This window comes from Parasteatoda tepidariorum, chromosome 7 (assembly GCF_043381705.1).
Source record: "Parasteatoda tepidariorum isolate YZ-2023 chromosome 7, CAS_Ptep_4.0, whole genome shotgun sequence".
Taxonomy (NCBI): domain Eukaryota; kingdom Metazoa; phylum Arthropoda; class Arachnida; order Araneae; family Theridiidae; genus Parasteatoda; species Parasteatoda tepidariorum.
The window spans coordinates 65,025,553-65,077,857 of NC_092210.1; the positions used below are offsets into that span (position 1 = coordinate 65,025,553).

At 27.3% G+C, this 52,305-nt stretch overlaps 2 protein-coding genes across 2 annotated transcripts in view; one reads left to right on the plus strand and one right to left on the minus strand.

Moving 5' to 3' along the window:
* LOC107455096 (zinc finger protein 474) overlaps positions 1-19,369 on the plus strand; it is a 28,438-nt gene extending 9,069 nt beyond the window's left edge. Inside the window, exons 4-7 of the mRNA XM_016072538.3 lie at positions 1,438-1,853; positions 14,677-14,875; positions 17,632-17,776; positions 19,167-19,369. Of these exons, the coding sequence (XP_015928024.1) occupies positions 1,438-1,853; positions 14,677-14,875; positions 17,632-17,776; positions 19,167-19,188 (782 nt within the window). The 3' untranslated portion in view covers positions 19,189-19,369. The remainder of the gene's footprint in view (positions 1-1,437; positions 1,854-14,676; positions 14,876-17,631; positions 17,777-19,166) is intronic.
* A 9,575-nt stretch (positions 19,370-28,944) lies between these two features.
* LOC107455100 (tetratricopeptide repeat protein 39B) lies at positions 28,945-51,675 on the minus strand. The gene is made up of 18 exons (XM_016072542.3): positions 51,519-51,675; positions 49,703-49,734; positions 49,022-49,126; positions 47,862-47,937; positions 47,634-47,754; positions 46,574-46,706; positions 46,083-46,182; positions 45,277-45,342; positions 45,010-45,121; positions 44,259-44,326; positions 43,576-43,635; positions 41,677-41,768; positions 41,426-41,587; positions 40,326-40,443; positions 38,978-39,089; positions 36,173-36,290; positions 33,537-33,653; positions 28,945-31,003 (listed from the first exon to the last, which is right to left on the minus strand). Exons 1-18 carry the CDS (start codon positions 51,543-51,545, stop codon positions 30,745-30,747), a joined length of 1,878 nt encoding a protein of 625 aa, XP_015928028.1. The 5' UTR covers positions 51,546-51,675; the 3' UTR covers positions 28,945-30,744.
* Positions 51,676-52,305: the final 630 nt, after the last annotated feature.

Here is a 52,305-nt window from a genome sequence, read left to right on the forward strand (position 1 = left end):
TTAACTAAAAAATAACGGTGTGGATCCACCGTTTTAACACATATATATATATATATATATATATGCGCTATTGCGCAAAAAGAGTCAAACTTTTTCACCAATATTTGGTATGACATAATTCGGTAACATATCACCGTATACGTTAAAAATTTATACAATTGAAAAGATTAAAAAATAGCTCTTAATCGTAACTACTTCGTAACTAAGTTTTATTTCTATAAAAGTACAAAATTATTCTAAATAAATATTTAATATACAACTAACTATTCAACACTACTTAAATTATTAATTAAGAGCTTCAAACATAAAAATATCCACAAAAATAAGTGCTTTTTAAAACCTTTATTCGCTCCATACTCTTTTGTACGGTGCAGAATGTTGGAACCTCCGCAAAACTGAAATAGAGAAACAGGAAACATTCCAGAATAAATGTTTAAGAATAATTTTAAAAATTTTCTGGCCAAACACTACTTCAAATTAAGATTTATTAATAAAGGCAATGTGGCTTAACCGTGTTATTAACTATGTCTGAAGCAAAAATGAAAGGAAGAAGTTCGAAAAAACTAAAAAAAAACTATATGTGAAAAATAACTAGAAATAATTCAATTAAAAAAAAAAGCAGTTGACTCTACTTTGAAAAAGTCTAAGTGCTCACAAGTTACACTACTCATAAAAATCGGCTCAATTTTGAACCATATTATCGGTACCATAATCCGTAAAACGGCACAAAATCTCTTTAATCTTACGAATATGTAAGTAGTAGCATGTTTCCGATTTATGGAAGTAACATAATATGAATCAAATTTGTTTCAAGTTTAAAGTAAATTTGAATGATTTGGGGGATTCGGGATGCTGTGAATTTGGTAAATCAACACACCAATTTATACATGTATGAATAACTGCATATAGTTTTTTACTACATAATTACAATTTCCAAAATGTTCCAAAGTTACAATATCTCCCTTGAGAGCAGTGCCGGATTACAAATTTGGCCATGGCCTGGGGCCCCCAATGATTGAGGGCCCCCTTAAAAAAAAATTTTGAAAATAATTTTATAAAAATTAAGAAAAACAATAATTTTTTTAAAAAAATTCAATTTCAAATATATATTAATAAAATACGATAATTTTTTAGTTTTAATTTAACAAAATAAAGTAAAAATTTATTGTTATTTATTTTTATTTCAAATTTGCTTTCTGAAAAGGACAAATACTTTTAATTTCAATAAATTAAAAAAATTACGAAAAAAAAATTTCACCTAAGGGCACCAAAATTTTGAATGGCCTAGGGCCCTGCTTGCTCTTAATCCGGCCCTGGTTGAGAGTAGAAACAGAGCATATTTTTATAAACGTTTTCCTTAAAAAAATAAATAGATAAAAAAAAAATTTCTTATTTCATCATGTTATATCGATTTCTAATTTATTTGTTTCCGAACAGATCATCACGCAATCAAAGCTGACAGACATTATACGAGATCTAAAACACCCTCCTCCTGTTGTGGCCTTCCCATTTCAGAAAGCATCCGGACATTATCTAGCAAGCTTACATCCGGACGAAGAGTTAATTCTGATCACCACCAGAGGCCGACTGCTACGATTTGGCCGGCATCGAGTGGCAGGCAAGTTATGTCCGACGAAGAAATAGCCCTCGCTCGTAGAGTTGGTCGCCTTCCTATTCGAGTCTATAAGCCAGCGACTCGACCTCCGCAAAGACAACGCGGCCAAAACGATATGTCGCGAACAGTGCCGGACAAAGGTGGACAGCAAGATGTGAACATTTATGGTACTTGCGGACTTTGCGGTGAGCAAGTAGACAAAAGGAAAATCAAAGTACACGAATCTAATTGCAGAAAAGTAAGTGATATTGATACAAATATTTCGAATGGACACTTTTTTTATTTTTACACACTCTTATTTATTTCACTTTTCCCTTTTTTTTTCTTAAATTGATACAACTTTTTTTTTAAAAGAATGAATATCTGAAAGTAGGGTTTTTATGCATATTTAAAAATAATTTATTTTGTACTCAAACAATGAAAGCAAAAAGTTCGCAAGCAAAAGTTAGAAATAAAAAAGTGAATGGACACTTTTTTATTTTTACACACTCTTATTTATTTCATTTTCCCCCTTTTTTTTTTAATTGATACAACTTTTTTTTAAAAAAGAATGAATATCTGAAAGTATGGTTTTTATGCATGTTTAAAAATAATTTATTTTGTACTCAAGCAATGAAAGCAAAAAGTTCGCAAGCAAAAGTTAAAAATAAAAAAGTGAATGAACTCTTTTTTATTTTTACACACTCTTATTTATTTCACTTTTCCTTTTTTTTTTTAAATTGATACAAATTTTTTTTGAATATCTGAAAGTAGGGTTTTTATGCATATTTAAAAATAATTTATTTTGTACTCAAACAATGAAAGCAAAAAGTTCGCAGGCAAAAGTTAAAAATAAAAAAGTGAATGGACACTTTTTTTATTTTTACGCACTCTTATTTATTCCATTTTTCCTTTTTTTTTTAAATTGATACAACTTTTTTTTAAAAAAAGAATGAATATCTGAAAGTAGGGTTTTTATGCATAGTTAAAAATAATTTATTTTGTACTCAAACAATGAAAGCCAAAAGTTTGCATATCATATTTTTAACTTATAAAAATATATGCAGTATATTCTATTTTTGCATTGTTCATTTAAATTGAAATTCAACATTAATAAATGAAAACCAAAGTAAATAAAAGAATGATTCGATATAATGTGCAAGGGGTGGATAAAATAATGGAAACACTTCTATACTAAAACATTTTTAGAATTTCTCCAGAAATAACAATTGAATCAGTTTATAACTTCAGAAGATTTTAGATAAGGCGATTTCTCATATATATCAATGAAGTTTAAAGATTTAAAAGTTTTAGGGACCGACAATAAATTACAAACAGAAAATAATTTGATTATTATATGCAATAATTACGCAAAATTTCATAAGCCTAGTTTAAACATTTATGGAAATATGGACATTTTTATAATGAACTCCCTTTTTTCTTATGTTTTTTTAATACAACTTTAAAAATATTCAATAAAATTAAGCAAAATTTTTAGACCAGTTTAAAATTAATTACAAAATTTTTGCATTAAAATTTGAAAAAAAAAGTCGTTTAAAACTGCGCGATATATAATTATTTAAAATAGTTCCTTTATTCTGCGCATGCGCGGAAAAAATTTAATATACTCTTTTTTTCGTAATTTTGTTGTGAATCGTATTTGGCAACTAATGAAGAAAGTCCGATTTGAATATATTAAAAATGTTAAAAGTTTCAAGCAGTTTTCAAAGTAGTTTTCGTACTTTTTGAAAGAAAGCTCAAAACGATAAGAGGTTTTCGATAAACATTATTTTGTATCATAAGGCAGAATTTAATAACAAATGATAATACATAACAATAAACGTTCATACACCAAAATGTGATGTAATAAAGAAAGAAAACAGGCGAAAGAAACGATACGTTCATGGGGGATGATCCCCAGCCTTGGCCAAAGTCCCCAGCAATACCGGTGTCATCTTTTATAAATCTTGCTTCGAAGTACACAATAACATCTATGGAAAACCCCTTATCATTTTCATCCTTCTTTTAAAATGTACGAAAACTATTTTGAAAATTGTTTAAAACTTATTAAATTTTTAAAATATTCTATTGGACATTTATTATTAGTTGCCAAATACGATTCACTATAAAATTAGGATTTTTTTTTTTTTTTTTAATTTCTTCCCTGCATACTCGGTAAAAAAAACTAATTCAATTACTCATATCCAGAACAGTTTTAAACGGGTTTCTTTTTTTAAATTTTAAATCAATAATTTTGAAATCAATTTAAATTGCTCCAAAAAATATGTTTAATTTTTATGAATATTTTGTAAGTTATCGCGAAAAGCGTAAGACAAAAGAAAAAATCAGATTTTACAAAAATGTCCATACGTATTTAAGTCCATACATATTTGCATATAATAACCAAAATAACTATCATAAGTTACAAATTTATTGCTTCAGTTTTTGGTATAGGGTGTTCATAAACATTATTTTCCGTTTGTAATTTATTGTCGATCCCTCAAACCTCTAAAATGTTTAAATTGCATTGATATGTATGAGAAATCGCATGATCTAAAATCTTCTGAAGTTATAAAATGATTCCTTTACTATTTCTGGCGAAATATGAAAAAATTTATCAGTATAGAAGTGTTTTCATTATTTTGTGCACTTATTTAAAATTCTAAAAGTACTTAAAAAGTTTTACCAATCGAACTATTCAATCGTGGTTGTAAAATGAAATACAAAATTAAGACTCTATTCTTTATTTTTTAAACAGTACATAAAATATATAATTTTTTTAACTACGATTTTAAACAAAGAAAATAATTTTTTTGAAGAAGAAGAAGAAGGAAAGAAAAAAATATTTGAAAAAGACAAATATTAACTTCAGAGGGAAACTAAAACAGCAAATTGTTTCTTTTTTTTAAAAAAAAAACTGAGTTTCTTAAAAGAAAAAAAATTATATTTGTAAAAGATAAATATTAACTTCTAAAACAGCAAATTGTTTCATTTTTCATTATTCCAATTAAATAATTCCTCAAAGCAATTTTACTTTAAAATTTAAAAGAATTTTTTTTAAAAAGTATTGAACATTACAAAATAAATTTTAAAACAAAACTTTTACAACTTTAGCAACTTTTACATATGATCAATTATTTATTCTTCAAAAAATATGTATTTATAAGTTGCTTGAAATTAATGATTACTTTATTTTTTTAATTTCAAAATTCTTCTTATCATCACAAGTTTTTACAATTATTCTAAGAAGACAGTAATAAGCATATAATATCTGTAACACTGATATGTCTGTTACTCTATTTATAAATATTTCATTCTTTGGAGTTTAAAAGCAATTTCTTATCACATTTATAACTTTATTGCATTAAAATATTAGTTTAAAATTTAGAGTTTTGATTGATTATAAAAAAAATTCTAACTAAAAGTGACAAATACATTGCCAAAACTGCAATTAGTGCTTTTTAGAATGCAGGTGGGGAAAAAATCTGATCAAGAAAAAAAATTTCAAGCAACTAGTTCAGTTAATTGAGTCTATTATTCACCGAAGTATACAACTTTTGAAAAATCTGAGTAAAAGATACGAGAATATATTTTGGTATCCATTTTGCATTTGTCACAAAAATCAAGAAACAAAAAATACGATCTTTTATTTTAAAGCAACCAGGTTCCCTTAAGTAGTTTCCACTTCTTAGTATTATATTCAGAAATTTATAAATCATGTTTCAGAAAGTATTACGAATAATACTCCGTTGAAGAACGCAGGAGATAGAGTGCTGAAGTTTATCCTGGTGCTGAAATGGTACTTTTTGTAGGACCATCTTACCAAGCTGTTGGGTCGTTCGGGAAATTCGTGCATATTATGCTGAAGTCCCAAATGCTCGCTAAAAATATTCAAGTGGTAGCAAAATTTATACTATATAATCTAGCTCTTGTTTTTAAAAATTAATCATTAAATTTTCTTGTTCATAAAAAAGATTCAAAACTTATTGTATTCATAGAAGTCTGATACTTGCTAGGTGAATATCATCTTAATTGAAGTGGTTGCGAAATTAGGAAAGCCTTAAATAGCTTGATGAGTAGTTTGCTAACACTTGAATATTTTGGGATGACTTTGGAAACTCATCATGATAATAATCTAACGATATCATAGTCATGACCCTATTCTTATTCCTTGCCTCTGTTAGTCACCTCCTATCAAATAAACCTGTTAGTTAAGAAGCACTCCGACTTTGGTAATAATGAGTACTTTGCGTACTTCGCACTCATATGCTGAACACCACCATTAAAATATGCCTATTAGTAAGATTTTCAGTTAAAAAAAGAGAGTAATTAATTATAATGGATTAATTTCAAGTAAAACCAAAATCATTTTAAAAATCTTAAGGAACAAAGCCTCAATATTTCTTACACCACCTTATTTTCAGAAATACAACTCTCATTTTTGACAATTCAGCAATATCTGAATTGTATTTCGTGATTTTAGACGTCAATTCATCACGAGGTTATCATGATTCTTAATGATATGAAGTTTCCAATATTTGACGAAATTGCTCCCTCGTTCGAGAGTAATATCGGTGCATTTTAGAAAATCCGAAACTTATTTTTTCATTCATTCTCTCTGCATGATGGGATGATACAAAAATTAGAGTACTGGTAGGTAAGCAGATTTTTAAGCTCGATTTTCGAAGATGACTAGGTACTCATACTTTCCTTATTTTGACGAAATTTTTACCCTTCAACGAAATTTTTACCCATAAACAGGTAGATGTAGTCAATTCCTAAATTTCACGAAATGTTTATTCGAAATTTATCCCAGGACAGGTTTTTTGTCAATAACGTAGAAAACTTCGTGAATTTTGAGTATCAGTTTTTTTACAATGCTGTCATATAAATTCATGCAATGTTTCACGTTACGAAATTAAAAACTGAAGAAGGAGAGCATCTATTGAAATTTATCACGCATGCGTTAACTTTCCTTGCAAAAACAAAGGGAAAATAATTCAATTTTGATCTATTATGACTTTGTATCTGGTAAAAATTTGATCTCAGATTTCATGTATTGGATTTCACTTGAAAGTTTCAGACTTTTAGTCAGAAAACCTATTATCTTTTACAAAAGCTATATTGTTTCATTTTAACATTTTGTATCGTGAGTGTGTTTCAATGAATCTTATTTAAATATTACGTGTAAGTTACTGTGAATGTATAAAATGTGAGCATTTTATAATATGCCTATTCACTGCATGGAATGTCTGATGTTTTTTTGTTGTTGTTATTGTTGTCATAATCCATTAAGTCAAAGGGTGCTATTGTTCTTGCTTTCTAGTGGCGCCCTCTATGGCCAAGAATTTGACTTCTACCACAGCATTACGTCACACCCGTTTGTAGGGTGGACTCATTCATACATCCATTCGTTCATCCACGTGTCAAATTTTGACCTGAACCAGACAACTATCAATCTTCAATTCAGTACCCCCAGAGGTATAATTTGTCATGTGAACTTGGAGTACTTTGTGACCCGAAAGATTTAATATGATCCAGTCACCATTTACTACACGAAGAGTCTTCGGCAGGCTGGGAGTCGAACTCGCGTTCTCATGAACATGAGTCCAGCTCTCTGCTAACTAGGCTCTTCCGGCCCATGTTTTTTGGTAAAATCTTAATATTTGCATTGCGAATAAATATATATTTGCCTAGTCATTAAATAGAAAGCCTTGACATTTCATAAAATCTCTAGAAAAAACTTAAATTAAAATGCGCATGATAAAAAGTGAGAATCTTAAAAAAAATCATTCAGAAGTTTCTTCGAAAAATTACCGCTACTTGTAATAAAACAGAGCACCTGATTCCTTAGAATAGATTTATTTTTGCATTAAAAAAATGCCTAAAATGCTAAATAAAATAAATTTAAAAAAACTTCCCAAAACTATGTGATTTTAAAATAGATATATCTCAGGCAAGAAGCTATAGTTTTCTGAATTTCAAACAATAAGAATTATCTAGATATTTTGTTGCGTCGAAGAACGTTATAATTTGCCGAGACAATTTCTTAAGTTAGTGGCTAACAAAATTTTTATTCAAATGCTTCGTAAAATTTATCACGTAGACTGACGCAGATATCTCTCAAATATTTGATAAAATCTTATATGGAGTAAAAACCTTATCGAAAAAAAATCGATTTGGAAACAATATGACCTGTAATGCTGTTATGAGTGACCTGTTATATAGAGAGGAAATCCATATATTCATAGACAATTTGGTATGATTCCAATGGTACTGTGCGAATATTGCAAATAAAAAGAAGCGAATATTAACTTGTAAGCGATATGAAACTAGCGAACATTGCAAATGAAGTGTAACACCCTCCCATTAAATGTTAAAGATTCTACTTTAAAAAAAAAAATTGTTTTTTAATTAATTTTTACCACATAAATTTAATTTTTGAAAAGCAAATTATCAATGCATTAGAAAACATTTTATAGTTTAAATTAAAAATTTGTAAAACAAAACTTAGAAAATTATAAGATTTGTTTATTTGGAAATTATTTGAATCGTAGAACTCTTGAAATATGGCTCTCAAAAACTAAGCAACTTGGTAGTCAAATTTTATTGAAACATTAATTTACTGCAAATTTTGTCAAACAATATTATTCTTGATAAGAATGCTTCATTTTGCTTAATATTACTTTGACCTTATTTTACTGACTGACGAAAAAATTTTTCAGCACAGATGTATCAAAATAAAGTTTAAAACTCAAAAAATATTTTCAATCATTTCAATAAAATAACTGTTAATTGCATCAAACAGTGACAAAAATTTTCAAACTAAGTAAACTATGATTGATTAATATTAACCTTGCGAAAATATACTTCAAAATATTGAATGAACATTTAAAATATATAAAGTAACATAACTTTGTTGCATTTATTATTAGTTTTATTGCGATACATTCGTTTACAGCTACTTTAATGTACTTTTATGTAATTCATTCACCAAAGAAAAATGGATTGATAATATCTTATAACTAGTATAAAATTTATAAATATCTCAAATCGAGTCTAAACGTTTCAAAAAATCATTAACTATTCCGATCAATGTAATGCAATTACCCTTGAGAAAATCTGTTCCAAGATATTGAACAATTCAAACACGTGTTGTTGAATTAGGTCAGTCGGGTTATGGGTAAAAAGGGCAAGTTTTTCTTCACTGATTGGGCAGATGAGAAGGTTGGCTTGAATTATGGTCGCATAGATACCAAAATTATCGAAGGGAATCAAAATATTAAAAAAAAAGCAAAAGGAAATCGAAGCTACTAAAATGTGAGGTTCTCATCGCTATGGCGACCCATTTGTATCAAATTGTCATTTTGCAAAGAGCCTTCTTTTTAGTTTGTAAATGCCACATTTATTGACACTTTATGCTCACGTACTATATGCATAGATGAGTAAATTAAATGTACACTTTCGTTTAATTTTCATCCACCGCCGACTGAGTGAGGTTTCGTGTTTCAGAAATTAGTAGTGAAGTCATTAAAGCGTTCGCAATCTTAAATATAATCTCTATCACGCGACGTGAAATAATGTTAAAACTTCATTTTTTTTCTTTATTTTTTAAGAAACACTTCAATGATAATATATATATATTTCTTAAATGATGAGCTATACAATATGCATGGCAATTATCTCAAAGGTAAAATCAAATATGGTTTTAGCTTTGTATGACTTAGTATAAAACAATATGATTTTAACTTAAATAGTTTCAACAGTAACAGGTTCCTAGGGATTAAATAACATCATATAATATTTGAAGAAAAAAAATTTAAGAAATTGTGTTAGTTAATTTTATTTTTAAATTGGGTACTTGCACTCCAAGAAGAAGAAGACAATACCAATACCCACTCATGTGACCTATGACGTCAACACCAGCTAATCTTCATTTGCAATATGGAGTAATAAAGTTGAGCTAAGTTTCTCTATGTAACTTAAAATGTTAATTAATATTAAGTTAATTAAACACAGGGCCGTATAACACATCGAATTTGTTGAAATATAATTCTTTTTCTTGAAATATACTTCTTTTATTTTACTTAGATTTATTATGTGACGTTAACTTATTCGAAATAATTGATTTGTAACTACTTAACTTTAATTCCAAGGGAAAGGGGTCATTCCATCGTTTCATTCGACTTTTGAAATTTTACTTGTAGACGGAATTGTTTAACGTCTTAAAAAATTATTTTCAGAGCAGCAGCCAAAAAAGAAAAAAAAAAAAAAACAATAAAGCAAAATAATAACTAAATAAAAATGTACTGCTTTGAATTTTTTAAAAAGTTTGATGAATTATATATTTTTTTTTTAAATCCAAGAGCCATAACCATTATCTTACATTAAACCAATTTTAATTCCTCATTAAATATTTTAATTTAATATATTGTGTAATTGAATGAATAATCCCCAGAAATTAAAGCGGGAAGATAAATATTTCATTATCTTCAAGAAATATGAAAATGTAATAATACAAAGTAGACATGTTTTGAGCAATCAAAAATATTATGTTTTTTTGCAATTTAAGAGCCATAACCATTACCTTACATAAAACTAATTTTAATATCGCATTAAATATTTTAATTTAATACGTTGTGTCATTAAATGAATAATCCCCAGAAATTAAAGCGGGAAACTAAAATTTCATTATCTTCTAGAAATATGAAAATGTAATACAAAGTAGTCATGTTTTGAGCAATCAAAAATTCACGTCATAAGTCAATAGCGTCTATCGACCCCTGAGAATGGAAACGGTTGAAGCAAATGTTTAGAGCTCTCAAAAGACTAAAGTACTCATTTAGGCTAAAGGAACACGGTAGATAAATCCTTTTTTCAAGAATGCGATAAATCTATTGCTACACATTCTTTGCATCTTGGGGGGTAAATTTAATCTCGATATTGCAAAACTCTAACCACCCCTGTCACATCTTGATACCCGGGAATCTTGTTTTGTTCATATGAATGCAGATTCTCTTTCTAACGATATTAGTTTCTCACCACCTCCCGATAAAACAAAGCAATTATATATTTTTTTCAACAGAACCTTTCAATATCTGCCAGTTTTTCTTTGTATTTTCAAATCACCTTTTACCTCCCCATTTTATATATATATATATATATATAATATATATTTGCAGGTGTGTAATATGTCATNATATATATGTTTATTTAAAGGTAGGCTGGTGGTTATAACAGCTCACATCCCCACTCCACAAGGGAGGGGGTGGACAAAACTCCGGATGATTCCGACAGATATTTTATGGATAACGTTATTCAGCAAGAGACATGCGAAAACCATCGGTCTCGCATTAAATAGCTACAGATTTTGATGTAAACAGGTTCCAGTCGTACATACCTTGTAACTCTACGCATTATATAAAATCATTTAATGCTTCCTAATATGGAAGTGAAAGAGGAGCAAAATTCTAAAAATAACTCCTCCCTTAGTATAAATCTAATTATAATTCAATGGTAGTTTTCAGCCTTGAAGTCTCAAAATAGAATTTCTACACCTATTCTTTACCAAAGACATTTTATGAAAACGAAAGAGTTTTAATGGTTTTATCAATAAAAAATTATTTATAATTTTTGTATTACATATATATATATATATATATATATATAAATGCTCGTCTACATATATCGTTACATATATATATATATACTCGTTACATATATATATATATATATAAATGCTATATATATATGCTCGTCGTATCAGCCCGTTGTGATCAATGAAGTTAAGGTTCCTCTATTCCATGAGCAAAGGCATGACGGTTGCGTTGCGCACCAAGCTGAAACAGAGTGGCCATCAAATCGATACCGTAATAGAACACCAGTATTTCACTCAGTGCCTTAACAGCTGGGCCATCACGACTCATCTCCTTTTGCATACCATTTTAAAATTAAAGTATTCCCGCAACAGGCCATTGTTGTCTAGGAATATTATAGAGATTAAGGCTCCTTAATTTCGTGACCACCTACGTGATTGTGGTAATGTGGCCAGCACTGCGCACAGGCCGCTTTGGCTTCCCAGATAAGCTGTTACCCCATATATCTGAAGCTGGATGGGCCTTAAGCCGCCACTAGGGATCGAACACAAGTTCTTCTGTATATCAGTTTAATGTTGGTAAAATGCAACGTAAACATGCAATTCAGTTAGAAATTTCTAGTGATTTCGAGTGTATTTTTTTCTCTAATACAGTTAAAACAATTTAAAAAATTAAAAAATATTTTCAGTGCTAGCGAAAAGTTTAAGGCCGCCTTATAGTTTCTTTAGCATAAGTATAATTCTGGCAACAACAAAAAAATTCATATAGATTAAAACAAGGATTCAATAATGTTACAACTAAATATAATTTTGACACTGAAAAACAATTACGATGATAGGATGATTCGTGCCAATAAATCTCGTATCTATCAAAGTGCGTTCACAGAAATTATAATTTGTTCGTTTATCTTCTTTTTAAATTATATATATTAATTAGGCTATATACTTTTTATTACAAAAAATTCATTCTTTGTTTACACTAGCCCTACGACTTGGAAATAGTGTAGACTCGTCTTAAAATTTAATATTTAACCTGCAGGGCGAGAAATTTCCACTCACCAGCTCGGCGATGGCGATCAACTATTTAAGACTGGTGAATAAGTTTTATAATCAAAAAAAAAATCGAGTTTTAAACTATACTATGAACGCTCATATAATCGTTCTTCATTGAAACGTAGCATGGAAGTATCTAATATCAAGTAGTGATATTTTTCTTATATTTAAAAGAAAAAAAGAAGGGTCACTCATTTTTGACTTATAAAATCAATGCCTTTAAAAGCAATGAAACATTAAGACAAATTATTTTGATTTAATGTAATTATTACTGCAATAAATATGCTTCGATTTTTAAGTTTCTACATTATTTTATGCTTTTGGTCACCACATAACATTCAAATTTAATAATATTTAAAAAAAATTTTAAATTTTTCATGAATGCAATGTAGTGAAGAGAAATTTTTTCAATCCAACTAGTCTCTTCGGAACTGAAATTCCATCATTGATCTATTGCTACCTTATCTATTCTTACGATTCTTATTTAATCTATTGTTAGGATTAGTTTGTTTTTTTTCAATTTTTCCATTGTTCAAATTTAATAGTAAGTAAAAGTCTAAAATTTTGAAAAAAATTTAAAATAAATTACATACTATACAAAATTAACCTAAATCGATACCCTAATAAGTGATATGCTAGTAACTAACCTTCATTCTAATCGAAGTAAGTTTAACTTTGACATACTACAGTAGCCCTACAACTATGTGCATACACTTGCACGTTAAGCTTAGTTTCAGTTAATTAAGAAAAGACAAATTAGAAGTGGCTATTAAAATTAAATATTCATTAATAACATGTCTTATTAATATCCACGATGAATGGAAATAGTCTTAAATAGCAATTAAAAGCAAATTTCATAAATAAGAATTTATATTTCCACCTTAGCACCTTTAGTCCTTATAGGTGTTAACTATTCAAAAGTAAATAAAATAGAAATCCTTCTATTTGTAACTGTTTCCGGAAATAGCCATAAACCAAACACATGCCAGCCAAAACTGATCCCCTGGAGAGAAAGACAACAATCACAATGAGTGCAGTTTGGCCACAGTTCAGTTTCATCGATAGGCATTTTGACCCATGGGGAAAATTAGGCACTCAGCATATCTTCTGGGTGGGTCACAAATGACTTATAAAAACATTACCTGATGATTGCATTTAAAAAAAATGAGAATCCAACACACCTTTTTCGTCACACGTGTGCTGTTTTGATTTGATTATTTGTGCCATTGACCAGTAGAAGAGTGGCATTCCATTGTTTAGTAGCTCATGAAGATAATTTTTACATGAACTGAGGTAACCTGTTTTAAAAAAAAAGCTAAAAATTTAAATTTTTTATATTAGTTTTTTATTAAAAAATGCATCCGACGCAATGCCATGCCCGACATTGTGCCCAAATCTCGCCTAGATCTTCGAACAACATAACAATAAGCCACATTTTTCCGAAATGAAACAATTTTACATCTGTTTCTTAATATTGTTTAGATATGTACTTTGTAAGTTCCTAGAATTCACACGAGATAAGAGTACAATACACAGAAATCTCATTTCGCTTACATGAAAATCATGTTTTGTTGTTTTTCCTTCTCAAAATCGCTTACCTGAACAGTTTAAAAATGTGGCTTATCATTACATTACCCTAAGCCCTTCGTATATATTTTGTTAAATTTTCGATAAAATTCTACGATATTCATATGAAAAATAAAATCTCTGATGAAAGATTGACTATATGGCTTCCTTGCAACATTGATTGGTGCGCATCTCTAATGATAACAAATACAACATTCTCTAATAAATTTTTAAAAACGTCTATTTTAAACTTTATTTATATCTCTTCAAAAAAATATACACCGAAGAGCCATTGCATTATGACCACCCTCCATCTATAACAATGGGCTCACCCAGGTTTTCATGGTTTCTCGCCCAGGAACAATGTTTTCATGGGGCACATTAGGACCCATAATCCTCATAGAACAGTCCCTAACGTCTGTAAGCTACTTGAACATAGTTGCAGACCAGGTTCACCCATTCATGGCAACAGTTTTTCCTGCGGGAGATGGTGTTTACCAACAGGATAATGCACCATGTCATGAGGGTCGGATCGTCGAGAAACATTCCAGTTACTATCAAGTCATGTCTTGGCCCCCAAATTCACCTGACCTTAATCCAATAGAGCATTTGTAGTCCTACTTAGAAAACCAAATTCGCGCTGCCACGCTACCCCCTCGTAATATGAGAGAATTGCAGGACTAGTTGGTGAGCGCTTGGTACCAGATACTTCAAACTACCTTTCAGCACCTTGTGAAATCAATGCCACGGCGGGTGCTAGCAGTTTTGAGTGCTAAAGGTGGTCATAATGTAATGGCTCTTCGGTGTATATAATTGCAATTTATGATCCCTAGAGCAAAACCATTTATAATGATTGATTGTGTTTTAGATAGGAGGTTTAGGTTCCTCTAAAGCTGCTACAAGACGACCACCAACAGTAGTTTGTTACATTTGTGGACGACAGTTTGGAACTAAATCCATCAGTCTACATGAACCGCATTGTTTGAAGAAATGGCATTTAGAGAATGATAGGCTGCCAAAAAACTTAAGGAGAAAGGAGCCAAAGAAACCGGAAATAATTTTAAGAAGTAAACAAAATTTTAATCTATTTATTATTATAATTACTTCGACACTTTTGAGTACTTGTTGTACAAAAATATGCAAAATTTACAAATATTCATCAGTACAATTATTTTATGTTTTTCATTTTCTATGAGTTATGCTTATTTTATTGTGATACATGTTGAAATGATTTTATCACCTCCGGCTAGTATTTTTTGTATCAAAACCCATAATTTAATTTCATCGAAAAAAAAAGCCTTATTTAACTAAAAAAAGATAGCAGTTAACTTTTAATTGGTTATATGTCTCAAACTCAGTGACGTGACAGCCCATAGAGGGCCAAGGCCTACTGTTCCCGTCTCAGTTTAATTGGTTATCGGATTTGAAAACTATGACATGATACTTAATTTTCAATAACTAATTTTAAAAAAATTCCAAATGATTCTCTAAATGCGTTAATTACGTAAATATTTCCGTTCTACTCTTCTGTTTACATCCATATTCTTGGCAATCTTATCTGATGACACGTATGCTAAAATCCACTGTACAAGGCCAATAGTTTAGTTTTTAAATATAGGTTTTTTTGGTAGGCTCATAACCGCGTAGCCAATTAACTAATAAACAAGTATCTTGCTTACAGAAATAAAACAATCTGTATCCAAAAATTTCTTCTTCAGACTCAATTTTAGTTTCCCACATAAAATTTCTTCCGATTGTGTAAAAAATACTGGTCTTGTGTTACGATAAAAAAAATGTCATTTGTTCAGTGACACGCATACTCACTGATTCATTGGTCTGACAAGAACTGAGACGCATTTTATTTGTTCAGTTATCTTTGACTTTATACTCTCTTCCATAACAATATGAAAAACGCCGAATTTTTATTTCTCAAGATCTAGTCAACCGATTTCTGTCAAACTTAGGATTTTGTCCTCTGAAATTATTTAAAATGATGTAAAAATTTGTAAACCTTATGACTCAAGATTTTCTCGATCATTATCATTTATAATAAATATTTAAAGTATATATTGAAAATTTAGCTTAACATACCTTTGAACTAATTACCTTTGAATAAACGATTTCTATAATTCTGTGCAACAATTTTTTGATTCATTTAAAAGTTTCCGAATAAAAACTACGCAACACGTGAAACTATAAGGTTTAAGGGCTCAAACTTTCTTCAGTCCACTCCCACCTATTGTAAATATTAAGACCATGTTTTACAGATTGCAGCAATCTACCCCACCTTTATTTTGATAGACAAAAAATGAAATCCGTCAGGGAAAAAAATACATTTATTTGAAAAGAAAAAAAAATGTTTCCTAGTCGAATCCCGCTATATTGAATCTGGGATATAGTGAACACTTGGTTGTAATGAACTTTTTTAGTGGTCTCGTCCGAACTCCCATTTAAATAATGCTTTTTTAAACGCTTATAGTGAACAGCTGTCAAAACGGTAGTTCGGTTATAGCGGACTCAAATTTCATTTCCTTAATTTTTCTTCAGTCCTCCAACTTTAAACTTGCAGGTGCACACAGCTTACCCCCATTTTGAAAGTGCTTGTAATTCTATCTCCAAATAAGACTTCTGTGTTGCAGCCCGTCTGTGTTGCCCGCCTGTGTGCAGCCTGTGTTGCAATCAGGGCGTTATTCGGAAGCCTGAAGTCCCACTATAAGAAACAACTAGTGATCCTTGTTTCAAAATAACTACGAAGAAAACACGAACACTGATAATAACATTTGCCTTCTAGTTAGTCAACAGCAATCCGTAACTGTTTCCGACCAGCAGGTCTTTCGAAGGATTTACAAGAAGACTCCACTGTGGAGGATGAAATTGACAAAGGCAATTTATCTACCACTCTGTGGCTAGAAAAACAAGGGATGTATTCCTAAGAATGTTACAGAGCAATTCGAATATTGCGATGATGAATCGTACATTTCAGGTACTACGGTAACAATGTCTCCGAAATTAAATGAAAGGACGAAGCTAAGGAAGACTTGTTGGAAGAAAATGAAATTTCAGCATCACCTATATCTAAAGAAAAACCAAGCAATAAATATCCTGAATATTTTACAGAAAATGTGGATCAGAAAATCTTGAATTCTTTGAATATTGTAGATAAGAAAGTTGATAAATTCTACATAAAATCAAATTGTGTTCAATCAAAAATAATTAATTTCTTCCGTAAAACTTAAAATTAGATCCAATTTTTAACTAAGTAAGAATTTTTCGCCTTAAAGTTTGATATATTTTCTATTTAATTCGCTAATAATTTTTTAAGCAAATTATGCAAAATCACAATTCCTATTTTCAAAAATTCAACTATCATATGCAAAAAAATATTTTTCAAAAAATTTGGATATAGGGAATCAATTGTTTATAGTGGATATATTACTGGGTCTGCAGACTGGGTTCACTATAATGGATTGTATGATTGTAGTTACATTAATTAGTTAGAATACTATTTTGAAATTAAAACTTTGAATCAGTAAGGTCGGCACTTTCTGTGAAAAACCGATTATTAGAACAAAAGTCATCCAGAGTAACATTAATTTTTTCACTTCATTTTTGCTCAGTATACATCGCATTTCGATAGGATATTAATGAATTATTTCTAAAATTTATTCAATTACATGTTTCTGATTATTTCTAATTTAATTACTCTGTCAAACATTTGATCTACCAAGACGCACATATACTTTTTTAACCATTAAAATTTAGAACACAATTAATATGAGTAGAATGTAGAGAAAGTTACGAATTAATTTTGCGTATTTTTCAGGCGATGGATCTTTTGACACGGCTGCCATGTCTGAGGCAGCTTGGCAAATGCATTTAGAGCAGTTGATTCCTTGTAGCAATTGCGGTCGGACATTCCTTCCAGATAGGCTCGAAATACACCTAAGAGGTTGTCATGCAGAAAACAGGTACCAATATTTAACATTCGCAAGTCTTCTTTTTAGTATACTTTGTCAATATCGTAAAGGACGAGTATATTTTGATAATTATAAAATTAAATGTTAAATAAGCATATACAGAAAGAAAAAAAAACAAAGGATCAAGTAAAAATTTATCTGATAGCAGAAACACTACAGCACGACAGCGGGATTTGCAAATATCACATTTCAGATTTTAAAATGGAAAAAAAAGAAAATGAAAAAAAAAAAAACGAATTCAAAATTGCTCAATTAAGTAGTGAAGATGAAAAAGAGTAAAGATAATATTGGGAAAAGAAGGGAATAATCTGCCATAAATGGGTAGGGTCGGTGGGGATTACCCCAAAACCTTCAAAATCTAAATATATATGCAAGAAAATTGATCCATTCTAATTAATGGTAATTCACTTAATAATTCTCATTATAATTCATTTAGATCACTTGATATTTTTGATTCTTTCTAATAAAATTAACTTTCAAATTAACTGAACTTTCTAAAATTAATAAACAAAAAAATTAGAAAAATTATTCATTTCCAAACATTCTTGGTAAGGATAGTATTTATACCCTTTCCTAAAATACAATAAATCCCAAGAAAAATACATTAATGCAAAAGTGAGATATACCGATCAAATTACTAAAACAAATTTGTGCTTAATTTTTATCAGTACAAATTTTGCTATACATATGTTAAATTAAGTCTTTTTTTTTTTTTACTTTCACACAAATAGTATCTGTCTGACGGTCTTTGGATGACAGATAAAATTGAATCCAACAAGATTGTGTAGTTTGATTGATTCAAATTTTTACTAAAGTAAAGGCTATAGTTAAAAGCAAATTATTTTTATAAGAATCATTGGATTATATGAAAACTATTCTTTGGCCTTTGAAACTTTACTGAATACGAACCGACGTTAACCCTTTCAGGACCGATGGAAGGAGAAAGAAGCTCGTCCCCAGGCCCGTATGCTCCGAATTTATACGCATTAAAAAGTTTATTTCGGTTACAGCTCTTACTTTTGATTTTAAAAAAATAATTTAAAAAAAACTATATTTTTTCTTTTAGCAGGCTCATAATAAAAGGCTTACTATTTTAAAAATACTTAGTACACAACATTATTGACATCTATACATTATAAATTTTGTAATTAATGCATATTTACGGGGGACAAACAACTCAGGTGCAAAATATCGAGAGACGTCAAGTCCAAAAACAATATTCCGAATGCAAATTGCCAACACACTAAAAAAAATTATTGAAATGTTTATTATTTTATAAGGTTCCTTATAATAGTAATAAAATTACTTAAAATGTTATTTATTGCATGTGATATATATATATNCATATATATATATATACATTGTGTTTCATATTTTTTAGAAGGATCCATGTTAGAAGATAGCATATTGGAAGCTTCAATGTCAGTGGGGAGGGTTATCTCAGGTAGAAATGAATGAATCTGCTCTTTGTAGACACAGAGCTTATCCACTCCTCAAATTCCATTTTTTTGTATAATATGTAAATAAAAAATTTTATGATTAATTTGTCATAATTCAAATAAATAAATTCAATTTTATGATTAATTTGTCATTTTAAAAAGATTGAAAAATGTATGTTTAAGAATATTGTATGATTCATTTTTTTTTAAACCTTTCATTTTTAGATAAATATAATTTGCAAAATCATCCTGATGTTTTTATACATTCTGAAACAGATATTCGTAAATTCACCATAAAATGTCGCTCAACATGTTCAACAGTTATGATCACCAAATATTGTTACGATAATTTCATTGCTGTATTGCTTTTATCACAAACTTATTTTACGATTCTTTACATCATTACATACTTTTATCTTATATGATAGTCTCCTGTTAAACAGAATTGATAAGGTCCTTAAGAAACTGTAATAGGGACAGCCAAACTAAGAAGATAAATGTATTTTATTACAGTTATATTCACCACAGTATTAAATAATCAATTTCAATATATAACTTCAAATATTTGGTAACAAAATCTTAACTTCTGAACTTTACTGTTCTGAAACTTTAATTTTAAAGTTAAACATAATTTCTTTATTTCAATATAAGTGCCACGGTTTTTTATATGTTTTAAGAACCGCATAAACCCTGTTGAAATAATAAATTTACAGATGTTTGCTTCTTTCAACGTAAGATTCTGATCAAAATAATGATCAAGAAAGATCCATTATACTTGATAGTAAAAACTTCATTAGCTTCAAAAAATATGAAGAAAATAAACGACCATTGTTAAGACTCGCAAGACGTGAATGAAGAAAAATAAAAGTGATATCAAACAAAAATATGAAGTTGCAATTGAGAAATCAAATAAAAATGGAAAATAAAAAAGGAAAAACCGCAGTACCACAAGAGTGAAATAGAAAATTTAATAAAACAAAACTAGAAAAACCGCAATAGCCGGGAAAGGCACATCAGGGCAAAATGAATTTCCACATTCTATGGAGAGATGGTATGAAACTAACAAAAGAATCGACATTCATACGAGCATAGCAAGATTCCCGGGTTTCAAGGTGAGCTGATGTGGCAGGGGTGGTTAGAATTTTGATCAAGAGAAAATTTATCCCCAAGATGCAAGGAATAATTCTGGAAGGAATAAGATTAAACAATTCTGTCTACAAGTGAAAGTTTAAAAGTCGAATGAAACAATGGAATGATCCCTCTCCCCTGGAAGTTAAATAGTTGCAAGTCAATTATTTTGAACAAGTTAACGTGTCCGCCGAATTCGAAATTTTTGGAAGTTATATTTTTTATTCATCGATCCAAAATCTATTCTAGATATGTTTTAGTGTAAACCTAAGGACATATTTCAATAGTATTAATATTTTACCTTTTATTTTATTTCTTTGCTTAAATAACTCAAGTTAGATAATTAAATGTGTGAATAGTAAGTACGATGGTAAACGGGGCTTTTCACTACTTTTCCTCATTTTTCCTACCGCTCTTAACAAAATAAAATAATAAGTTTAATTTCTAATAATTTTAATAAACTTATTGTTTCTGACTATTTCAAGCAATTAAATATTATGTCCAAACAGATTTCAATTAAATCACTGTCATGTTTCATTGTCACAGGGGTTAATTAAATCATTGTCATGTTTCAATTGAGCATAAAAGAAACATTAACATTCTTGTCTTTTTGTGGTGAAATAAAAGATCAATTTCTATTTATAATTTCCAAAAAAAGTATATTAAAACTATTTGCTAAACATGCCAATAGCATCTATAAAATAAGTTATCCAAAAATCTCTAAATATATCTCATTTTAGCATTATGGAAATTCTAAAGTTACAAAGAACAATTTTTTGAGATGATTCTAAAAATAGCATGCTTTTGGAATCTTTTCACAATTTTATATTTTTAGTATTTGCTGTTTAACAAAATAATGCATATCCAGCCTTTTCTGATATAACAATATTTTTTTGAAATTGTGCTAAAGTTGAGAAATAATTTTCTCATAACTTTCTCTTTTTAATAATAATTTTCTCATAACTTTCTTTTTAATAATAATTTTCTCTTTTTAAGCAAATTTTTTCAACATTATCCTTTTTAAAAGGGCTACTTTCTTAAAGTTAGTAGGTGAGAATAAGTTTGAACGTCAAAATAAAATTTTATGTCCATGATTTTTTGTTCATTTAAAAAACAAAGCGAACTGTTGTATCTTTTGCTGCGCACATATATGCATCAACTCTTCATTATAAATAACTAAAAAAATTAATTTTCATTTTTTTGAAAAATAAGGTGCTTAGTAAATAGCTATTTTGCATTGAATAATTTTGTGATCAGCAGAATATTTTGAATTTCCTAAAAAGATTCAATTCTCAGCTAGCTGGCAATAATTCTAAGTTTTCTTTTAATGAAAAACTAGACAATAATTTAAAATAGAATTTTACTTTAAAGGAAAACCTAAATTAAAGTACTAAGACAATTGGTGTATTAATGGAAAAATAATATAAGTGTAGTAGGGTAAAGAATAAGATTTTGAGATGTGTTAAAATTTAACTAAATAGCAGGTAAAAAATTTATTTTAAGATTAAGACGATATATAAAATGTTGAGGAATTTTAAGATGTTTAAAAACGTTGACTACGATTCGTATTAATTATAAACTATATGAAGTAGATATTGATAAACATATTATTCGAAATCTATGCATACGTTTGTACATTATTGAAAGAACAAACTAAAAAATAAAATTTAAAAAAAAGCTGATGTATAATCTCATTCTATCAGAAACATGCTTTTATAAAACTTGACATTCGCTGAATAAAACGACTTTATTCAATAAAATTTTTATTCAAATCTCTTCATTAAATTATGAATAAATTTTCAGACGACTAAAAAAGACCATATTTTATAATTTAAAAAAAGACTAACATTATATTTTATAATTTAAAAAAATAATGATTAGCAATCTGTTATTAGCAAAAAAAATATTAATGAAATTTTACACTATGCGCGCATTAGTTAAGTTTTTCGTAAGTTCTCTACATTTAATTATTAATCGCCCCATTAAATTATTTTTTTAAAAGTAATTAATTTTCATTTTTCTCGGCTTCTACTAAATAAAAACTGCTGAAACTTTGAATTTTGCGATAGAAAAATACTTCGACTAATATAGTATTAAAAAATTTATGCCTCAAAGTTCAAAATTTTTTCATCCACTATTAAAATAAATAATAATTTCATGCAAAAAATAATTTTTAATGATTATTTATCTTTGGGTAAACGGGTTTTATGAGTGGGTGTAATTTTTTATTATAATTGCTTTATTAGTTTTAAAAATATGGCTTAAAACACAAAAAGTGAAATTAAAATTAAGGGGTCCGAACTTTAGAGCGCTTTCCTGATCAAACTATGGGGACCATATTTCCCAGATTGCAGCTACCCCCTATTTATTTTGAAGGTTAAGAATCGAAATATGTAAAAGAAAATATATGTTTATTTAGAGAAAGTACATTTTTCTGTCCAATTTTGTAACTTAATAGTTAGCACTACAAAATTAGCACTATTAAGGTCACCCCCTGAAACCATTAAGATTAATTCTTAGTATGTGAAAACCCAACCATTAAAATGCAAGTTATTGAGTGTGATACTTTTTTTTTTTTTTTTTTTGCTCATTATACGAAGAGGGGAGATTTTTAAGGGTACCAGTTTTTGAACAATTTGAATCCCATATCATTCAAGTAGTGAGCAAAGTTCTGTAAAATTTGCTAGGAAAGTTTACATAAAATTTAAAAAAGTGAAAATTTAATGTAAGAAAATAATGTCAATGAAAAGATTTACAAAAGACTATACTTATGATGCTTTTAATAAATACCATTCAGCTCTGAATTTTCAAACAAAACTAAATTTACAAGAATAATTACACTGACAAGAGAAAAATACACATTTGTTCATAATAATGAGCAAGGAATAAATCTATTTACAAAACAAGCAAAATTTTATGTAAAAAAGAATTGTTACAGACTATATTTGTAAATAATAAGAATCAAGCTCAGAAACAGATGATTAAAAAATTTATAATAAATAAGCTACTAAAATCCAAAGATTAAGTTTGAAATATTTCAAAATATATTTACTCATTTACAATTTTTACATCACAGTTCTTTTATATATAATAGAAAGATTTCTTTTTCAATGAACTCATTTCTCTATTAACATATTGCACAACTTGATTCAGATTCTTCATCAATAAAACCTGCAGAATAAAGCAAAATCGCATTTCAATTTTCATGCAATTTATGGAAAGGTTTTCTTATTGGTATAAATCATTAAAAATAGTTTTTACTATTAACTTCACTACTCAAAGATCAAATTATCAACAAAAAAAAAAGATTATAGAATAAATTTCTGATGATTTCAACACATTCATATTCTCTTTAGTTGTGAAAAATTTTGAATAATAATAAGAAAATAGTAAGAATCAATACTAGTAATATGGTAATAGCAAAATAGTAAGTTCAATATACTGATTTTAGCTTTATATTTCATCACTAGTTTTATTAAAAGAAGGCAACTGAACACTTTAAAAAAGTCAACAAATAACTTTTTATATTTGCTAAGAATTGAATAATTGACTATTTGTTAGCTAGAATAATTACCTAACATTTAATACAGTTGTTAAGGATTTGAAATGTGAATCGAGAATAGCCGATAACATTTTTGCACAAAATATATTTTTTAAAGTAATCAACAATTTATTACTGACATGAAAATATTTAAGCTTTACATATTTATACTAATGTAGATATTTCTTTTATTGGGAGAAATTTTTATTAATTAAAATAGATAAGTTAATATGTTTAAAAATAATACTTGCATCCAATAAAGTTTTTAATTAAATATCCAGAAATTTTTATCAATTGATTTATAAAATAGTTTTTACATACATACAAATATCATAATCATTTTAAAGTTCTTAAATACCTTTAATTCATTTGAATTGTTTATAAAGAAACTTTCTCTAAAATTGATTGTTCTTAATGAAATGTTACATTTATTCAAATACCCAAAAAATTACCAGAGTTTTAGCTCTCCATATCGCCAATCAATCAGCAAAATATATAGATATATTTTAACAAAATACTGTATAATAGTTTCCCTAAAATCAAATATGGTTAGTTTTAATCAGAGCTTCTTTTATAATAAAGCCCCCAAAGAACGTTACTGCCAATCGAATTTTTTTGTACTAATCTGAGAATGTAAAAAGTCTGACACTCTAATACTTTTAACTAATTTAATAAACTTTTTCCTCTTGGAATTATAATATCTACAAAACGACTTTCATATTATGCGATACATAGAAAAATCTTTGGTATACTACGTCGATGTTCATAATTTTAAGCTCATAAATTAGTTCTTACAGCATATCTATCATTTTTAACATAGGTTACACAAAATAAAGTGCTAATTCAAATTATTTTATTGTCAATTTAGACATACTTCAAAGCAGGGCTCGAAAATTTTATTGCTTGACATGCCCTGATCATATAAGAATTCCGATCTGGTATGTATTTTGTAACTAGGTGTGTAAATATTTAATCAGAAATACCTTAACTGATTAAATGTCCCCTCAAATTTTGATTAAAATTGCCACAATGTTACATGGCGATAAACACCACCAAAAAGATAAGGAAAATGAAAAAAAAAGTGATTATATTTCACAAGATCAGAATGTTACTAATTGGTTATAAACAATTATAATATAAATAAGTATTAATTAAACAAAACTTATTATTTTATTAATTCCCTATTTATGTTTAGTTTCATTAAAAAGAGTTTACCCGCATAAAAATAACTGTGCATAAATAAATAATGATCATAAAAGTTTAAGTAGCATTGCAAACAAAAGCTTTATTTTTGTAACTCTTAATTAAGATCGATTTCAAACACTTAATGAAACTTGATCATGCATAACGAATAGAAAGGAGAAGAAGTCTAGCTTTTTGGAAACATAATGAACAAAGGGGAATGGTGAGAATGGGATGCTATACCAGAAAAACAACTTACAGGGAAAGCAACATACTCAGATGCAGCAGAATATCATTTGTACTAAGAGTCAGTGTATGCACATAAGAAGCAAAGTGACAGTCAGAGGCTAAGTCACTTGAACTGGTTGGGTACACTATCACACGCCAACCTGTTTTATTACTTTGTACTAAATCAAAATGTGCAAGCAGATATAATCAACATAGGTGACATAAATGAATTCCCAAAAGAAATATCTTAATAAATTGTATATTATTTTTAGGAGGAAGAAAATGCAGCAAAAAGGTCAACCAAAAATAAAAAGAGAAAGCATTCCTTTGCCTATCCAATCCCAGCAGTGGTTGGGGCAAACAGTTAGTGCAAAGCCATTTAAAGAACATTCTTTGTTACTGTACCCTTAAATGTTGTTTCTTTCCATCATACACAGGAACCATACCACAAGGGGGTGACTTCAAATATGCTCTTTAATAAAGGAAGAGAATATTTTAAGCTACGAAATCAGACACGCAAAAGGTACTTTATTTGAATACACTTTTTTTTAACGGATTTGGATTTTTGACTCCAAAAATAAAGGAGCTAACTGCAATCTGAGAAATATGGTCCCAATAATTTGATCAGGAGAGCGCTCCAAAGTTTTGACACCTTAACGTTAATTTCTAACTTACATATTTTGCTATATCTCAAGAGCACTCTTTTACAGTCAATTGAAAAATTTTGGCACACAACTATAAAACTCATTTATCCCAAAATAATTTCATGCTAAAAATAATTATTAATAATTATTTATAATTTTTTATTATTTTATTTAATTTTAGAAGGATAAGTTTTGAAATGCAATACAAATAGAAATTTATAAGTAAGGTATATAATTTTTACCACTTTTAAAGAACGTAATTTTATATAGTAAGATACTAAATTTCAACGATATCAATTGAATATAATTTCTGAATATTCAAATTTTATTTCTCAGGAGCGACTTTCACTCATTTATCCACTTTCTAAACAAATTGAAAAATTTTTGCACACAATTATCAAATTCGTTTATCCAAAGAAGATTCCATGCAAAAAATAACTTTTAGTAAATATTTATAATTTTTTTTAAATAACGGTCGGAAAAATTTTGAATCGTAAAGTAAAAATTTTTTGCATCATTTTAAAGAATAAAATTTTACATGGCAAAATATAACATTTAAGCAAAATCAGTCAAATAGTTCCTGAGAAATCCAATTTTAAATATCTGACTATTTCGAATAAGCAATTTTTTCGGAACTTTTCATGCAAATTTTGTATTTTGACATGATAAATTATGTTCTTTAAAATGATGCAAAAACTGTATGACTTACATTTCAAAAATTTTTCAACCATTATCAAATAAAATAATAAAAAATAAGAAATTTATTTTTTGAGTGGAATTATCTTTGGATATAGAATTTTAGAATGGTGTGCAAATATTTTTCAATTTGCTTGAAAAGTTTTCAAGATAAAATGAAATACGTAAAAAATAAAGTTAACATCAAGCATTAAGGGGTCCAAACTTTGAAACGCTCACCTGACCAAACTATTGGGACCATATATCTCAGATTGCAGCTACCGTCTATAGTATGGGGATCGAAATCTGAATCCGTCGAAAAAAATTTAAGTTTATTCAGAGAAAGTACAATTTTGTTTTTTTGATTTCTCAACTTGAAATATCGTCTGCACTTATTAGATAGTATATATGATGTACATAAGAGATCACCTCCTTGAGCCATCAAGATTGAGTATTAAAGTGTGAAGATCAGATCATTAGATCAAAAGTCATTTAGGGTGGTTCTTTTTCTTTCTTGAACAATGCTGTCAATTTTATTGCAAATACAGTGATATGTTTTCAATAATAAGTATTTAAAAAAAAATTAAGCATAAAGCAAAAGTTTTGTTTGACAAAGTGTTTTGTCAATTAGCATGCACAGTAGGGCATGTAAAAATATTTAGCTTGTTGACCCTGATTATTTAGTAATGAGCATTTGATTACACTGTGTAACCAAGCACTAAAATTAAAATTGTAGACCATAAATGAGGATAAAAATTTGAGGGAAGAATAGAAACATGACCAACATGCAAAATGTTAAACTGAAACATCCAGAAGTAACACAAAGAAAAAAACAGAAACAGCTCTTACACTGCATGAAACTAAGCATCACTATTTAACAACATAGTCTCAAAACAAATAAGAAATTAAGACAAAAAAGTTTAAAGTGACAGATAAAATACTTAGTTATGTAAAAGTAATCCTTTTTGTTAGCATTGCTGCACATTACATTTTCAAAAAGAAAAAAAATGGAAATGCACATACGAGATAATATATAAGGGTACTGTACCATTTTTTACATAACAAAAAAGTAAATCTTTGGAATACTACTATATATATAGAAAAAGCAAAACCAAATGCTATTCACATTGATTTTAAAATACATACATCCATTTTAAAATAGGTTTAAAACCAGATTAATATAAATGTATAACTAGCTAACATTTTTCCACACATACTATAAATTAAAACACAATTAATATAAAACAAAATATTGTAACATTTTGAAGTAAGAAGTTACCAGAAAATATTTAAAGCAAGCTTAAAACAAATAAGATTTTTTCTCTAAAGTAATAATTTTCCTAGATTTAAATAAAATTACAATTATTCTAGCTTATATCTCAATAAATTTCATTCAAAATGTTAAAAATAGAATTTTACATGCCCAAAAATATGTCTGTCAGCTACTCAATATAAGAATAACTTACACTGCAAAGAGATGTTTAGAAAAAAATCTAGTTTACAGTCAGTTATATATTATATATATTGGAGGTAAAGATTACTATGTCACAAAAATTTTATTTTTGAGGATAGCAGATTTTAATATCTTTAACTCCATATATCATGTAAATAAATAAATTAGGTGTACTTGCAAAATGTCATAACTATTACTTGTTTCTTTTCAGCTTATTAAAGTTTTATGTATTACAAAAAATCTATTTTCTAGTCTTTCTATATTCGCATCTAATACAAATATTCTTATACATAGTAATCTGTATTTAAGGCAATTTTAAATATGTAAGTATAAAACAGTAATTTTTAAAGAATAAACTACTTAGAACCAAAACTAATTTAAGAATATGTTAATCTTATACATAAAGATCTGAATTCACTAAAGTCTAACTATTAATAAACTTATTAATTCAAATCCAATTAATAAACTTATTAATCAACAAACAAATAGTTTAGGTACATAAATATGAAAAATCTAAAAATGCACTAGACAATTTTCACCCAATATTGTTTATAAAATAATTGTAAATAAAGCAAAATAACAGTGAGCTAAAAGTTTATTTCCAGTTCTGCAGTAACTTTTTTTTTAAAAAAATTTTAATATGTTAATAGAGGACTTACATATTAAATGAAGATTTTGGAAAATTTGTATAGGAGAGCAAAATATTTAATGTTGAAAGAAATATTACTGCGCAAGCAGGAAAAAAAAAAGAGGAGAAAAAAAGAAATTTTAGAAAATTTCAGAGTAAGATTATATTTAAGATGCCACAATATTCCTGACCTGATTTCATCATACATAGAGACAGTACCCAAATTTAACAGATTTGTACCTTTTTTTACTTTTTAGTATGGTTGGTCTAAAATCAGAGCCCCAGTTAATATAAGTTTGTATTTATCAAAATGGCTCTCTTGATCAAAGCATGGGGAAAATTAAGAGTTGAGTGCCTAGAGAGCAGATACCTGAAGCATTTAAGATAAGAATAAACAAATGCTTGAAAGTCTATGGAGGACTATATTATTTATTATAGCATAAGTATATTATTTCTCATCTATTGCTAAATTTGGAAAATTTATCAAATGATAATTGAGAACTTTTATTTTATAGAAATATAAGTAATAAAATTTCAATTACATGAAACATTTGTTTCACTATTCTTTTAAAAATTTAAAGGACAAACATTTTGGCAATTTTGACAAGACATTTTAAATTTTGTTTAGCATGTTAGAATGATTTATTAAAAATGAACATTTCAAAATTAAAACTGGTAAATTATGTGAAAATATACTTAAAAATATTAAAATACATGGTTTGATGGAAATCTTTAAAATAGTAAATTATATAAAAATGACTAAATTTGAAGATATTTTGATTACTATTATCAATGAAAGTAAATTACAACTAGCAAATGAATTAAAGAAGAAAGCTTCGACAGTTTAACAGGTATCAGAGATTGTGTTTCCTTTTGAAATCAGATTGAACAAATCGACAATTGTAGTATTGATCCTGAAAATAAATTTCCGTACTTAGCGCATAGTCGAAAGTTCCATAACAACAAACACAAGTTATGTTTAAGTAAATAAGAAGTCTTAAGGCATGATAAGTCATAGAGGGATATTTTAGTTGAAATATACGCCCATGAATTGTGAAAGTAATTATTTCAGTACAAGAAATTTTTTGTGCTGTCTACATATGAATAACTAGGGTCTTATTTACTTGCACTAGAGATTCTGATTATTACAACTGAAATGTTTGTTTCAATTTTGTATCTATTGATCAAATTATGCAATAAAGAATATTAAAAGCCTGGAATGGAGGCATAACCTGTTTAATTACTATTAAAATCACAATAAATAAAACATGCCATAAATGACTATACTAAATAAATTTAAATATGAGTGGTTAAAATGTTTTTCTTTGCTTTATTTTATTAAACTATAAACAATTAGTGATAAAATATCACAGAACTATAAATGCAAAAAACTACACACAAAAAAATGAGCAACTTAGGTAATAACTGCATACAGAATGATTAACACAACATGTAACATTTACAGATTGAGAATTTACCACTAGATGAAATCTGTAATTCAGATTAATGCATTTAAATAATAAATTTTATAATCTAACCAAAAACATTGCATTTTTAATTCGAATTATGTTGTGAATTTTTGGTGAAATTCAAAATTAGCTCATGAAAGTGTGTTATAAATAAAAAATAAACTCTTAATTAATAGACCGAGTTAAAGCTGTAAAATATAACGCTAAGAAACAAAAAGGCAGTTCTTAAACTTTAGGTATTGAATGAAAGCAAATTATATACACAATTAAAAAAGGTAATAGAATCTCAATGAACTTAACATATCTATAAAGATCTGTATTGACACTCATATCTATTGATACAATAAACTATAAATTTAAAATCAACATATCTTAGAACATTTATATAACAATACACAAACAATATTTAAACATATAACATTCAGTGTATTAACTTGTGACAAAAACAAAGGATTGGGAAATGCAACTTTTTAAACTAAGACGTGATTTCATCAAAATAAACATATATCTCAGGAAAACATAAGAGTACTTTAGCTGTTTAATAAATAAACATAAATCCAAAAACGAAAGACTCATGGGAGTGAAACACAAGAGCCCAGGTCAGCTGGGGGGTGCAGCAAATTTCGTTTGGGCTGCATAGTAGGACTCTCTCTCAAATAAGGGAATTCTGGTATCTCTCCATTACGATTAGGAGAGGGATCAGGTGAATGAAGAGGTGTAGATTTTGGTGAAGGAGTAGGAATCACATGACCTTTGGCACGCAGCTGGCGCAGAATTGAGTGAACTCTGAAATGGAGGATGGTTTCGAGGGGATAACCACGATAGTTGTGCCTATGAAAAAGAAAAAAACATTAATTATCTATCACATGCTTAATATGGCTTCAATTAAATACACATGCTATTAAATCAAAATGTTTTGTATCAAAAATGTTAAAATTAATTTTCTTTAAATTTCTTAGATTTATATTTTTCATAAAGCAGTTTTGAATGAAAACAAAGTACTAGGGTTCTCCCTAAGCGTTTTTTGAAGGGCGGTCTGACTACTTGCTCTACGATTCCAATAAATGTGCCCTCTTTTTTTTTAAAAGCCACCATCCCTTAAAAACACTGCCTTTTTATTCAGATTGCATTTTCAAAAAAAATCTATTCACTGCTGCTTGAATAATAGTTACACATTGGCAAAGTTATCTGTGTAAAAAAAAAAATTATTCTGATAGCTATTACAAATATTTACTTTGTTAGAATTATTCTCAAATGATTCAATTTTTATAATTTTTTTTGAGAGGGGGGGGGGGATATTAATAACATTTTTTAAGTAATTTTAAAACAAATACCTTTTTTTTAAAAAAATTCACTTTTAAATGTTTATTTTCTCATAATTTTCAGTTTAAATTATAGAAAAAAGCTTTCTAGCTGTTTATCAATTAATCATTTTTTGTTAGTTTACTTTAAAAAAAAAGGAAGAAAGAAAAAAATTCACAAGAATTGCATTTTAGCATACCTTCATTTTTATAAACTACAATTTTTTTTCTCATGTTTTGATATTGAGAGAATTACTTTTTCAAATATACTCATAAAATAACATGAGTGGGTAATTTAAAAATTGGTGAGGATAAAATTCAGTAATTATATAAAATTACACATTTTGATAAATATTTACGATGCTAAGTGAGAGCTCTTTTTTACTCCAAGGGAAAACTCTAAAAGTACAAAGTTCACAAAATTTTACAGCTTTATTTTTAATTTCAATAATATTTTACAATAAGATAAGCTACTTTAAAACAAAATTCTCATAAAAACTGTCATTTATTGCAAAATTTTCATAAATCTGTAATATAATGCAAAAAGGACTAATGTTGGGCTTCATTTTGATTTGCACATAAGCTTGGTGCAAATCAAAATGAAGCCCAACATTTTAGCATTATAAAAGAATACCTTTATGGAATACCTTTATAGAATACCTTTATAGAAATAACCATTATACCAGGTATTGTTTTGAAATCTTTAAAAAACTAAAACAAATTCATTACAATCTGAAACAGACTTTATCAACAATCTGTTTTTATCCAATGATTAGAAAAAAATTATTTATTTCCTTGAATTTCAACAAGAATTCTGATTTAGCTTTTCTAATCTAGTTGTAAATTCTATTAGTCTCCACAATCATAATGTATAAAGTACATATTCTTAGTATGTGACTTTAGGCAAATGAAATAAATCTTTTGTGCGAAATATTTGATCATCATACAGATGTACTTCAAATTTTTCTCAAAAAATGGTTTTAATAGAAATGTTTTAAAACTTTTTATGCACATTTCCAGTATTTCAATATCTTAACAGTGGAACTTCTACTTACATCTTTTCAATGGCACAAAAATAAATAAAAACTGAAAAGAATTTAGAGGTGAACCACTGCTTAATGATGCCATTTCGTTAAATCGGATTAAATTTTAAAATGGTCCCCCAGCCTTAGCTTTGGTCAAAAAAGTTTTTTTTTTTAATAGCATACTTTTAACAAACATTTATCATAAAAATCTGTGATATGATAGCAACGGCCATTGATTGATTTTACATAATATGAATCCATTGAAAGTGCATGTGTAACAGAAACAGGACAAGATCAAAAGTGGGCAAGTAAATGGCATGTTGCCGCTGAACATAGAAATTTGAAAATGGTTTCCTTTCCTTCCAGAAATACATAAACTTATAAATACAGATTTTATGTAAATGATAAATAGGTTTAAGTTGTATTAAATTTTACTCAAAAATAATAACTACTTACATGTCAGATAAAAAAAAAATTTTTTATTTAAATCAGGGATGATGCTTTTTTAAAAAAATCCAAGTGGTTTAAATTGTGATTTTAATCATAATTTAAATTGGCTAATTAGACCCTGTCTGATAGTACTACTTTGCTAATAGCATTCTGCATTTACTCTTTCAATACCTATTCATGTTAAATAATTCCCAGTTAACAATGCTTGATATTTCTGATTTATACTGAAATAAATACAATGATGTTATCTTTTCAACATATATTAATAACTGGTACATTCATGTATTTTAATTTATAGGCATTAACAAAAGATGTTGGAGCATGTAAAAGTTTCAATCAGACATGCATTCTTTAATCCTACATGCTAAGCAGGGCATGTATAAAAATGTTGAAATTTTTTAAGCACTAGGAGATCCTGAATAACACACAACAATAATGGGTTATCATTGCGTTTAAAAAATATCTATAAATTTATGCACAAAAACATAAATTTATTAAAGAATATTATTTAGAGAAAGATAATAATAACAAAAAGAACAAACAGGTATGAAAGTTACAACAATAAATTTAGCATATTAAGCAACATACCGAGCTGGTTCCAAAAGTTCTTTAGCAGTTACACCATCTCCCTGCTTTAACTTGATCAATGCTAATTCAGTCATAGTGAAAGGTATCAAATACATATCATCTTTAACTCGCTTTTCACTGAAATATTTGCAATTGTTTAGGATCAAAAAAAAATAAAATTAAACAACCCAAAAATCTTGAATGACTTTTGAAATGAAATTATAGGTTTTACTGTATTGTTTAGCTTTATTCATTCATATATAGCAAAAAATAATCATTTCTTATATTTAAGTATTTTTATTATTCTTTCAAGGTCAAAATGCAGCAAATTCAAATTTTGTTTGAAAAAGTTCATAAAAAAGGTCAAAAATAAGATTTTAAAAAATAACATGTAATATAGTCTAATAATATATAATGTTAATCCTTCACTAAATAGTTTTTTTCTTCTTCTTTTTTGAATGATCAAATTTTCACAATCATAATACTTCTTTAGAAATTAGGAATTTTTCTCTACTTCCAAAAACTTTCTGGTTTTTAGTTAAATATATTCAGTTAAATATAAATGGTTAATTTTTGTAGAAAGATATCCAACATTCTTTTTCCTTATCTAGGAAAAAACTATTATTTGGAAAGGAAGTTAAAATTTTCTTTCAAAACAAAATTTCTTAAAACTTTATTTTAATAAGTAAATCAAAATCAACCGACAACTTTGTGATTCATAAGTTTATACTTATTATCATCATTTTTAGAGTATGAGAAAAGTTTGAAAAAGATAATAAAAAATAATGGACATTAAATATAGCTTAAAAACATTAAAAAAATATTACAAAAATAGAAATTAAATTTTCAAAGCATGGAAATTAATAAAATCTGTTTCAACAAGATATTTTTAAACAAACATTGCAACAAACATTTTTATACTTTTATCAACATTAATTTTACTAATATAAATCTTTATAATAAGAAGCTGAGAGAAATCTGTGCACAATTCTTATTAAATACTCCAATTGTGGAAAACACTGATTAAAATTTATAATAAAGTTATTATCAACTAATTTATTTATGTAATTAATCTCAAATTTAAAACTGCCAGTAATTACACAGGTGTCAAAATCTAATGAAACATGACAGTAATTACATAGCTATCAGAATCTAATAAAACAAATGGGATTTATAAATTAGTTACATCAATAATAAATTAGCTATTAATAATTTTAAAATAAATTTTATTCAAGGTATTTTATTTTAATATACACATTAAATTTTTTTAAAAAAAAAACTGGTTTTCATTATTGCAATAATTGTAATTTAATTGAGACAGTTTTCAGTCAAGATCAGTAGACTACTGATGGACTCTGGTCAACTGATGGAACTATATTTTAGAGTGAATATTTTAAAAGATACATGGTTGAACCGATCCTAGATTTCTCTTGTAATTAAATTCTCTTGTAATAGATGAGAAATTGATCAAATTGTATTAAAGTTTTTAAACTTTTGCAACATAATCTACAGATTTAGCTTTTAGCCAAGTTACAGAAATAAACACCTGTACATTGTTTCTAGATTATACTAATTGAAGTGTGTTGGTGCTTTTATTTTTATTCGTTAATTTGCAAATCATACTCTAGTTTTCAGTGGTAAATTACGTGCATCTTAACTAAGGACTATAATACTTAAGTAGTTTTATAAAGTATTTTAATCCGAATTTTTATTTAACCCAACACTCAATATAAGGACTCATGCTGACTTAAACAGAAGACTTAAATTATACTATAGTGAGGTAATATATATAAAATAAAGGTTCTAAAAATTCAATTGTAAATAATTCCTTTCAGGTAGATAAATTTCTTTCTGTAATTTTAAAACTAGGTAAAATACTTCTCTATAAATACTTCATTTAGGAAAGAAAACATTTAATTTCAAATGCTATTATGGAAAGTTTCATAGTACCAGGTGTGCCAAAAATAACCTATGATTTGAAAAATAAGTAAAAGAAAGAACGATGGATATTTAAATATACAATTTACAGTGTTTTGTTTAAGAAACCAAAAATTTTTTCTTGTTAAATTTCAAAAGTAGATACTAAGATTGTCAGCAGATGGAATTGATGACTACTAACACCATTGTTCCAACTGAAACAGTATTTGCAAGAGTGTCATGTCTAAATTAATGCCCTTAAACTTGGTCAGGCTTTGCTGCATATGGTAGTTATTTAGAAAAAATTTCTTTCTGTTGTCTTTTAATATTATCAGAACTTTTGTTCAATTATGTGTAACTAAATTTGAAACTAAAAAATTACCTAGTTTCTTAAGAACAATAGCAAAGCATGTAATTCTATCACCTTCATTTTTTCTTTAGTTGATATTTCAAATTCTAGGTTATTTTTCGGACAGTTAGTATAATGGGCAATAAAATAACATTGCATGCATCAAATAGCAAATGGGACTTTCATATCTTACATTTTAATGAAGAAGTCTATGAAATAGGGAACCCTACTAAAAAGAATGTAAGCTACTTATAAAAACACAAATGAAATAAGATGAGTAGTTCTATGATATTGCATGTGAAAATAACAAATACTCACAATAGCAATAAAGCTAATTATCAATAATTACTTCATTCAAATTATTTAAAAATAAAGTCGTTTAAAATCGTACCAAGCAATGACTTCACGGAAACAATCTTCAGCTTGATTGATGCGTCCCAAATTAGTATAACATACACCTCTGAGTAGCAATATTAAACAGTAATCATCAAGTGGTGCATCCGCTATATCTAGATAAATATAATTACAAAAAAATAGAGATAATAAGTAGAAACACACAAAATTCACTAAATTAGTTAAGTTAAACATTTTAAAAAGCGCATTGTCATTAATTTTGAAACTTCACAAGAAACTTGATTTATGAGTATTTTACAAGATGAAGTTTGAAATAAATTTTATCTAATTAAATGACCAATACTTTGCAATACAACTAAAACTGATTTTGCCAGCTAAGTGTTAAACAATGATTCCTGCTGCAACAAGTTTTTAACTGTGATAAAACTAATGCTTTTTTTAATATATATATATAGAGAGAGAGAGTTTTGAATTAATTATTTTAACCAAACTAGCCTTCTGCATTTGAATTATTTCTTAGGGAAATTTCACTTAGATATTCAACGTTCTTGATTTTAAGTTTAAAAACTATTTTCAATCACAATCATACTGAGTTATGAGAGTGAATGCAAAATATATGCCTAGTGTGGCCAAATGGCAGATGCACAAAAATTAAGTGACAGTACAATAGACCAACTTTGAAAATTAAAAAGAATAAAACAATCTCAATACTTAAAAAATTAATAAAAATAAGAATCAAAGAGGAAAAATGTTTTAGGAAATTAAAAAGAATGCAGGAAGAAAGTTTTCAAGGAGTAAGAACTTTAAAAAAAAATGAGCCCTACACCAGACTCCAAAGTATGTCAATTAGTACTTAATAACAATACTCTGTTTTTCACTGATGAACCAAAGCATCAAACTCAGACATGATAATTGTTAGTGTATTTTTTTTTTATTTATAGGACAGAGATATGATTCCTGAAAAAAGAAATTATCTGAATTTTTTTCAATGTTTTTTTTCTTTAGTGCTTATTTTTTTTTCTTTTTTGTACATTAAAAATAAAGAAAAGACACTCATTTTTACAGACAAAAAAAACATTTAAAAAAAAAAAAAAAAAAAAAAAAAAAAAGATTTTAAAGTTTGTAAAATCTACAGCAATAACTGAAAAAATATTGATGATAAGACCACAAGTATTTGCTACAAAATCGAACAAATCGAGCACGTCAAAAAGAAGTTAATCAAATGCATGTTTCAAGATTCACATGTTGTAATTAATAATACTGTATTTAAAATATTGAGATTTTAAAAATATTCAAAATTTAACAGTGACAACTGCTGAAAAATTAATAGAAAAACAATAGAATTATTGCATCAGATTATGAATATTCAGTTGCACTATTTGAATTTTCTGTATCATAGTAATATCTGTATTTTAAGAAATCATGTGAAAATCAACACCAATAACTGCAAAAAAAATTTAAATCAAGCCTGTGAAAAAGCAATTACACAAATAAATATGTGATTAGAATTTCTAGTTTGTATGAAAATATCACGATTTAAAAAACAATGCGGATATCAAGTAGCAAAAACTGTGGAAAAATCAATCGAAAAAAAACAGTAGTATCGTCGTAAAACAAACGATAATAATAAATACACAAATTGAATTTTGAGTGTCGTAATAACATTGGAATTTTAAAAACCATGAGAAAATCAGTTGAAGTAAGTGCAAAAGAAAAGATAAAAGATCGAGATTCGGAATTACAATGATATCCTAAACTACTAAACTCAGTGGAGCGACAGCCCATAGAGGGCTAAGGCCTACTGTGCCCATCTCAGTTTTCTTGACTTTGGGCTCTGGGGTGCATTAGCAGATGTTTCGGTCAGGTGGTCAGCCGAAAGCGGAACCCCCAGTGTTTAGTTCCCAAGCATGCTTGGTACTCATTTATCGACCCACTGAGGAGAGTCAAACTTGGAGGCTGAGTCAACCTTGCCCGGCCTCAGTATTGAACCAGGGACCTGTGCAACACAGCGTGAAGCGCTACCACTCAGTCACTGGCCGTCTTACAATGATATCCAGTGTGTTGAAATCTCCATGTACAGTTATCATATAAAAAATTCAATCTAATTGTAGTCAAATAAAAATCGGGAACTAATATATAATATTGATTAAATAATTCTTTTATAACAAATCGGAGTTTATTACTCATTTGAAATTAAAGTTTAGAAAGAATGAAAAAAAAAACACCATTTTTTTCCAGGGAATGATAATTTAAATGTTAACCATTTCAGAATTACTTTTAAGATCATCAACTTAATTACTTTTCTATTCATCTCTGTGTTTCATTAATTTTAACCGAAGTTATTACAGATACAAAGTTTTATAATAGTTAGTTATTACAGATATATAGCAAACAAAGTTTTTCTCAAACATATCTGCTTAAAAAAAAGTTGTTTTGGCACTGATTAAGTACTCAAAGATAAAAAAAAAAAGAGGGTGCTTGTAAAGGCGGTATAAATTTCGTGTTAACGAGAGTTTGTGTAAGGGGCGAAATGTAAATTTTTGAATAGCAAAATTCTGAGAAACTTTTTTTGAAATACAAATGATTAATTTGCGAAAGTCCGTGAATTATCAATCTTGAGATTCGCAGAATTCTGCAAATTAGCAGAAGAATCACATGCTTGATAAGAATAAAAATTCCCAATAATCAACTTTAAAATGAATTTTAAAAATCTAATTAAATAAGTCGAATATATTAAAAAAAGAATAATAAATAAATAAAAAGGATTCTACATATACATTATCACCCCTTACTATTTACATTCAAAATTGCAATGAATTTTTCTTTAAGAAAAAAAACATACCTTTGGCATCTCCAAGACTAGAAAATATATTATTGATTTTACAAAGAATATTTTCAGTGAGTTCACGAGATTTTGCTATCATTGGAAAACTATTCCAAATATACACCAATTCCTAAAAGAAATAAGTACAATATATAGCTTTAATGAAATATTACAAGTTACAAAATTATAATGTTAAGTTTTATAGTGTAATGAATAAAACAGTTTAACACATTTAATCAGCAAATAAATATATATATATATATATAACAATTGCATTCTATATACAGTGGAAAGTCTCGTATCCGGAATCGGTGGGACTTTTGGAAGTCTGGATATTAGATTTTTCCGTATAATAGACCTCCAAGGTAAACAAAGCTTAAAACGATCTGAATCTAAGAAGCAAAAAATAAATAAACATTTTTTTTCGGTCAATAATGTTTTAGTATTAAAATGATATCTAATCAATCAAAAACAAAATATTAGAAAAAAATAATTATTGCTTAAAATATAGAAAAGAAACAAAAATTGACAGTTATGAAAATATTAATTGCTCTCTCCACCATTTTGAACTAGAAGGATTCAAGCAAGAAGGGGAAATTCCTGTCATTCATTAAGGTGGGTAGGTGGAGATGAAAATTCATTTCCTCCTTATTTGTCATTCAAGTTGAGGGCGGGGCAATAACAATTTATTTTCTCTCCCATCATTGGCTATCAATCAAGCATAAAGGCGCGGCGTGCTGATTGGGTTCTCTTTATTTTTTCTTGTGTGACTGAAAGTGACTCTCCCTCCACTTTAACTTTCACTCTAATAAAACGGTTCCAGGGTATGCCTCTTTTACTAGCCAGCTGCATTGGAAAGAAGGAAGGGGGGACTCAGTTGTGCTTTTTTGAAAACAAATCTCCCTCCTTTCCTGCATTCCTGAGTAGCTCTTTCCTGCATTCCTGACCGTTGAGTGACCTGATGGTCACTCAACGGTATTGTGAGGTCTTCTCTTCCCCTTTCTGTTGATTTATGGGTTCAATGCATGAATCACTAGAAGCTAGAGAAGAAAAAAACATGTCCAAAGACTTTTTTTTTAAAAAAGAGAGGGGACGATAAGAGATGTTTGTTTATTTTGATTGTTAAAAAGACCCTTCGGGAAAAAGGACGTCCAGATATGGGACGTTACACTGTATATATATATATATATAACAATTGCATTCCATATATATATATATATATATATATATATAACAATTGCATTCTATATATATATATAACAATTAAATTTAGAAATATTTTCATAATATTCTCTGTTATCTTGTTTTCTCATTTAATACTAAAATAATACTAACCAATTAAAACCAAATAAGTCATTAAACTTACCAATGCTGGAACAATCAGTCGACCTTTCTGGGACACAAACTTGACAGATTTTCGTACTACATACTTTTCTAAAGGTATTGACTTACCAGCTAATCGTTGTTTTAAGCTTGGAACTTTCCTATAAAACAGCGCATAAAATAAACTGCTTAATATTTATAAAATTCCAGAGTAATAATTATAAATGCTATGTTGCCGAACAAAAGAGCTAAAAATCCAAAATGAGAGAAAATTATATTATTTTAAAAATTTATAATCATAAAAAGTTTTCGGCAATGTTATTTAAATATAGTCTTGTTTAATGACCAAGACCTTTAATCAAAATTATGAATAACCTAACGTAGAATGGAAATTAACAAAGTAATTAACATGAGCACTAATTTTTGTAACTGCCTGAATAATTGCTTCATAATATATGTCCCAGTTCTTAAACAATAGCCCTAACCAACTTAAATAATAGTGTTTCTAAACTTTACTATCACTTATAGATTATTGATAACCACATATTTAATGAGGAACTATTAAGGGTATGACGAAATAAACAACATTGCAACAAGTACATAAAATATACACAATAGTAGTAATTTCCTCAAGCTTGTTTTATTTATAATGCAGCTATAAAGGTATAATTGGAATGCATGTCAACCTGGTAATTTATGAACATGAACATAAAAAACAAATAGAAAAGAATTGAATTTTAAAAAATATTTTAATGATTTTTTCAGTTTAAATTATTACCATGCAGTAAGTGATTATTTAAAATTTTAAAAAGCAATATTTGGGAACAAAAATTGTTTTTTAAATAAAATAAAAAAAGACCATCAGAATCATGCTCCTCTAAATTACTTATGTCATTAAGAGTGTCCTAAGAACCTGTTTGTATAATTAGAAAACATTTTTAGTTAATTTATTTTTTAATTCTTTAAAAAAAAACAAAGATTAAGCAGTTTTGAAGAAATTCAAAAATATTATTTATTTATCAACTAAAGATATCTAAAAAACTATATAAGATGCAAGAATTTTAAATAGATTACATTTACAGATAAAAGCAAATGAGAAAAAAAGGCAAGCATTTCTATAATCATTAATAAAATAAATCTTACTCCATCAGTTCTGAAATAGTGCCTTGTAATTCTGTATTTCCTTCTTCTACCATCATAAAGAGAATTGAGGCATGAACATAAGTATAAACTGCCGGAGACCACTTACACTCTAATCTCAATATATCAGAGCATTTTGCTGCTTCTTTCCAATCACATTTAAAGCTGATCAAAATATAATAAAGTTCAACATCACATAAACAATGTATGTTCAAAATTATAAAAGCAAGAAGGTAATTAATTCTGAATATTACCAGTGGCACCACAACAATTCCCAATAACAAAGATAATGAAATTGTTTCCACTCTTGCTGAACATTAATGGACAGTTGATATGTGTCAATGGCCTAGATACACAAAATGTAATTTTTAGTACAACATGATAAATACTATCAATTTTACATGATTTATCATCTATAATTATGCAAATAATAATAAGTATAATTAATAAAATAAAACTTAACTTCTAAAAGCAATGAATAAAAATATTAATAAAAATGATATAATGAAAAAATAATCATTAAAATGCATATTATTAAAAGTAACAACTAAAAGGAGAGTTATTTTAATAGGAAATAATTATTTTTCACATCAGTAATTAAGAGTTGGTAGAATATAAAAGAAAAACTCAATATAACAGCAAAGCTGTCACGTATGTTTTTACTTGTCTTCAACTTTGAGATAAAAGACTATAATTTAAAACTTTGTTTTTTCATATTCCCAATTTTAGGCAAGTAGTATAAATAGCTGAGAGTAAAAATATAATTATTGTCATAATCATTTGCTTGGGATTTTTTCTTAGTTCATGTTACCCTTTAAAATTTAGTGCCATTAAGAATTCTAAATTATATAGATTTAATGTTGCAGTATCAATTTATGTAAAGTAACATGATACAAAATTGCTCAAATTTGGAAGAATGGGTTACATATTTAATATTTTAGATGGGGTCAAAAGATCAGTAAATAACAATGAAAAATAACAGCAAGTCCACATACATTTATCTCAGGCATAAGAGTAGAAAACGAAGAAAAAATCTGAAATGTCCTATTAACTAAAATCATAAAAAAATAAATAACGAAGTGTGTGTAATAATTTGCGCAAAAGAAAACATTTAAATTATTTGCATACTTATTTAAAGTCTCTATACTTTGTACTTAGACAGTCAAACAAACTGTTAAGCCTCAAATATATAATATGAATGAAGAGATTAAAATAATAACAGTAATAAAGAGTAAAATCGAAAATCACAAAATAGATGACATAGAGTCATTTAGCTATTTAGGTTCTATTGTAGATAAAAAAAGGTGGAAGTAGCGAAGATATGAGACAGAGAATAATCAAAGCAAGAACATACATGTTTTAAGGGATTACATAAATTTTAGAGAGAGTCAAATATTGAAATAAAGACAAAAATAGTTGTTTACAAAGCTATTGTTAGAGTAGAACTATTATATGGCGCAGAAACCTAGATACAGACTAAGATCGAAATACAAAAATTAGAAACCTTTCAAAACAAATGTTTAAGATTCATTTTTAAAATTTTCTGGCCTTACAAAGTATCAAGTCAAAATCTGTTAAAGAAAGCTAAAATAAAAACAATAGAAGATGAAATTAAAAAACAAAGATGGAGCTGGCTCGGACATATCCTTAGAATGCCCAAAGAAAAAATTACATCTGTTGCGCTTACATGGGCCCCTGATGGTAAAAGAACAAGAGGAAGAATCAGACTTACCATCCAGCGCATGTTTTGGGGCAAATTAAAAGAATGTAGAATATCTGGCTGAAGGAAGCAAGATCTATTGCTAGAGACAGGAGGCGTTGGAGGGAAATGCTAGAGGCCTTAAGTGCCCAAAGGCACGTAGAGGATAAGTAAGCAAGTAATAAAGTCGAAGATTTCACCAAAAATCTAAAATATCTAATGCATGTGTTCTATGGTGAATAGGCAATTTTATTTGTGACATATGCATGAATGCAATTATTTAACACCTTAAGTTTAAGAGATTTAAAGTAAAATATTCTGAAATGAATGTAAATAAGACAATATCCATTATACATAACTATACATAATACATTAAGAAATTACAATAAATCCACAGATCATTTAAAATGTAATTTAAATCATAAATTAATTGATAAATATATAAATGATTCACCTCATTAATTTGTCCTTTCAGCATTTTTATTCGCCCAGATAAGAAAATGAACAAAGCTGCCTAAAAAAAACAACAAATTCTTAATATAAATTATAATTGTTTTTCAGCAAAAAAATCTGGTTTTATTTGAAATTATAATTACACAACAACATATTTTATTATACCTTAAAAACAAATGTAAAATTTTTAAATTCCTTCACAAATGTTATAATAATTAAATGCACTAGGAAAAAAATTTTGTTTCACAAAAATATGCACACTTTACATGAAAAATAAAATATTTATGTAAAAAAAAAACATGTAAAACCAATAGTTTTAAACATCACATGAATCACTGATCTGAACATAATATAAGTATTTGTAGATTACAAAAAAAAAGAAACATATTTTATAATGATTGATCAGTGATTTTAATAAACTTATGATTGATGAACCCTGATCCTTCAAAAACTTTTGATTTTCCAAAAACTTGTAATTATAATTTTAATATTATTCAAAGAATTTTGTCTTAAAAAATTAAGTAGCTTTGTATTTTGCACCAATTATCTCATATAATCAGAATTTCACTTAGTTTCAAAAATCAGAAAAAATAATAATTCAAAATTTAGAGTTAAAAATGTAAAACAGAAATATTCAAAAGTATTAAAAAAGCAATTATATTTGAAAGTTTGATAAAAACTCACTTCTGGGTATCTGAAGAGCATTTCTTGTACTATTCTCTCTGATGTTTCTATGTCGCCATCTCCACAGCCTGGAATAAATATCAATATTGAATTTTATAACTTCAAAATACATTGAATAAATTTTGTTCTAAAACAAAATCTGAAAATATAAAGTTGAATTCCATGTCAACTGAAACCAGTAGTGAATTTTTAAAGTTTAAGCAATACCCTTGTATTTGGTATCATTTTAAAGGAGTATCAATAATAATTCAAAAGTTATTATTTGGAGTTATACATGATTACAGTAAAATTTATCATAAATAGAGAGCATTCATGATTTTGACTTATTCTACCAAAAAACTGTCTATTTTAAAGAATAAGTTATCAAAAATATTATGACTTTACATATAGATATCTTTATATTGTAAAATAAATTGTTCCTGAGTCTAATTATGCAGTGATTACCGTCAAAAAATTTTTATTTCTTTCTTATTTTTTAAGTCAAAAATTATCTCAAATATATATTTGTCCCCTCTGTTACAATTATTCTTTTAAGTTTATTTTATTCATTACATAAAAAACTTTTTAACTTAATATTTGGTTTTTACAATAAAGTCTATCAGTACAATCATATTATGTTATATTTTTGAGAAAAAAAATTAAAAAGGTGAAGACCACACAATCATAATTTCATCATATCCATCATCATAATCATACTCTAATCAAAATTTCTAAAAAGATATTCAGATACAGGTACAAAACATGAACTTACCAAACATATATGTGACCAAAGTATGGAATGTTACCAAAATAAGAGCACAGAGTGGTGACCTTAAACTTTCTTTCATGGCATAACCTTCATCAAGTTCTTTCAAGCCCAATTGCTAAATAAAAGTAAAATAATTAGACTATGAATAATTAATTTCATTAGAAAATGAATCAGTGTAATTTTAAAATTTAAATCAATTTTAATAAAACATTTATTAAATTTGAACCCAGTGTCATTTATAATAAAAGTTTTTTTAAAAAATAAACTTACACGGTTTCCAGAGAATCCGATAAATTCCAGAAGTTTCAAGACTTTTGAAGGAAGTTGAGAAATCATCTAAGCAAAGGTTAATAACATGCCTTTTAGTAAAATTAAAAAGTATGTTAGTTTTACAAAAAAATGCTATCCTAACAATATCAATTTCTTTCATCGAAATATTTTTAAAATAATATAATTGCTTTTATAAACAAAATACATTACCATTTTAAATTGATTTCTAATTTGCTGGATGAATTTATTTTTAGTAAAAGATGTAATACTTTTCATACATTTTTAAAATTTCTCTTTTCAAAAATGAAAGATAAATATTTCTCACAACTTTCAAAAATTAATAAAAAGTAAAAAGAAAAATGATTATACAAATAGCTGAAAACATTGAACAGACTGGTTTTAAACACTAAACATTAAAATAAATTTACATATGAAGGGTTTAGGGTTATATCATAAGCCACATATTCAAAATGTTGAAGAAAACTTCTTAAAAAATTCAAAGTAGGTACTAAAATGTTTCAGCATACAGTGCTATTTTTTATTGACAAAATATTAACCTTGTAAATTACTTATCTAAAAATTATACTAAAGAACAGTTTGATGTTATGTCACTTTTGGAAAAAAATGTGGCTTGTTTCTCACAATACTTCCCCAAACTCTACTTACAACTTACTTAATAATTTGCTTTTTAAAAAGAATATCAAATAATGCATGATACAAATAAAATATTGTGAGTTCATGTTTTCAAAAAGTTGTGAAAAGAACATTAAAAGAAAAAAATACTAAAATAGTTTTCATAATCATACCAAATTAAAAGTACCAACACCCATTCGAACACCACTTTCAAAATGTTTCTTTCTCAGCTCATTACTCCATTTTCTAGTCTCTAATATGTGCATACATTCCCTAGAAAGTTGAAGAGAAAGTTCAATTTATTAAATAGACAATTTGTGAATGAGTAAAAATAACAATGTGGCAAATTAAGTTTTATTTTAAAGAAAACCTATGTAGTTTTTCTTTGGACTATAATGATAACAATAAAAAGTGAATTTTCAATAAGCATTCAAGATTACTGTATAATTATTGCAGAAGAGCACATTAATTTCCTAGCTTTTTTTTTCTAAATTTATATTTTCAAATGCTTATTCAACTATGAAAAAAAAGTAACTATAAAAGAAAAAGGTGGAATAGAAAACTATATTTAAAGTACTTTTAAGCAATTTATAAGTTTTAAAATATATATTAACTAAAAATGAATTTCTAAATTTAAAAAAAAAAATCATTTAAATAGACTTACTTGTAAGAATGATAACAGGTTCGTATTCTTAAACTGCCTCGTACAAAATTGACAAGGCTTTGATCTTCAACAAATGTTAAAACTGCAGTCAAAAGTAAGCATTCAGCATAACACAACTCTGCATGAACTTCTTCTGCTCATTGAAAGGGAATAAAATCTTTTGTTTTAAAATTTCATTTATAAAAATAATACTTATAGCAAATAATAGTATAAAAGCGCTTAAATAATAAAATTTCTAAAAAATAAAAATTGAACATATAAAATTCACAATACAAAAACATTTATTAAAATAAAAACATAAATTTTACAAGTACACATTTTGTACAAAAGAATTAACCTATAAAATTATAGCAAATTGAAAATCAATTGTAATATTAAACATTTATTTAAATTAACATTAAATTTATTAATTTGATTTTATTTAAATTCAACTTCAGAGTTCAACAACATCAATGTTCAACTCCATAGTCTTGAAATTTTGAACCCAATCCGGAAGACAAAGGAGCTCCTGGATCAAGTACTGGGAGAAATTTTAACATTTGTGATGAAACTAACCGGCATTTGCATTACATGGAGAGGGAAACCATGAAATCCTCATATGATTAGCTTGATGGCAAGAAACTCTAACCCATGATGTGTCTACCACTGAGGATATTTTTCGTCAGCATAATGGTCGGTACAAGCCTGGTGCGGAATTCGTGTAGTAAAAATATATATTTATATAGAATTCTTACAGAAATAATAATTCTAATAAATCTGTATAGAAAATATAGTAAAAAGTATGAGTGTAAGAAGATTATGATTTATTATCGACCCTTATTGATTCTTATTATAAATTATATCCCGTACATAATTGCATACACTATTAAGAGTTAATTTTGGCAAAACCTTTAACCAAACATGGCGAAATTTTGTCACACTCTGTCAAAGTTCCCAATGTAAAAGCAAATGTGCTTTCTCAGTGAGATTTTCAAACAGATATTTAACAGAATTCAAATTTAGTTTAAAATCCAAAGTAATTTAAAAATTAACCACAATAGTTAATAAAGCAAATACTGACCCTCTGTATATAAATTATAGTCAGGTCGACGCAGCATCTTAGACATGGTATGCTTCTTCCTTTTCCTTTGGCAAACATCCACAGCCTGTCTTAGTGCTTCAGCTGCTTTTTCAATTTCTTTCTATAAAACAATTTCTCGAGAATCAAGTATATTGATATAAAATTCAATTTCTACAGTAATGAGTTTAACAATTATCTCAACTATTAATTAATAAATATTATACATACACTTTCCATAGTAAGAAGAGCTTGCATGAAAAGCATCGTGCCTTTTCCCAAAGCATGGTAAGTACTGATATGAGACCTATATGTTTTTTTAAAAATATATATATAGATAAACAGATAGATATTGTATATATTTCTTTAACTACTCCATGCATATGCTATGAAGAATAACAAAACAATTTTATAAGCATTTTTCTCATCTAATATAAAGTGAAACTTTTATTGTAAGCCCTAATTTAACAAGATTCCCAGATTTAACAAGAACAATTGGTAGTTTAATGTTAAAAAGCTCATAGAAAACTTTGTCATTAAAAGCATTACTTGGATTTAAGTAAGGTCTATCACAATCTTTTAAAAAAATTTGTTGAAGTAAAAAAAAAAAAAAAATAGAGTAAAATATTATTATGCCTTTAAGTAAAGAGAGATGAAAACTATAAATATTTTACGTAGAATAAGAATATAAAATGTGACTGATGATGCATAAAAAAAGACGCAGTGAAATATATTTTACTTTGAAATTCTCATTCTTCTACAGGCAGTAATAGGATTATTGTTGTAAAAAAATTATTTTAAACAAAAACTATCAATTAGCAGGAAACATTGAAAATACACATGAATTGTTTAAATAAAAAGTGAAAAACAGAGAAAAAACTCTAGTGACTGTTTTTGCAATTTTGATGTGACTGATGTTATAAATGTTAACTACATTAAAATTCTAATAACCTTTTATTAACTAAAAAACACTTAAAGACTACAATTCTTGATTTTATATCTAAAATAATTAAAAAAAAACTAAAAAAATTGATGTAGGAATGCTATTAAATGTTTATTTATCCATTTACTTATTTTTTGTTAAGTTTCCCTAATATGTATGTATCTTAGGACAAAAAAGCTATGAAAGTGGAATAACATTTTATGAACCAATATAATTATTAAAATAAGTCACAATTTGTTGAAACCTTTAATAACTTAATTTTTTTAAAAACAAACTAACACAATTTATTTTTACATTTTTAAAAATGCAAGAAGTTTATCTTTAAAACAATTTATTAACTTTAATTGTCAACCATATACTAAAAATAACTACCAAATTATTCAGTATATCCCAATTTAATAAGTGCAAAATATTTCAAGAAAAAATGTGGGTTAAACTTATTACTTACCATGACATAAGACTATCAAGAGCTGCAGCAAACTTATTTTGAAAAAAGAGATCCAAAGATAGTTTTGCTTCTTTAATAGATTCATCTAAAGAAGGCAATCCATCACTGAAATTAATTTAACAGAAAACAGTGAATAACTAAACGAGATAATAAAAAGTTAAGAAATTTATATATTGTTATAGTTATATATTGAATAAAAGTTCTTGATTTAAGATACAACAACACCTCTTAAACTAAGTGTATGATGCATTTTAAAGGGCATGAGTAGAAAGTATTTATTCAAAAAGATTAGAAGTTCTTTGGAGTGCGATTTTTTTTTTTCCTTCTTTAATCTAACTTTCTCTCTATTCCATTATTACATGTTATTATTTTTACAATATATTTCTATAAATAAGAAAAAACAAATAGTTGCCAGTACAAATAAAAATGTCAAATTTTTATAACTTGAATGTTACTAATAAGAATTTAATGAGCTATTTTTTGGTACTATATAAATTAATATTTCTTTGTTCACAATTTATATAACTTATAAGAGATATATATATACAATGGTTTGATTTTATCACAAAAATATATATATACAATGGTTTGATTTTATCATTTTGCAACAAGTAAGAGAATCAGTAGTTTCTTAATGTAAATAAATAAAAATATATATTCAAAAAATGTAAATATACTAACATGTGTAATCCATCTAAGGCATCTTCATAGGCCTAAAAAATAAATCAAGGAAAATTAATATAGTTATGACAACAAAAAAATTTATAGTAAATCTTACATGAAATGTTTAAGACTGTGTATTTCTTCCAACATATGTTTGCATTTTGGACAAACAAAGTCAAGTTAAATTTTAGAAGAACTAGAAGATTCAGATCAAAAATATAAAAAACAGAAAATATTAATATTAATCAATGCAATCTTGAATAATAAACTTGATCAATGCAGTTGTGGTGTCAGCTGACGTCACTTTCTGGTATCACTGATGAATCCACGATGACAGTCTTTAATTGCAAAACAGCAATGCTGCCGTCTCGATCCAGACGGATTATACAAAGATTTTACTTATTCATGTTTGCTGCTACTCTTCTGTTTATCTTTTGCTAGCATGTTATTTTATAATACTTATGTTTTATCGTTGGATTATTAAATATAGTTTTAAGTCATCGCGATTCTTTCATGGGTGTACCTTATCATGCACACAACATAATAAATGCAATCAAGAAACTAGATAAATGCAATCTATTGAGTGAAATCTAAAATATTGATTATCTGATTAAAGATAAAAAGAAAAAAAAATACAATGTTAGTCTACAAACAAAGAAAAACCATTGACTTCAACATATATCTAGTTTAAGAAAAAAAAAATCTTTTTAATGCCTATACATAACAGCTCTACAATTTTTAGAATCAGTAAAACTAAAAAAAAAAAAAAAAGTACTAAAAAATAATAATTGTTCAAAATTAAAAAATGAAATAATAATTATTGTTAATTATCTATTTTAACAAAAATGACAACAGAAAAAAAAAAGTAGAATTACATAAATGAGTCTACAAAATAATAAAAAAGGTAAATTTTTACTGATATCTTCCCCTCCCCCCCTCAAAAAAAGTTGAGACATCCTGTGTGAGAAAGTCTTTTTGCTCAATGGTGCTTTTAAAATTCTTGTATTGAAAGTTGGTAAGTGATAAAGCTCCAGATAAAGTAAGAGTATTAAGATAATTTCAAATAATTTTTTATTCAAACCACTATTTATTGAACATTACTTAATACAAAAAACTCTTTTTCCTCAGCATTTCCTTGAAAAAGCAAGAAAAGGCTGGTAGAAGTGACATTCACAAAACAAAGCAAACTGAACAATTGGTTGATGGAAAGAATAGTTTTTGAAGATTTGTCATTGGTTTTGCGTTGCGGTGAATTTTTATAGACAGAATTATTTATTCCATAATTTGCAGAATTTTTAGTCTTAGAATTGCACAAAATAAAAAAAAAAAGATAGAAGCAGTCACAGAGATTTATGCAAATTTACTAAATGACGCTTTTAAAACATCTATATTCAATATGAAATATTACAAAGCACAACAAAATGGCATTAAAATCTTAATTACAACGGATTTATCCACTTTAATTTTCAAATAATTACTCATATATACAGCTTTAAATGTGCTGAGTAAAACATGACCAAAATGCAAAATGTGACCTGCCTATGACCAAAGTGTTTGTGTTCACCTAATTCCCAATAAATTCTGAGTAAAACCGTTCATGAACTATTCATATTGTAACAAACAAAAAATAAACTATAAAAGTTTCCACTGAGCGAGCAGGTCCCGCAATATTCTTACAACACAACCTTGCCCAAATATACAATCTAATTTTTACATTATAAAATGTTAAAATTCGCAATTAATAATAAAAGCCAAATACAACAACAAGGATAATTCTGGTTCAATTTCAGGAACAGCTAGTAGTAGTATAAATCATTCACAAATTTATGTTTACCTCCTCTTCGCTTTCACTCCCAGCCATAATAAATAGAAATATAATAATTTTAAGTTTACATTATATAAAACTTTCTTCAGGCACCTTGATACCAAAACAAAATTTTACTTCACATTTCGAAGAAATACAGAAGCAGAATAAATATTACCCGGTTAAAGTTTCATAACAAATACCAAAGCGAAATTTAATGATTAGGCTGATTCTAGCTCGAGCAGCACAATCGGTCCTTTTCACGTGACGTCACAACTAAGAAATGTTGAAGTTAAGGCTCCTAGTTGAAGCAATGAATTCTTATTTACTGTGATCGTGAATAAATACATCCCATAAATTAAAAAACATTGTAAATCAAATTTTTTTTAATAGTTTTAAATCTCTATAAAATCTCTCTATAATCTCTTTACAAAATCCTCTATTAAATCTCTATAAATCTCTAAAAAAAGAATTTTTATAATTTCTTTGACTACTCACTTAATGACACTTCATATGATTTTAAATGCACCATGGTCGAAAGACAGTTTTATTTTAGCGATATCTTCGGATGAAAATTATCTTTACAAAATATGATAAAAAGTATTAAAAATGTTTAACATTTTATGAATCTGCATCTGGAGATATTATCATTTTAACTTATATCCCAAAAAGGGTGATTTCATACTTCATCTCTGCTGACAATTGCTTATTTTTAAACTAGCTGAATACTCGTTCTCCATACGGGGTGAAAAAAAATTAACCCCCAATAAATTAGTACTGAAAAACACTACGAAATCATGCACAGAACTGAAAAAGA

What these genes read in the sequence shown, in the direction of transcription:
- LOC107455100 (XM_016072542.3), bottom strand. Translation starts at nt 51,545, where the DNA reads ATGGCTGGGAGTGAAAGCGAAGAGGAG. An exon ending in TGAAAGGACAAATTAATGAG is followed by an intron (nt 41,769 to 43,575) that starts GTGAATCATTTA and finishes TTGTGTATCTAG; the next exon opens with GCCATTGACACATATCAACT. An exon ending in GACTGATTGTTCCAGCATTG is followed by an intron (nt 39,090 to 40,325) that starts GTAAGTTTAATG and finishes TATTTCTTTTAG; the next exon opens with GAATTGGTGTATATTTGGAA.